General features: G+C 37.6%; 1 protein-coding gene across 1 annotated transcript; it reads left to right on the forward strand.

Annotated features, from left to right (window-relative positions):
* Nucleotides 1-11,807: 11,807 nt before the first annotated feature.
* Nucleotides 11,808-27,554, forward strand: PHETA1 (Sesquipedalian-1). Its single transcript, XM_051217251.1, has 3 exons — nucleotides 11,808-12,180; nucleotides 18,285-18,731; nucleotides 25,901-27,554. Exons 2-3 carry the CDS (start codon nucleotides 18,426-18,428, stop codon nucleotides 26,333-26,335), a joined length of 741 nt encoding a protein of 246 aa, XP_051064616.1. The 5' UTR covers nucleotides 11,808-12,180; nucleotides 18,285-18,425; the 3' UTR covers nucleotides 26,336-27,554.
* Nucleotides 27,555-72,089: the final 44,535 nt, after the last annotated feature.

The following is a 72,089-nucleotide window of genomic DNA, read 5'->3' on the forward strand; positions in this document are numbered from 1 at the left end:
CGTAGTCTGATTTAGCGAAATTAGGTCTGCTCCGTGGTGTGAAGAATTCCCCGGGCAGACGCAATGTCGTGCCGTAAACAAGTTCAGCGGCGGAACATTGGATATCTGCCTTTAAACTCGTTCTGATACCTAAAAGAACGAGCGGTAAGGTTTCGTACCAGTCGTCGTTTTCGTGTGCTCGAAGAGCACTTTTAAGTTGCCGGTGAAACCTTTCAACTAAACCGTTTGAAGCTGGATGGTAGGCGGTAGTGCGTATTCGTTCCGTACCAAGCAGCCGAGTAAGTGAGGAGAATAGTGCGGACTCAAATTGTTGTCCTCGGTCAGTCGTGACGGTCGAGGGACAACCATATAGAGCTATCCATCGTTCTACGAAGCGGTGAGCAATTGTCTCCGCCGTGATAGACGTGATGGGTATAGCTTCGGGCCATCTGGTGAAGCGGTCGATGCACGTGAGTATGTGATCATACCCGTGCGATGGTGGCAGTGGTCCTACAATGTCTAAGTGAACGTGATCGAAGCGAGCATCAGGCGTAGCGAATGTGCCGAGGGGGGCGGCTACGTGCCTGTGCACTTTTGATCGTTGACATTGTAAGCATTGCTTAGCCCACATACAAACATCTTTATTCATGGACGGCCAGACGTATCGTGCAGCGATGAGACGTAATGTAGCTGCGAAACCTGGGTGAGATAATCCATGCAGGGCATCGAATACGAGACGGCGATAAGCAGAGGGTACGATGGGTCGAGGAAGACCGGTAGAAGTATCACATAGAATGGTGCCAGAAGTCGTGGCTAGAGGTACTTCCTGATACTGAAGGGACGTAGAGTGTGGTGCTTCTGTACAGCTGGGATCGTTTGCTTGAGGAGCGGCCATAGCAGGAAGATCGAGCACCGGCAGGGTGACTGCATTCATTTGGATTCGTGATAGAGCATCGGCAACACAGTTCGACTTGCCTTGGATGTGACGAAGGTCTGTCGTGAACTGGGAGATATAGTCCAAATGTCTGCACTCTCGTGGTGAGTAGCGGTCAGACTTGGTATGCAAAGCATACGTTAAGGGCTTATGGTCGGTGAATAAAATGAATCGACGTCCTTCTACTGCGTGCCGAAAATGTTTGATGGCGCAGTAGGCTGCTAGCAGCTCGCGACCAAAAGCGCTATATCTCGTCTCCGTGGTAGTGAGGCGTCGTGAGAAAAACTCGAGAGGTTGCCAACTACCGGAGATGTTTTGTTGCATGACTGCTCCTATAGCAACATCGGATGCATCAACCGCTACACTAAGCGTGGCTGATGGATCGGGATGGGCGAGAAGAGTGGCTTGCGCAAGAGCCGTTTTGATTTCAGTGAATGCAGTACGTGCAGAATCGTTCATTTCCAATCTGCGTGGGTTGCCGCGTAGTAAGTCGGTTAGTGGTCGTAACCGTTTGCCGCGTGCGGGATGAAGCGACGGTAGAAGTTAACCAAACCGAGAAAAGCCTTCAGTTCCTTGAGTGAGGACGGCACGTTGTACTCCTTTATTGCTTGCACTTTGTCCTCACAAGGTAGAATACCCTCTTGCTTGATAACATGACCCAGAAATATTATTTCCCGTTTACCTAACTCGCATTTGTCTGGGTTAACTACTATTCCATTATCCGAAAGTCGTTGGAATAATAGCGTAAGATGTTGATAATGTTCATCTACGTTTGATGATGCGATTAGCAGATCATCAATATAGACGTGAACAAAATCGAGGTCTCGTACAATGCTATCGATAAACCTTTGAAAAGTTTGAGCAGCATTCCGTAGTCCAAATGGCATTCGTAGGAACTCAAACAAACCGAAAGGAGTCGTGATAGCGGTCTTTTCGATATCTTCAAGAGCGACTGGGATCTGATGATATGCTCGTACCAGATCGATTTTAGAAAAGATAGTCGTGCCCTTGAGCGATGCCGTGATGTCGTGTATGTGGGGGATGGGGTAGCTATCAAAGCGCGTAACTACGTTTAGAGCTCGGTAGTCGCCGCATGGTCTCCAACTAACCCCATCTTTTTTGCGCACCATGTGTAGAGGAGAGGCCCATGGACTGTGAGAAGGACGAATAATACCAGTAGCTAGTAAATTGTCAAACTCACGCTTAGCGAAAGCTAATTTGTCCGGTGCCAGTCGGCGAGGTCGTGCCGCGACTGGCGGTCCGCGGGTGACTATGTGGTGTACCACACGATTGGTCACCGATGGAAGCTCCTCGAGTGGTTTAGTGAGTACGGGGAATTTCTCGAATAAAGCGTGGAATTTATCGTCACGCGAGTAAAAAGTGCCGAGGATTCGGTACGCGTTCATGTGGGCTTTACAGCCCATGAATTTGCTGTTCGACGAAGTATCGATTAGCTGCAGCCTACGTGAATCGACAAGCAATTCATAGTGCTGTAGAAAATCGATACCTAGTACGGCTGTGGGAACATCAGCAATGATGAACGTCCACAGATACCGTCGTCGGTTGCCCAGGTTGACCGCGAGTTGTCGTGTACCGTAGGTAGGAATGACTGAGCCATTCGCAGCGCGTAGTCGAAGCACTGTGGCTTGTGACTTGCTGCTACCTCGTGGTACGACAGAAACTTGGGCCCCAGTGTCTACTAGGAACCTAGCGTTTGTGCGATAATCGTGCACATAGAATAGGCGACCAACCTGGGGGAAGGGCCGGCGAGTACGGCCGCTTTTACTCGCCGGCGCTGGCGTTTCCCGCCTTGTATGAGCATGGTGCTCGACAACGGCGGGCGCCAGACCCGAAGGACCTATGGAACCAGCACCACTTGTCACTCGCTTCCGTAGCCGCCTTTCGGCGTGGCCTGGAAGATGCCCTTTTTGGGCGAGTGGTGACGGGTTTGCGAGAACTTGAGCGAGCTCGGGGGACGTAGGGTTGGGGTACGTTACAACGGTCTCGAAAACTAAGACGTGTGTGAATACACCCGTCCCTGTCACCATGAGCTGAGGAATGACCGGCGTCCATGTCTACTTTAGGACGTGCCGTCGAAGCAACTACATAGGTGTCTCTATTGCTAGTCCTCGCCAAAATCTTGTCTGCTATGAGGGCTACCTGGTTAAGCGGTGAGTCCTCGAGCAGTGCCGTCACAGTGGGTTGGATATGGGCTGGTAGTGACTCGAGCCATAATTCCTTAACTATCTCCGAGTCAGGTGCTGTTGGTCCTGCAAGAGATTGCAGGCGCGTGAGGTGATGGCTTGGTTTAGCATCACCCAGGGGGTGACGTGCTAACAGGGTCCTCAATCGTTCCTCCCTTGATGGGAGGAAATGTCGGAGAATTGCCTCCTTGAGGCGGTCATAAACATTAGGCACGTTAGAATTGAGGACGACCTCACGAACAGCTACTAAATGGTCCCCGGGTAACGATTCGAGAGCGTAGGCATATTTTTGCCTTTGGCTCGTGATACGACGAGTCTCGAACTGAGACTCTATTGCAGCAAACCAGACCTCAGGGTCGTGGGGGATAAATGATACAGGTCGAAAATGAATGGCCTGTACGTCTGAGTCTATAACATTAATAGTATTCTTCTCGCTATCCGTCATGTCGTGTATATTATATATTAAAAATTAATATGAAAATATACGACAGACGTGGATAGATAAATAATAGACTCACCAAATTGACTTCTTTGGAAGATTTGACCCGAGGTTGCGGCGTGTTCCAAACTTTGGTATCACCAATTGTAGCGTGGCGTCGAGTTGAGATTAACTGTGAACACCGCTACCAGGAAACACGTGCCAGATAAATCAGAAGGCGAGAGTTGAATGTAACCAGATTTATTTCGTTGGCGATCTCGTGGTATTGAACGAATACCGAGATCGTGCCAAGAAGAGGTACAAGCGAAAGCAGAAGACAGGAGTACGTGCGAACAGTACCAAAAACCGCGGAACAATAATGGAAGCACAAAATGGCTACAATTAGCACAGTTAAACAAAAGCACATTAAAACAAACACTGGTACAGTTGGTTATAATAATAATTGTTTTTATTAAACCAGTCGTGTTCTCGTGATAAACGTGAGTCACTACAACTTTACTCAGAGTACGAATATATAGTGTTAGTTCCTCTCCCCAAAAGGACTAAAGTATACCAGAACGTATTCAAAGGTGAGCCGTGAAATCGGGTCGGGAACTCAAGGTTAAACCTTGTGATAGCACTCATAGACACTTTTTTTTAAATACTTACTTAGGCTCAGTTTAAACACGAATCTCAGGGTTATCATCAAAAAGCTGGAAGCACAATATAGCGGCACAGACTATATGTACATCTTTTACATTTTACTAGTCAGATTCTGGAATTCGCTGACGTGCCTTAAGGTAACCCTCGTGCTATTGATAGAAGAAACCAGAGAAGTAGTGAATAGGTCTTTATTTCGATCTTCGCGCAGTCACAGTGGAGCGTGGGATTATCTGTTCAGACAAACAAAGGCTCTCAACATTCAAGATAATAGGGAATATAACGCTTATGAAAAATAAGGAAGTGAATGAATACTTGAACAATACTCTTTTGGTATAAGCTTGGTTGTTTGGGGTCAACTCTTAACCAACCAACCTGAGCTGTTACATTAGCTTCCCCCTAGAATCGACTTCCGTAGGAACGTCGGTTCGATTAACCTAACTATCGAAAACACCTTAGTTCTATTTCTCATCCCCAGGGAAAATTATCAACTCGCTCACTATTTGACTTACAATCAGTGACGACTAACGCTGTCAACGATAGTCCATGGATGTCTCCTCATTTACTAGCTTGTCATCTTATTTTGTAGCATGTGATCTATTCTACAACTATCGCTGACGGTTTACTGCGTGCTTTCAAGAGAAAGAGTGTGAGAATGTGGAATAAGAATATCTGAGGAAGTGCCGCGAGCGGGCTACCCAACACCATGTTGGTGAGGTACGATTTTTCCATGCTCAGACCGGCTATCAGGTGTTTACTCACCTGCCTCTTTAGTCGCCCTCAAGTAAAAAGTAAAGAAGAATCTACTTCAAAGGTAATGGTGAAAACCAATCACACCTGAAGAACTGCTCCACTGCCTGCATAAAAATAATAAGATACAAAATGGAAATACAAAAATATAATTTATAATTGTTCGGTTCCACGTAAGTGATTGGCCTCCAGAAAGGATTGGTATTCTGGAAGAAAATAGACATAGTGTAGATATCTTGTGCACGAAAAACCATGAAAACAAAAAAAAATACTCTTTTGTAATGCATATATGTAAGAGGGTGAACTTGCTAGAAGTTGGACTCATTGTCAAACCCGATCAAATGTCTGACCTTGGGCCTATGACGACCGCCTTTTATAACCAGGTACGTAACCAAGGGTGCATAGTTGTACTCCACAAAACGGAAAAGAATATACGGTTAAGGAGGAGAAAAAAATTGTGTAGATTATGAGGATTAAGTACAATTGTGTCAAATACTCTTTTCTGGTTTGATCTAAGTATGTATGATATATTGAAACAATATTTCGTCAATTCATCCAAGCAACGAATTTGTCTGCACCTTAGAAATGTGTAAGTCCTATTACTCATTAGTATTATATACGATTAATCGGTAAAAGGAAAGATTGCAGTCATTCGCCCGTGGTTTGATGTGGTCTAATGGCTAGGCACACGGTCTAGCATCCAGAAGGGCAGAGGTTCGAGTGCGTGTGGGGCTAGCGTTTTCGTTCACCAAAACCCCCTTCAATACGATGTTTGTTGGCCATATGTTGCTCAGATATGAGAGAAAGATAACAGGAGGACGGATTGATATGTCAAAGTGCCATATTGGAATAGTACAAGTTCTTTGTTTTTATTAATAATAATGCTATAGAAAAAAAAACTACAAGTGTGGTAGATTTCCATTTTACGTTATAATTAAACCAACGAGAGAAAAAAAAGGTATATATATATAAGTTATTGACATAACATGTTTTTTCATAACGCTAGTGTTAAGTTCCAGGATTTTGTATGAACCACTAATAATAATTGGTTTAACGTTAGCATAGCTGTGATATTCATATTAGTTCAATGTTGTGATTACTTAACAGTTCCCTTATAAGTTGTGTTTAAAATTAGGTATGTGGAATCAATGCGGCTAACATAGTAACCTTACAGTAACGCACTGTACTATATATTCACGGTTATTGATTCTTAAATGTCAGAAATTCAAAAAAAATTTTGAATATTGCCAATAATGATGGGTTATATGATCACACTAAAAAGCATGCTGTAGGAAAACTGGTTAAGTCATTATGTAAGTTTCCTAAACATGAAAAAAAAATGATGAGAACTTTATTAAGTATTTGACCATAGTTTAATCCAAAATGTTTTGTCTAGAAAACCACTTATTACTAGTAGTATTAAGCGTATCAAGCTACTAAACACATCTTCGACCGAAAACTTTTAGAAGTAGTTCATATGGTATATATGTATAGCCAGTCTACGTGAAAAATGTATATAGATATATAAGAAGTACAGCCAACATAGTTAATTAACCAGAAAAAGAAATTATAAAACTCGCCTGGGTTGCTTTTTGAATTCGTTGTATTTGCCAGTGTTAGTTGTATGAGTTTGATTAAAATCCGCAGCCATCGTTTCGGAATACCTAGCTTATGTGTCCAGTATTTAAAAAAAATTTAACATAACACATATATCAAAGGCAAAAGGTCTGGGGAGTTGTAGGTGAGGCGGAATGAGGAGAAAAGTTATTTTTAAGTAGATGAAGGGTCTGATTAGCTACGTGGTTAGATTTTATCCTGCAGCCGAAACTGTCAACATCCTTGATTGGCTAATCGGATGTGCCCAGCGAACCGTTTTAGTCATTTGTAAAGATTTATCGTTTTTGCATTTCGATTCCGTAATGGATTTGTCAGTTAAACGATCTAACAACACGTATGGTGGTTCATGATCTAGATAAGCCGGCTTTAGCCTATCAATACTTACTGTGTCGATGTTTCCATGTTTTTCTATCACGAAATATTTAGATTTTCTTGAGACGACTTTGAAAGGACCTTCAAATGGAGGGCTAAGTGGTGCTTTTATTTTGTCACATCTTATCCAGACGTGCGTGCAATTGCTTAGGTCTTTAGGTACATATACGGCACGCGATTGTTCGCGAGTATTAATTGGCTTAAGTTTGGACATATGGTCCCGTAGTTGATCTACGTAGTTTCCTAAATTAAGTTTTTGACTGTTAGTATTGGGGTTAATAAATTCACCTGGTAGTCTCAGAGTTGTTCCGAAAACCAGTTCCGCAGCTGAACACTGTGCGTCAGTTTTGACAGATGTTCGTATTCCCAACATAACTAATGGTAGGAATTCTGTCCACTGATTGGGGTTTGAGTGAGATATAAGGGCGGTTTTTAGCTGACGGTGAAAACGTTCTACCATCCCATTAGCCTGAGGATGATATGCAGTGCAGCGTATCCTATTGGAGCCTAGAAGTTTAGCCAAGTTATTAAATAGTTCGGATTCGAATTGCGCTCCTCTATCCGTCGTTATTGTTATGGGTGTACCAAAAATGGTTACCCAGTTCTGCATGAAAACTTTGGCTACTGTTTCCGCTATGATGTCCGCTATCGGGATGGCTATAGGGAATCTGGTAAATCGATCTATGCATGTAAAAAGATAATTAAAACCGTTTGAACGAGGTAAAGGACCTACCAAGTCGATATGCACATGGGCAAAACGTGCATCTGGTTGCGAGAAAACACCTATGGGTGAATTTGTGTGACGATTAATCTTTGTTTGTTGACATGCTGAACACTCTCTAACCCATTTGTGTACATCCTTCTGTAAATTCGGCCATATATATCTGGCATTGATTAGTTTTGTTGAAGCTTTTGCGCCAGGATGAGACAAAGAATGAAAGTTATTATATATCAACTTTCGCATATTTTTGGGAACGAAAGGTCGCGGCATTGCCTTGGTCGTGTCACAATAAATTAGAATACCATCGATAGGTGATGGGAATTGTTTTAAATTAAGACTTGAATTGTTTGTTTTAAGTAGGTTTTGCAATTCTAGGTCCTGCTCTTGTTCGTGTCTTAACGTCTCGAAGTTTACTGTAGACTGCTGTAGCACGTTCATTTCTAGTCTGGATAAAGCATCTGCCGCCTGATTGTCCTGACCTTTGACATGTCGGATATCGCTTGTGAACTGTGATATATAGTCAAGGTGTCGGACTTCTCGAGGTGAGTATTTATCGGCTCTCGCTTTCAATGCATTCGTCAGTGGTTTATGATCCGTAAAGACTATAAATTCCCTACCTTCTAACATGTGTCGGAAGTGTTTAATGGTCAGGTAGATTGCAAGAAGTTCTCGCCCGAAGGTAGAATACCTTGTTTCGGCTGGAGCGAGTCTTTTCGAGAAGAAAGCAATTGGTTTCCAGGCGTTTTTAACCAGTTGGTTAAGGGTACCGCCTACTGCTTTATCTGAAGCATCCACCATCAAAGCAAGTGGGGAAAGAGAATTCGGATATATCAACGTAGTTGCTTCAGCCAGTTTATCTTTAAGCTGTTTAATAGCTTCGATGGCGTCAGAAGACAGTTTGAATTCTTTTGGTTTTCCTTTAAGTGAATCTGTCAAAGGTTGCATTAATTGTGCACAACCTGGTATGAATCTGCGATAGAAGTTAATTAGGCCTAGAAAACTTCTCAGTTGTGTTAGAGAACTAGGTACGGGGTATTGTTTGATAGTATCCACTTCTTTTTTTATAGGTTTAATCCCTTCTGGGCTTATTGTGTGACCGAGAAATTCTAAAGTTTGAACACCGAAAACACACTTTGATGTATGTTTATTCCATGTTCATCCAGTCTTTTCAACACTGCTTGTACATGCTGTTCGTGTGATTGCAAATCGGGGCTGGCAATTAACAAGTCGTCTATATACCCCTGCGCAAATGGCATATCTCGAAGTAGGTTATCTATGAATCTTTGAAATGTCTGTGCCGCATTTCTCAGGCCGAATGGCATGCGTACAAACTCGAATAAGCCAAAGGGTGTAGTAATAGCTGTCTTGGGAATATCTTCATCAGCCACCGGGATATTGTGATATGCCCTGACTAAATCAATTTTAGTGAATATGTTCATACCCTGTAAACCGTTGGTGAAATCTTGGATATGAGGTATTGGGTACCTATCTGGTACGGTTTGACGGTTTAGGGCTCTGTAATCCCCGCACGGTCGCCAGTCACCTTCATTCTTCTTTGGGACCATATGCAAAGGGGATGCCCATTGACTATCAGAGGGACGGATGATACCCAGTTGTAGCATATAATCAAACTCGGCCCTAGCGATTTTGAGCTTATCTGGTGCTAGTCTCCTGGGTTTTGCAAACACCGGTGCACCTTCGGTTTTGATAGTGTGACCCACTTTTAGTTTGTCTTTAGAAGGCTGTGGGTTTGGTTTAGTTAAGTTTGGAAATTCCGCGAGTATATCTTGGAATTTCGCTGTTGTTACTGGGGGAGTTTGAATCAAGTTAAGAGAGTTGATGTGACTTTCTTTGCCTTTTGTGTAATACGAAGTTTCTTTTAGTGTTAATCGCCGTTTCTTGGTGTCAACTAGAAATTCGTATCTCCCTAGAAAGTCCATCCCCAGTATTGCCAGATCTAGGTCGGCTACCGTGAAAACCCAAGGGAATTGCCTCCTGAACCCCAAATCTAGGGTTAAAGTTTTCTGCCCAAATGTCGCAATTTTAGTTTTATTTGCAGCTTGAAGTGTAATTGATGATGTTTCTCGACTAATCTCAGTTTTATTTCGAGGGATGATGCTAAGAGCAGCGCCAGTATCCACCAAGAAATTCAAGCCCGAGTTTCTGTCTCTAACATAAAACAAGCGACTGTTTAGGCGCCCCTCCTCAGTCGTCGCGACCTGGGGAGGGGTTACTCGTTTCCCGCTGTCTTAGAATTATGCTTAGGCCAGGCGCATGGTTGCATGCACTTGGTTGAGTTGACACCAAACTTCCAGTGGTACCAACAAAACTGCCCAGATTGTCTGGACATTTGTGACCTGTTTTGTGACTTGGATCGTGGTCGTTGTGGTGACCTGCTCCTGTTTCTATGACCCATTTGCATTCTGGTGACAGCCTCAGTGAGACTCTTAACACTCGCAATGAGTCCTTCTATTACGGGGTCTTTTGCTGATTCTACTTTTTGTGTGTGATTTATTGTGCCTGATCCAGTTGGAGGACCTCTTTCCATTATTCTGTCGGCTATACGCGCTAAATGAGATAATGAGGTTTCAGGATCCTGTGCATCCAAACAGTGTTGGACGTAGCATGGGAGAGCTTGTATCCATCCTTGTTTTAGGACTGCTTCACCCACTGTGTTATCACCCACTAAGACTTGGAGGTGACGTAAAAACTGTGACGGCGACCGATCACCTAGTGTTTCACCTTGAAAAAGTCTTTGGATTCTTTGACTATCTGATAATGATAAACGGTTCATTATCTCTCGTCTTAAGATGGTGTATGGTTGTGGTGATGGTGGACTTAAAATCAAGTCACGGACTTCTTTGGCGACTGAAGGAGGAAGGATAGAACACAAGTCTCTATAGCGAATCCCTTCAGATTTGATATTGTGTCTCGTGAAATAATGCTCTATTTGAGCAAACCACAACTCAGGATCACTACGATCAAATTCTGGAAGTCGGGATTTCGTAGTCATAACAGTGTCTATCTCCACTGGTGACAAATCCTCCAGATTATGGGTTTCTATTGAGTCTGACATGAGGTATGTGACAAATATAGCAATAAAGTTAGCACAAAAAGTGGTTACTATAACACGAATAACTTAAGATAATACGGAATAAACTAGTTATGTACTCAAATTAGTTTACGGATAATCAGGTCTACTTTTACGATTAAGTAAAAAAAATGTTAATAACAGAAATGAGGTTAAATTTGTGTTCAAAAAGGGCTCACCAGTTTCGTGCCTTAAGGTAACCCTCGTGCTATTGATAGAAGAAACCAGAGAAGTAGTGAATAGGTCTTTATTTCGATCTTCGCGCAGTCACAGTGGAGCGTGGGATTATCTGTTCAGACAAACAAAGGCTCTCAACATTCAAGATAATAGGGAATATAACGCTTATGAAAAATAAGGAAGTGAATGAATACTTGAACAATACTCTTTTGGTATAAGCTTGGTTGTTTGGGGTCAACTCTTAACCAACCAACTTGAGCTGTTACAAGCCGTGAAATCGGGTCGGGAACTCAAGGTTAAACCTTGTGATAGCACTCATAGACACTTTTTTTTAAATACTTACTTAGGCTCAGTTTAAACACGAATCTCAGGGTTATCATCAAAAAGCTGGAAGCACAATATAGCGGCACAGACTATATGTACATCTTTTACATTTTACTAGTCAGATTCTGGAATTCGCTGACGTCTGATGTGATCCGAGTGAATTCCCAGAAGTCCTTTGATAAGAAGCTTAACGTATTCTAACAGACTTCAAACAGTGATTAACTACAACTTCCCTCTAAATATACCCCGACCTTTCACTTGAGGGCATCAGCAGTCATAGAAGCCCGTAAAGTGAAAGCTTCTATTCCATCCACAAACATAACATCCACTGTAATTTTATCTACCTTATCGAGGGATCAGCGCCCTATATTGTTAAATTCTTAGTAACACCAACTCATCACATTACCACAGTTCACGGGAATTATCGGGTCGTTTGACATTTATATTTATAAACCATGTGTCGTGTGACTAGACTGTCACTGGACATTATTGTGTAATTAGAACCCTACCGAAGCAACAAAAATCGAGCGCAAAGATCGATCGGTTTCTGAGGCTTATGACAAAGAGTAGCGGATATATTGGAAATTGTAGTCTGAAGCGCTGTTTTCCAGTAGTGCGTAACTGAGCTGTAAGTGCTTCCTTGACGTAAGTTTATGGGTATAGTATGTTTCTGTGTATTCTCAAATGAATTGCTCATGCGCTTAAGAAAGCTAGCATTTTGCTTAGTTTCACACAATCAGAGTACAGTAGTTTATTTATCAGATATATTTAAACAGTTGTGTCAACCTCAGAATTTTTTACAAGTTCATATTCTCTTTTGAAGGTTGCAGTATTCACCAATATAATTTACTTCGGGCGTTGAGATTGTAACGTTAAGTTCTGATTCACTTCGGTTGGTAATGGTGGAAATTTATCACTACATGATCTGCTTACGTAAGTAATAATGAAATGTGGAGTTGTGTACACTTTCAAGGAATATGTTTCCAATGTTTTTTTTGAGTTAATTCATTAGCTTTAGTCACCGCTATACCCACTTATGTTGTGGTGGTCCCTATTTATCCTTCTTGACTGGAATCACATGCTTAACGCTTCACACTACTAAATTGAACACTTTGGATGTTCTAATAACGAGTAGGATTACGAATGAAATTTATTCAGAATTGACACAACATTCTAGGGACACCTGTTCTGGGGACTTATATAACCATTCTGCAATCAAAGTTTTACTAATGACTGATTATTTATTAAATTGGAACAACTTTAACATGCAACATATCGACGTTACCTACAACCGACCCATATTTCTCAGTCAGTTGAAACTGAGTATTTTGATGCTAAAGTAACCACATATTATAACCTACCAATAAAATGCGTATAAAATAAAACCACATATCTCTGTATGATTTTACATTTATGGTCAATTTATCCTAGTGTTCAGTGAAAACTACTTACATGAAACAAACTGAAGATTCAGAAAAATAAGCCTCTTATCATATGTCTTAATGGCTTATCATCGACAAACAACTAAAAAGCAGCGTTCGTTTAAATTACAAGTGAAAAATAATAACCGATAGGTACATAAGTATATCCTAATTATTAGAGCGTCTTCACTCCAGTCTTCAGTAATAAGGATAGTAGGTTGGTGAACCTGTAATAATCCTGACACATTGCTTTACAGTGAAGGTCCAGCTTCTCCTTGAAAGTATTCACTGATGGGGCTGATACCACTTGTTCGGATAAGGCGTTCCAATCATTGACTACTCGATGAGAAAAACGGGACCCCACTTTAAGTTTATTAGATCGTGGTTTATGAACCTTCTTGCTATGACCTCGGAGATTATTAGTGCTGGAGAGGGCAAAAAGATAAGACATATTAACACCCAAATCATAATTAAAGATACGAAATGCCAGTATAAGGCCACCTCGTGTCATACGATACGACAAGGGGAAAAGGTTTGGGCATTTTAAACGCTCATCATAAGGGAGTCCAGGAAGACCCTTCACTAATTTCGTTCCCACACGCTGGACACGCTCAAGGGAGTTAGTATCCTTTATCAGGCACGGGCTAGCTACTTGGATACAGTACTCTAAATGTGGTCTTATATATGTGGGATATAAAATTCGAAACGTTTCCTCGTCAAAAGATTTGAACGCTTGGCGAAGTAACCATAACGCACGAAAACCTTTGACAGCGGCTGCTTTGTAATGCGTAGTTGTTTTTAAATCATGACTTACTACTACTCCTAAGTCTTTATGCTCTCGAACGCATGGAAGAGGTTTACCCTCAATAGTATAACGGTAACTATTACCGTGACCGATGTGCATTAGCACACTTCCTAGCATTGATTTCTAAGCCCCACTCCCAAGCACATATAACTAAATCGTCTAAGTCAGCTTGAAGATCCAGATGATCAGCCGCACTTTTTATTGTTCTCCAGATTTTTACATCATCCGCAAACAATAATGTCGACGACCTAAGCAACAGCGGTAACTCATTAACGTAGAGAAGGAAGAGCAGAGAGCCTAAGATGGTGCCTTGGGGTACACCACTTTTGACCGACTTCCAATCGGATAGCGTTCCATTGACCCTCACTCTCTGTCTGCGGTCACATAAGAAGTTTCCTATCCACTCCTGTACAGTACCTAATATTCCGAAGCTCGTGAGCTTCTGCATAAGACCTACGTGTGAAACCTTGTCAAATGCTTTGCTAAAATCTATGAATATCACATCGACAGACAGACCGTTATCTAGGGCTACTGTCCAATCCTCTCTCTCAATAAGCAAGTTAGTCAAGGATGAACGCTTGTTACGAAATCCGTGTTGCTCAGGTGCTAACAGATTGTGTAAATCTATGTGGCTTAGCAACCTAACCCGAATTATCTTTTCAAGTAACTTAACGACTATGCTAGTTAGACTGACAGGCCGGTAGTTAGATACTATCTGTTCCTGACCGTCCTTAAATATAGGACTAACTATAACGTCCTTCCAATCTCTAGGGAGTTGAGCGAGTGAAAGGGACATGTTGAAGAGTGTCGCGAGCGGTTTTGAAATAATGTCCGCAAGAGATAACAGCAACCATGGATGTAACCCGTCAGGGCCCGGTATTTTACCACGTTTGAGGTTAGTTATCAACAGAAGGACAGTTTCCTCAGTCACCTGTACAGGTTCGATGGTTGGTATCTCGGTGTGAGTGGGACAATTATTCGTTACGATAAACGTAGAGTAGACTTCGCTAAAATATTTTGAAAAAGTCTCAGGTTTTGCTCGATCTGATTCAGCTAGTAAATCTGAATTTTCGTGTAACAGTAACGGGGGAATACCATCACTACGTTTCATTCGCCGTTTAACATACGAAAACAATCGTTTTGGACAAGTATGGCTATCATATACTAACTGTAGTTCGTAAGTGGTACGGGATTTGGCTATGGTTCTCTTACAGATACTACGGAATTTTCGGTACTCACGCTTAAATGGTGCATGACCTGTCAACAAGAATAAGTCCCAGAAATGTTTCCTACGCTTTAACAGCTTCCGGGTTTCCTTATTAATCCATGGAGGGCAATGTGATAGCTTATGTGTTGGCTATGGGATAAACGGCGACGTTATGGACTCGAATGTAACCTTAAACTTATTCCATTCATCTTCGATCAATCCATCCACGTCGACCGACCAATCAGTCGAGATAGCTCAGTTTCTGATTGCCGGAATATTGGCTCGCCAGATATCGGGACAGGGTGAACCAGATACGAATTTTATACCATGTGTCTTAAGCTTAAAGTGAATTACAACGTGATCACTGTTCACTAGTGGGGGAAGGTGCTGAATATCAAAGACATCCTCACGGTGGTGGGTGAGGGCGAGGCCCAGCAGTGACGGATCATGATTGAAATCAATATGTGTCGGTTTTGTGATACATTTCACAAGTGCACACTGAATAACGGTAGATAAAAGGTCGCTATCGAAACCATTACCTGGAGCTGTGAGCTCTATCCAGCTAATATGAGGTGCGTTGAAGTCCCCAATGGTGAGACAACATTCTGTCATACTCCAAGAACAGATGTGTCTTAAGATAAAGTCATCAGCAAGACAAAACGGGCTACGGTATAATCCCCCTATAGTCACTAACCCATTTCTAGATCTAATCTTACAACATGCAACCTCACATGTGCCACTGATATGAGCCTCTGATATGGTTGATTGTATACGAAAGTGATTCCTAACGTATAATATTATACCTCCCTCTTTGAGACTTGAAACTCTATCACTTCTAATAAAGATATAGCCTGCAATGATGGGAGAACAGTCTATATCTACTGTGAACCAAGTTTCTGTAACAACGATTATATCAGGACATAATACTTCCACCATCAGACTTAGCTCGGACGTTTTATTTCTAAGACTACGAGCGTTCGTGTAGCACACACTTAAGGTGTTTTGGCAGTCCATCGTTCTACCGATACAGGCTTCGGGAGCATTGGCTTCCAAGACCTGACTACCCGAAAACCCTTAATGGTAAGCTTATTTTCGCCATTTAACTTGCGAGGTCTTAATTCAGTAAGAGCATTCTTCCACTTGATTCGATCCTCAAGTGGCCAATCTGGTCGAATATGGATATCTGAGTCACGAGTTTGTAGTGCGTTTTTCAATAATATGTCTCTTTCTTCAAAACTCCCGAGAACCAGCATCAGGATTCTTCGTGGTTGGGTCTCGCCTCCAACCCATTTACCAAGTCGTATTACTTTTGTAATATGTACCCCTGGAACCTCTTCATGTAGTACATTTCTTACCACAGACTCCACTAACTGCAGGTCATGTGCATGTCTTCTAGCAGGGTCGTTGTCTTTCGACTCCTTTAGATTCCAAATAACTAAACTAGGAGGGGGTTTAGCTTCCTTTGAAATTGTGTTAACAGCTTTCGACCGTGACGTTAGATCCTGTATATTAACTACTGGTATCTTACAATTAGTTTTTATTGTAACAGAGTCCTGGGAGTCGAGCGAGTGACTCACAACAATGTTAGACGAAGCTTTACTTTGGGACTTTGGCGGATTGGTCTGAGAGTCCACCAAGGACTTATCAAGTAAACAGTCATTAGTTTTAGCTGTCTTTCCTACTCTTCCGCGTTTTCGCGTCGTCCATTTTCCATCAGTCGAAACATCTACATTAGAACAACTCGGGACAGTAGTTGTCTTATCTGGATCACCAGTCGCAGCTGTAGCAATATGGCCACCAACGTCTAATGAGGTGTCACTCACTAATCGTTTCGGGGGAGAACGTTTAACTAAAGGTTGCACAGGTAAATGTCTGACAGCATTTACGACACTAACTCAATCTTCGCCATCAGTACCAATGTTACCAGTACGGCCCTCATCAACCTTCTTATTAGTCAACATCAGGAGGCTAATTGCTTCCTGGATGAGTAATGTTTTGCTCGAGCATTAAAAACTACAAAGCCAATGAGAGTTGAGCTTTGAGCACCTTTTATATGCAGTGGGGTTTAATCGGGTGCACATCTTGTGGAACCACTTATTACACTCATCACATTGCATCCCTTCCTCCACGGGGAATAAGCAACATGGTTGTCCACAGTTATGAGCAGAGCTAGCCATCTCGAAAATTAACTACAACGGTGACACAAACAGGATATGTAAAAGAATTCTCAAACCTTAACTAAGTAAATCAAGTAAAAGTCGACCAAGTATGCTTCGATGCAATAAATACACAAAAGCAAAATCGAAACACTCAATACAATATCACTTTAACTGGAATAGATGCAATTAAAGTGTAAACAGTAGTTTTGATGCGTAATTTACGATCAAAAAAGTTAATTAACTCAAGGAGAAACAATACCACTGTCCTTTTAAATAGAGCGTGGTTCGGCAGATTGTAGATTTTAACTTTGGTTCATCTGAGTTTTATCAGTTGGGTAGCATCGTCAGCCTCCACACAGACGATGTGACTTTTAACAGTACAAAAACATGTACATTTTATGGATGTTAGCATCAAAGGGCTTATTATTATTAGTTCTAAACTATGCTACTTAGTGTATCTATATGACAGAATTGATGTATTAGCGGACCATCAGATCCACTTTTATATACTCCAAGTTGAACCACACTCTGTGTGAGGGTTCGAAAACCATCCAGCTGCATTTTCATGCTGATTTGTAAATTTCGTTCTCTGGTCGAAAGTCAAGATACTTGGATGAATATAGTCGAGGAAACTATCTAGATGGATTCCTAGTGACCATTTTCAAACGTCTCTCGATTTTCATAGTTTCAGATATAATTTATTATTTATTTCAACACATAAATATTGGTACGAGAGGGCATCAATTATACATGCGCCACACCATATTTGTGTGTGTGGGCTGTGATACTGCCTGGGTGCCCAGACCGAAGCAGGTGGTTTTCTTAGAGGGCTAAAAATGGAGCCTTTGATTTAAAGGTCTGACCCACAAGGTAGTGGAGCATCGTCAGGAGATGCATTCCCATGGTAGCCGGTGACCAACGATTAGTTTATACGCCATTCGTTCACTCAGGATACTGGAGCCCATTTGCACCATTGTTTTGAGATCTGGTTAAAGCGCCGGACATTCGCTTTTCGTCCTCTCATTTTCGTAAATAACACCCCCGCCACGAGAAGGCAGTGAATAGGACTTCCCTGGCAGAGGCTGTATACGCGTGGCTGTGTGAGAGCATTTCGAGAGGGAGGGCGGGCCCACCCCACTCTAGACCATACCAGGGCATTCGGGGGCAATCTATGAAGTACTCAAGTTGTGACCAAACCTTGAATTACAAGAACATAGTCCACTCTGCTTCGGTCAAGACCTTCGAGTAGTATCTCTAACTCATTCGAAACATGTTTTGGCCATGACGTATTGCGTGTATCCTTCATTAATTATCAAAATGTATTTTTTTAAAGCAAACAATTCAATATGTCTCATCGCTATTAGCTAGTTATTCACACAGTAATTTTCCCAGTGTCCTTATCCCAGCCTTTTCTAAAAATATATCTTTTTTTGATTTCTCTACAGGTACATAAAGTTCCAAATGAACAACCAGTCCTCAAAACTTCATTTCTGCTTTAAGGTAGTGTTGGGTTTTCAGTGAGAGGTTATGTTGCATGAGTTATTTTTGACCAAATTGAACACTCCATGATTTAATCTCATTTGTCAATGCCTATTTTCAACCCTAAAACAGTTACAAATTTCCTGACTTATGAAAAAGAGGAAAAAGTGGGCTTTCTATGGAAAAAGCGTTCAGAACAGAAAAAATCTTACAAAAAACGTTACTTCATATTGTGTGGTAATATTTTAGCGTATTTTGATAAGAAATTGGATAAGGAACCATTGGGTATTATATTTTTGGATTGTCATATTGTTGAAATGTTGGATGATTTGAAAATGGCAATACGATTCAGAGGACCCGGCGAGTTATCTCGCAGTTATATTTTAAAGGGTGAAACAGCTGAGGATATTGAAGTGAGTTTCTTTCGAAGGAAGCCATTTTTTGTATGCCTTCGTTACCCAGGTTCCCTTATATGACCTTTGCGTTTTCTGGGTCAAACGGGAGAAAGGAAATAAAGTAAATCTTATTAACATTAAATATGCAGCCTTTGTTATTAACTTATCACTTCATAACATATCCGATACACACAAGTTCTGATAAATATTCATTTCTGTCCTGTCTTGAAAATAGAATATATGCCACTTACTTGTTGGTATTTCATCTGGTTATTCTACTTATCGAGTTTCTCTTGCAATCATTGGGATTGTTTTTTCATTACATATTTATCTACTGTTTTTTCTAACCACAACTTCAGTCAGTCAGTCAGTTATAACGTAGGACCAGGTACATATATACATTGGTTGAAGTTGCCATGCCTCATTAATACAACAAGATGAACACCGGATTCATAAAAGTAGTTAATTCAGAGGTCGTAATATCTAAAAGAAAGATTGCAATAAGGATATAATACAGAAAGAAAGAATTAGTTTGTAGAAGGAAAGATATGAAGCAATTTTAATCTCTTAATTTAAGGGAAGATAGAGAGTGTATACACCGACGCCATTGTGATCGATTCTGAGCCATGTCACCAAGAGTCTCCAACCACAACTTCAACATTTTATCCATTTTTCGAGATAATGTGTCTGGACTCCGATATTAGAAAACGACATATCATGTATTCATCCTCTCTCCTTGGAGTTAAATTTTTAACTATTTAAGTCACTACTAATTTTTCGTAAGACTAAAATATTTTCAAACTTAATGAGTATTCCGTTTTGTCCAATTCGTAATACCAATCGAACTCAATCGGTCCGTTAAGTTTGTCATTTACCTCCAACCATTTAACGTCAACACAATTTGCATTACGATGTTGAGTCACATTCTATTTTGTTACAAAGTCTGTAAATATAACCTGATCAGCGACTAGCATTAAACACCTTTATATTGGTTATTTCTCAGTTATTCACTAGCGTATATTTCAACCTTTGTTCAAAATACCTCAAATTTCGATTAAGTTAACAAAGTTTTCAAAATGTACTTATTTCTTCATTCCTTCAACGTTTATAAAATTTCACCTTAAATGAGTGGTTTAATCAGTGTGTTGTAAAATATACGAACTTTGGAAGTTCATTGGTGTCATTATTCACCGAATTTAATGAAATATTTCACCAAAGATAATATTGGTCGGGTGTATTTACTTGAGGTTATGGGAATAATTCATCTTCACAGTAGAGCAATCAAATATGATGTTACTTAAGTATATGGTCAACAAACATCAACCTATACTCATCAACTATTAATAGTTGATAGTCGAAGCTGCTACCTTGACGCGGTGGTCGGGCTTGCCTATCGTGATGACCCAACCGAGCTATATTGGCTGGAACATATGTTCCTCAGGTTCTACCATGCCAGGCAGGTCGATTGGCGAACGGTAAGACTAAAAGCAGCAACTCAAGGTCTGAGGGCGAAGTCGTACTGCTGACTGTAGAGAGGTGTGACAGCAGTAAGGTGTTTCCCTCGGACAACCAGCATGACAGCGATGCTGCCTTCCCACATGGAGGGGTGGGGTTAGAAAAGGTAGACCCTAAAAATGCACACCTCACCTTACCTCACGGATTTCCGTCTCCGGCGGTAAGGCCCCTTGAAGAACGGAGGTAACACGTCAAAAACCTTCCACAAAAAGGCCGTGCGCGACCGGCCTCAAGCAGTTGTCCCTTGGGCTCTGCGGTCACGCTCCCAGGTCGTTAAGACCAACACTAATCCAATTTCCTTTTCAGGTTCCTCAAGAAATACCCTTCCACGGTGTGGGCAGCCGGGAAGTGACATCAGCCCTCATACCCGTAACAGCACAAGAGACCAGGTTGGTCACATTCAAATCCTTCCTACACCTCCTAATACCTCTCTTATCCTCCCGACTAACCCTCCTCACGTCTCTTTATCACCTCGCACCGCTAGGGCAAACGATTCGAGTACGTGGAACGCTATTCCTGGTCTCCTGAAACCACGCTCTAAACTACACGTAGGAGCTTTTAACGTACGAACACTGTGCCAAATAGGACAGCAGGCTTCCTTAGCTAAAACTTTAGAATCTCGCGCCATCGATGTGTGCTGCGTCTCCGAAACGCGCATACAGGATCCAAGTAGCGTCATTCATTTGACCTCACCATGCCAAAATAAAGAACCGACTCGATTTACGCTTCGTGTATCTGGAAGCCCTGATTCTGCTTCCCGTGGCCTCGCCGGCGTAGGTGTAGCATTGAGTTCTAGGGCAGAACTAGCTCTCTTAGAGTGGATCCCAGTAAACAGTCGTTTGTGCGCTGTCCGACTGAACAGAACAGTAAGAATCCGGAAAGACAGGGACACTCGTCGTTGCCTCTTCGTCGTCTCTGCTTATTCTCCCACTGACTGCAGCGCAGATGATGTAAAAGATGAGTTTTACAGAAAGCTTTCGGACCTTCTCCGAAAAACTAAGCGCTCGGATGTAGTAATAGTGGCTGGTGACTTTAATGCTCAAGTAGGTAAACTAAGCGATAGGGAAAGACACCTAGGTGGATCTTATGGTGTCGTGGCTCAAAGAACAGATAATGGCGACCGTCTGTTGCAGCTATGCTCAGATAACCGTCTGTTGCTTGCAAATACTAACTTCAAGCATAAGGAAAAACATCTTTTAACATGGCGACCCCCTAATTCGTCCCAACGTTGGACCCAAATAGATCACATCGCTATCAGCCACCGATGGAGGGGCTCGATAGAAGACTATCGCTCATTCTGGAGCACATGCCTAGATTCAGATCATGCTCTAGTGCGAGCGCGTATTTGCTTGCGTCTTACTGGACGTAGGAAAGATGCTGCAAGGAAACCTCTTAGGGGCCTACTTAATGATAGTCAAGCTAAGAGTACATTTCAGGAACAACTAGGAAAACAGTTAGGCAGCCATGTATGTGATGCCCACCCCGATGCAGTATGGAATGATATCCGAAAAGCTGTGGAAACAGCAGTGATATCTGCTAGTAAGGTAAACCAGAAGGTTAGGGAGCAACACTGGATCTCAGCAGCATCTATCTCACTGATAAATGCTCGGAAACACATTCCACCTGGCTCTGAACATAATGAAGAGCGGAGTCAGCTTAAGCGCAAGCTGACAAGAAGTCTGCGCAATGATCGCGAACAGTGGTGGGTAGCGAAAGCAAGAGAGATGGAAAAGGCAGCGGCAATAGGTAATAGCAGACAATTGTTCAGACTCGTTAAGGAAACCGGAATTAGGAGCCCGACCGTTAGCGAAACAATCTCAGAGAAAGATGGACATATTATTCATTCTCAATCCAGGAGATTGGATCGATGGGCAGAACACTTTAGGGATCAGTTCAACTGGCCTTCAGCCACACTTCGGTTTCCCACGATCTCTAGTCAACCTGAATGGGAAGTTAATGTAAGTCCTCCGTCCCTTTACGTAGTTGAAAAAGCCATAGGAAATCTGAAACGAGGGAGAGCAGCAGGCCCTGACAGGTTTACTCCTGAGATTTTTAAGGATGGTGGTCCAGTATTAGCATTGAGATTAACCGAGGTCTTAGGTAGAATTTGGGAACTGGACGTAATCCCATCTGACTGGTCTCAATCACTGATTGTGCCAGTTTTTAAGAAAAGGACAAAAGTCCTCTTGTGACAATCACAGAGGAATCAGTTTGACTAATATAGTGTCTAAAATATTAGCTTCAATAATACTTCGACGCCTAACTAAAGCTCGTGAAGAGCAGACTAGAGAAAACCAGGCTGGTTTTCGACCTGGACGTGGTTGTATAGATCAGATATTCACACTACGTCAGGTTCTAGAACACAGACACACATTCAGACGCCCCACAATGGTAGTATTTCTCGACCTTAAGGCGGCATTCGACTCTATTGATCGTGAGGTTCTATGGCAGTGTTTGTCACTGAAAGGAGTATTAAAGAAGTACATTAACCTTTTAAAGGCTCTCTACTCGAACACAACTGGTAGAGTGAGAGCTTATGGCGAACTGTCATCAGAATTGATCACCTCAAGTGGTGTTCGTCAGGGCTGTCCACTCTCTCCATTCTTGTTCAACTTTGTCATTGACGTACTTTTAGAGATAACACTCTCCTCATCTAAATTTACAGGGGTTGAACTTCTACCAGGAGGTTCACTTGTTGACTTAGAATATGCAGATGACATAGTTTTATTTGGTAAAGACGCTGACAAAATGCAGAGTCTTCTGACCACTCTAAGCAACAATGCAAACATGTTCGGGATGCTATTCTCTCCCTCGAAATGCAAAATGTTGCTTCAGGATTGGGTTGCATTGACACCCGAACTAGTGATAGGGAGTGAAGTAGTTGAGTGTGTCGACCGCTTCACTTATCTTGGAAGTCTCATCAGCCCTTGTGGTTTAGTGTGTGACGAAATCTCAGCACGGATACAGAAGGCTCGAATAGCTTTTGCCAACTTGCGTCACTTATGGCGTAGGCGAGATATCCGTCTATCAACCAAAGGACGTGTTTACTGCGCAGCAGTTCGTCCCGTCCTACTTTATGGCAGTGAAACATGGCCGGTAAGAGTAGAGGATATTCGTAGGTTACTAGTATTCGATCATAGGTGTCTTCGAAACATTGCTCGTATATCATGGGACCATCGAGTAAGTAACACAGTTGTTAGGAAACGGGTACTAGGTAAGGATGGCAAATCAATTGATGACGTAGTGAAACTTCATCAGTTGAGATGGCTGGGACACGTGTTACGTATGCCCAACGATCGACTACCTCGACGTGCTATGTTCAGTGGTATAGGAGTAGTTTGGAAGAAAGCTAGGGGCGGCCAAACCAAAACATGGCACAAGTCCATGAAGTCACTGAGAAGTGGACTGAGTCATGTTGGTAGGTGTAGACTACCTGGTTGGGGACCGCGAGATGACAGCAACCGATGGTTAGAGACCCTGAATGACATGGCTCAAAATCGTTTGCAATGGCGCAGGTGCATCCACTCTCTGTGTTCTCCCAAATTCTAATCTTCTGAATTCTTCATATCCCTTTTTTCCTCTTTCCAAATTTCTTTCACTGTATTATACTCTATAAATAACATCTCCAAACCCTAATCTTCCCGATTACTGCTTATACTCTTACTACCTCTACCACTACGGGATTTGAATCGACAAGTGCATCTCTGTGCTAATGTGGTGTGGCAACTCGAACTGATGTACGTACGTACGAAGTTCTACGTTGTTACTGACTGACTGACAACTATTAATGGTAAACGAGTCTACAATACCGATCTAACTTGGTCCAGTAAATATGTTCACCAACACATTCAAGTAGTATAAAATGTTTAGATTTCTTCTCTGTAGAGTTTACTTTTAAATAACACGTAGCTCTATATGGGTTACCTATCAACTTCGTTTTCGTGCAAATTGACTCCATTTTTACATTCTATTGCTTGATTAATGCTGAAAACTAGAGCACATATTCTGTCGCTAATTATTGAGTAATCGTTAAGATCTAATATCGTTTCAGCTTCATAAATCCGGGTATACTAAACAGGATAATGAAGACTGACCGTTTACAAAAGCTTTTATTTTCTGCAGAAAAGGCTAATATTATTAAATAACACGCCTGTTTATATGGTTACTTAAGAAGCTTGGAAACTAGGACGAAAACTAGGTAATTAACATGTGAGTTTAATTCATTTGTATTGGTCGTCTGAATCTTCTCGTTGATATTTAGGATTGCAATTGTTCAGTCACTTTCGGCATATGTGCATCCTGTGCGGATTGTCCATACATTGCCATTAAGTCACTAGTAATATAAGCAGAGATGGATGGCGGCTAGTAGTAAAATCTAGGACGCGCGTTTCATCTTATATGGAATTTGTCAGCTGAATATGTTTTTATCTAAGAGACTGATCCATTAAAGTACTCAATATCAATGGAAAGATTTAAAACAACTAATACAAATGAATTAGACTTCACCCCCCTTCACAAGCCATTGGCTATCTGTACTTAATAGCTAAGTGAAAGACGCGATTATGTTTGAAGCGATCAGTACTGGATTTGAGCCCCTGAGTGAATATCAACTCTGGAATGTAGGTAAATTCAGGTAATGAGCCCCAACTACGACTAAACGCGAGTTTTGGATTCCTGCGGGAACAAATGGCGTACGAACCAATCGTTGGTCACCGGCTATCTTGGGGCGGCATCTCCTTACGATGCTCCACTGCCTTGTGGATCAGACCTTCAGGTCGAAGGCTTGAACTGTGGCCCCCTAAGATAACCACCTGCTTCGGTCTGGGCATCCGAGCAGTATCACAGCCCGTACACAAATATGATGAACTGTCGACAATTATGGAAAATACTTTTCTTGCTTCAACTATTAATCAAACGATTCACATTATTATTATTGCTATTGTTATTATTTACTACATCATTTATTCACTCTCTTTTATTCCTACTCTGTCTATCCTTATTTTTCGACTTATACAGCAGCTCGTCTATGGTGGAAATTCGGTTCTATCTAAACGTTCTCGTGTAGAGACGTTATCAGATATGGCTCAGAATAGAAGCCAGTGGCGATCCTGCTGTAACCTTTTACTTTCGTCATAAAAAGTGGTTGCTTCTTCCTTAACTGAAAGATCTCTTCTGGGTGTACGTTTCTGTTTCCCCCATTATTATTATTACACTACCTTTCACTAATCTGTTCGTTATCGTTTTTTTTACGCTCCTTACCTTTTTTTCCTTCTCTGCAAATTCTCATTGTTTTGTGTGGCGCATATATATTTGGTGCCCTCCTGTACCAATATTTATGTGTTTAAATAAATAAAAATAAATTTGGATTCCACTGCTAGACACTATCTACCTCTGTTTATAACATGGGAAGTTAAGTGTGAGGTGATTGTAAGGTTTACAGTTTCTGTATCCACAGTGGATTTAAAGCACTAGAATATATGAATTTAACTAATGAAACTAAGAAATCGTTATTCATGGTATATTCTTCAAAATAAGCTCACTAATATTAGTTCACATTCGGTAGTTGTGTGCAAACAAGTAGTCATTATCTCAATTTTTCTGTGTTGATTTACTTAACTTTGCTTTATTTCAATATGTTTTTCTTTATTTTGTACACTTTATACTTTTCCAAGGATTGGATGCGTGCTATCAGTAGATGTAGTATTGAATTTATTACTTTAACTCTTGAAGATTTAGAGGATCACTACAAAGCACTGACTACAGTAAAACAAACAAATACAGATCAGAAATCATCACCATCTACATTAATTGGAAATAATAATAATAATTCAACTGTTTCAGCTGTTAAGTCTTCAATATTTTCTAGACGTTCGAATCCGTTTAATAAAAGTAATAGTGTTACTGGCACTAGTTACGATATCGATCCTACTGGGTTTAATAGTCAATCACGCAAATTGTGTCCATCCAGTAGTTCCAATGGTTTATTAAATCAAACCACATCGTCCTCTATAAATCATACTCAATGGTTATTAACACAGAATTGGGAACAATTAAATTCTCGTTTAAAAGCTCAATTCATGATATTTGACAACAAAACTGACACATGAACAAATTAATTACCATTAAATTTCATTTCTGTTTTATATAATTTGTATAGTTTTGTTAGTAGACTTTGGCTCAATGCTCAATGTAAATATAATTTTTATTTACTTTGAATTAGTACTATTGTTATCTACTCCAAATCTTTGACTAACGTTTTAGTATCAGACTACTTAATTTAATGGTTTCAGCTACGTAACTTCAATGCATAAACCATTTCTCAGTTTAAGTATTTGTGTTGAATAAATGCTAGAATTATGTTTTTTTCCACTTTTTCAGCATACAAATAGTGTACCATTGCAAAACTGAAGCTCATTATTATCCAGCTTTGTTTTTTATTTATACTTATTACTGTACATCCAAGTATATTTGAATGCTCAATTATTTCGGTTAACTATTAAAAGGTTGTTATATGTGGTTCATTCAAACATAAATGGCAAAAGAACTCTACTTATTAGTTTGTTTTCACGCTTTTATAGATAGTAATACGTTTAATAATTACGTATTAACAGTTAAACTTGTTGACTGATTGTCAGAAAGATAGTCTACAAAATAAAATGATTATGTGTTCTTTTTTTCGCAGTCAGTTTCAATCGATTTCTGACAACTAATTGATTTAAGGTTGTAACAGATCTTGGGGCGTAGATGAAATGTCCTCCTGATAGCATAGGGTCGAGTACACCAAAAAACCAACTCGTTCTGCTCTACTTTAAGGTTTTTAAACATAGTCTTTAAATGTACGGAATATTCGCAGGTTACCATTATTTGACTATAGATAAATTCAAAGTATTGCTTGCATATGTTGAAATTATCGAGTGAGCAATACTGAGGTTTAGGCGCAGGGTATTATGTCAAGATTACAAATCGGTTGATGAAATAGTGAACCTTCTTTGACTGGGGTAGTTAAGATATGTTTTATGTACACTAACCATCACTTCCTTTACGAACTGTGTTGGCTGATGTGGAATAGTAGATTAGAGGAACACTGGAAGCAACCAAACCAAAACGTAGCATCAGTCCACGAAATTATTGACTGTTGAACTAGCTTTGTAGTTGGGTACAGACTATTTGGTTGAGGTCTATGCGATCACTACAATCAATTGTTGGAGAATTTAAGTGACGTGGCTCGGAATCAATCGAAGTGTGTCATATGCGTACACTCTTTGTCCTCTTTTGGATTTAAAGTGTTAAGACTTATGCTTTTTTATTTCACAAGTTCATATTATGCCTTTTCAAATTTTATCTTCCATATCCCATATTTTCTATCACTACTAATACTGGTATTGTTAATACTTCTACTAATCTGGATCTATTTTGATAAATTCATCTCGCTATGCAGATATTGTTTAGGAACTTCAACCAATACACACGTGTACCAGATTCCGTTTTAACTTTGACTGATTGATTTATATAGTCGATCTCAACATCCTCTCCATCAGATGATCGTTTTTAATGATAATTATCTATTCTATATCAGTGTTGCTTGACACCATCTGTACCACGTTTTGCTGGTGCGTTCATGCACTTTGCTAGTAATTCACCACTCTAACCTACCTCACTAACTAGAATAAAAACACCAGTTTTGCGGTTGAAACTTTTTGAAGCTGATCAGTTGAAAAACAACTAAATTATATTAAGTTTATTGACTTAGTCAGTCAGTCAGCTACAACGTATGACCAGGCACATATATTCATCGGTCCGAGTTGCCATACCTCATCAGCATAACAGGATGAACACCAAATTCATAGAAGTAGTTACTTCAATGGTAGTACCATATATAAGAAAGATTGTACATAAAGATGTAGTAAAGGAAGAAATAATTAGTTCATGGAAAAAAAGTATAGAGCAATTTTAATTCCACGGTTCAAGGGAAGATAAAGAGTGCATACATCGACGCCATTGTGATCGATTCTAAGGCATGTCACCAAGAGTCTCCAACCATTGGTTACGATAGTCACGCGGACCCCAACCATGTAGTCTGCATCTACCAACATGTCTAATAATAGAAGTTAGTGACTTCAAGCACTTATACGACGTTTTGGCTTGGTCGCCCCTAACTTTCTTCCAATCATTCCCTACATTAGTCAGCATTATGCGTCGTGGTAATCGGTGTTCAGGCATACGTGACACGTGGCCCAACCATCTCAGTCGACGAAGATTTACAACCTCATCTACTGATTCACCATCGTTCCCCAATACTCTGCGTCTAACCTCACTATTACTTACCCAGTGATCCCAGCAATTGCACGCCATATTTCTAAGACATCTGTGATCAAATACTACTAACTTACGCATGTCTTCTACTCTTAATGTCTACGTTTCTCAGCCGTAAAATAGAACAGATTGAACTGCTGTGCAGTATACTCGCCCCTTAATGGGTAGTTGGATCTCTTGCCTTCGCCATCGGTGACGTAGGTTGGCAAAACGCAAACGAGCTTTAGGAAATTTATTGATTAATTACGAGTAAAAAAATGATTATATTTAAAGTGTATAGCTGTCATTCATATAGATCGTCGTAAAAACGTATGTAATTTTCAATAATAGTGTTCGCACTAAATAATCTGCTGCAATAGAATTCCAATCTAATAGATATTGACCCACATCTCATTATTTGTAATTTGCAATCGGACATCTCCATCATCTCTCATATTAATAGCGTGATTCTCTTGGGTTCACTTGAAACTGAATTATCTTCCACCGTTGTCTGGTCGACCATTTGAGTCGTAGGTCTACTTGTTCTGGAGGTGTCATTTCTGTCTTTCTTTCTAATGTGTCAAACCGGGGTTGCGGTAGACTGGAAGTATCTAGTAGTGTTTTCAGAGTCACGTCGTTGTACTCTCCTATGATACACATCTTCGTAGTTGACTGGAACGTTGTATCCATTTGTCTTTCCAACCGCTACACCATACATTACCTGACCCAACCTCCGGGTTACACCCCTCTTTATTCATGTATTGTACCTCGGTCTTTAATATCGGATGAATACACGAGCTCCGATTTCAAATCCCATCGTTTTCACTTGTACCATTCCTTTTTTGCAAACAATCGTTTTTGGTAACACCAGGTGAGTGAGTTGCTCTCAATCTGAAGCTCATGAATGTTTTAGCTGGCGATTTCTGATTTGGTGGTGAATCACTTGGTGTATTTCTGTGCACTAACGACAAATTGTGGAACATCAGAGAGCGTTCCTCCTCTCAATAATTTTAAGTTTGATTAAATCGTTTTGGTTTTCCATTTGAATGAGGATATTACGGTAGTGAGCGAATTTATATGATGGGTTGTTGACAGTAAAACTGTTAAGAAAAGTTGGAAGTAAATTGTAATCTATTATTTGACACTGTAGTATCTGTTCATCAGTTGACAGAAAATATCTGACAGTATCTGGAGTGTTTTGGTTGTTGCTGTTGGAATTTCATTTACGCACGGTGATTTTTGTACCATTTTTAAATAAAAATTTTGTCATCCTGTTTCGTGCAATTAACTAATTAGCTTTAAAATAATAATAAATGGTTATTTATTTCTGGAAATTGATCTAACAGGTAAATACTTCTCAACTGATCACCTTTTCTCCAACTTATGAATATAAATAACGTCCGAATTGCAAGCTCTATCGTTTCGAATGCGGATAACGTGTTCTTGAGTACGTTGTATCTGGTAGCGTTCCAACTGCTTGAAGAGTTATCAATGGGATCACTGGCAGAATCTCTAGTCATTTTGAGAATGCACCAACGGAACAAAAGATGTAATGCCATTTATTAGTCCTGCGATGTCTATGCAGACTGGGAGAAATTAACATATAAGTCACTGATTCTCCAATCAATTAGGACCTGGCTGTTAGACTTAATAGTTGGGCAACGTATATTCTTTGTAGATACTATGGTTCCCATTGAACGGACTCTCATGAGATTTCTTTTCTTGTATTGAACTGATCAAAATGTGAGATCGGGATGATGTGCAGTTGTGTAGGATTACTGTAAATAAGACATTTGATTGTAAAATCCCCAAGTAACAAACGTAAATTCCACAAAACATATTGGTTATTGTTCTCAGATAATCAAATTTAGTTTGGAAAAATTGGACTGAAGTAGTAAAAACTAAATAACTCCGCCTGTAGCTCATATTGGGTTGCTGCCGGTCCCAAGCCCGGGTAAAGTAGGAGGGTTGGGCATAGGGTTAGCGTCCCCATCCCGTAGGAAACTAACTCGCTAAAAAAACGCTAACCAGAAAAAATAATCCAAACCATTTTAACTCTGCCCTTGGAGTTAGAAGGTCTTCATTTAGAAGAATTATGACGCTTCATGGTGAAAGCCGAGTTCCTTCGGAAGCCACGAGGCCGATGCCCCTTCTAACAACCAGAGCAAAAATTTTCATAGGTACATGGAACGTTCGAACAATGTGGGAAACCGAGAAGACCAGTCAAATATCAATTTGAAATGAGGAGATAAAACTTAGCAGTACTGGGAATCAGCGAAACCCACTGGACCCAAGCTGGACAGAAAAGGCTAGCTACGGGAGAGACGCTACTATACTCCGGTCACGAAGAGGAAAATGCTCCACACACTCAGGGAGTTCCTATGATACTTTTCAAAGTAGCACGAGATGCACTTGTAGGATGGGAATCTCACGGATCCAGAATCATCAAAGCATCATTCAAAACAAAGAAGGAGGGGATCACAATGAATATTATCCAATGTTATGCACCCACCAATGATAGCAACGACGACATTAAAGATCAATTCTACTAGCGGCTGCAGTTAATCATAGAGAAATGTCCAAGAAAGGACCTAACCATTCTAATGGGAGATCTAAATGCCAAAGTCGGAATAGACAACACCGGATATGAAGATATTATGGGACGACATGGACTGGGACAGAGAAACGAAAATGGAGAAAGATTTGCAAATCTATGTGCATTCAACAAACTGGTCATAGGAGGCACAATATTTCCACACAAGCGTATACACAAGGCTACATGGATCTCACCGGACCACACTACAGAGAACCAGATAGATCATATCTGCATCAATAAAAATTTCCGAAGGACAATGGAAGATATGAGAACCAGGAGAGGAGCTGATATGGCTTCACACCACCACCTAGTTGTGGCCAATTTAAAGCTAGAGCTAAAGAAGCACTGGACAACTGAACAAGCAGCACTGCAAAGGTTCAATACAGCCTTTTTTTGAGATATTAACAAAATCAACGAATTCAAGATAACTCTCAACAACAGGTTCCAAGCCTTACAAGATCTACTGAAGGAAGAAGAAACTACTATGGAGGACAACTGGGAAGGTATCAAAGAAGCATTAACCTCAACGTGTCAAGAGGTTCTGGGCTTAAAGAAACACCATCATAAGGAATGGATCTCTATAGAAACACTGGACAAGATCAAAGAAAGGAAGAACAAGAAGACAGCAATTACCAACAGCCGAATACGAGCAGAGAAAGTCCAAGCACAAGCTGAATACATAGAAGCGAACAAGCAAGTGAAGAAAAGCATTAGAGCCGACAAGAAGAAGTATGTGGAAGAACTAGCAACGTCGGCGGAAAAAGCTGCTAGAGAAGGAAATATGAAACAGCTTTACGATACAACCAAAAAACTAGCAGGGAAATACAGTAAACCAGAGAGACCGGTCAAGGACAAAGAAGGCAGGCCAATCACTGAAATTCAACAACAGCGGAACAGATGGGTAGAATACTTCGAGGAACTACTGGACAGGCAGGCTCCAATGAATCCACCGGACATCGAAGCAGCGCACACAGATCTTCCTATAGAAGTCAATCCACCAACGACTGAGGAAATCAGAATGGCCGTCAGACAAATCAAGAGCGGGAAAGCAGCAGGATCCGACAACATACCAGCTGAAGACCTGAAGTAACGACAAACATGCTTCACCTTCTATTCAAAAAGATTTGGGAGGAGGAACAAGTGCCGATGGACGGGAAAGAAGGACACCTCATCAAGATTTCAAAGAAAGGAGATCTGAGCAAATGTGAAAACTACAAAGGCATTACACTACTGTCAATACCAGGGAAAGTCTTTAACAGAGTTTTGCTGAACCGGATGAAAGATGCAGTAGACGCCCAACTTCGAGATCAACAAGCTGGATTCCGGAAGGATCGGTCGTGCACAGACCAAATTGCGACATTACGGATCATCGTTGAACAATCAATTGAGTGGAACTCATCACTATACATTCATTGATTATGAAAAGGCAATTGACAGTGTAGATAGGAGGACGTTATGGAAACTTCTTCGACACTACAAAGTTCCTAAGAATATTGTCAATATTATCCGGAACTCATATGGCAGACTACAGTGCAAGGTCGTGCATGGAGGACAGCTGCATTCCAAGTAAGGACCGGAGTCAGACAAGGCTGTTTACTCTCTCCCTTCCTCTTTCTTCTGGTGGTCGACTGGATTATGAAAACCTCGACATCTGAAGGAAAACACGGAATACAATGGACAGCTCAGAATCAATTAGACGATTTGGACTTCGCAGATGACCTAGCCCTCCTATCGCATACACATGAACAAATGCAGATAAAGACATCCAGTGTAGCAGCAGTCTCTGCATCAGTAGGCCTCAGCATACACAAGGGAAAAACCAAGGTCCTCAAATTCAAAACGAAGAACAGCAATCGAATCACACTTGATGGCGAAACTCTGGAAGATGTAGAATCCTTCACATACCTGGGAAGCATCATCGATGAACAAGGAGGGTCAGATGCAGACGTAAAGGCAAGGATTGGCAAAGCAAGGGTCGCATTCCTACAATTGAAGAACATATGGAACTCAAAACAACTTTCAACCAATATCAAAGTCACAATCTTCAATACCAAAGTCAAGGCAGGTCTACTGTATGGAGCTGAAACTTGGAGAACTACAACAACCACAATCAAGAAAGTACAAGTATTTATAAATAGCTGTCTACGCAAGATACTCAACATCCATTGGCCGGATACCATCAGCAATAGCCTTCTGTGGGAGAGAACAAACCAACTTCCAGCTGAAGAAGAAATTAGGAAAAGACGATGGAAATGGATAGGACATAAATTACGCAAATCGTCAAACTGCATCACGAGGCAAGCCCTAACTTGGAATCCTGAAGGGAAGCGAAAAAGAGGAAGGCTAAAGAACACATTGCGTCGGGAAATAGAAGCAGATATGAAAACGATGAATAACAACTGGGAGGAGCTGGAAGGTACTGGCCAGGACAGGTTTGGATGGAAAATGCTGGTGAACGGTCTATGCTCCTTCACGAGGAGTAACAGGCGTAAGTAAGTAAGTAAGTAAAATTTAAATGAATTACAGAGTGGATTTTGATATTATCCTGCAAAAACATGACAGGATCAGGCCCTAGTACGGCCGAGGGTGGAGATTCAGCTCTCCCTCCCCAAATTCTCACATGGCCATGCGTATCCAGCTACTGTCAGGGAAGTCATATTCACTGCCTTCTCGCGGTATTACTGTTGTTTACGAAATTGAGAGGACGAAAAGCGAATGTCAGGCGCTCCTACAATATTGATGGCTTTAGAGGATATACCTAGGGGAGTGGGAAAACCCTGATTCCAAATGAATGGTGCACATGGGCCCCAGTATCCTGCGGGAACAAATAGCGTATGAACCAATTGTTGGCCACCGTCTACCATGGGACTGTATCTCCTTACGTCGCTCCATTGCCTTGTGGGTTAGATCTTTAGGTCAAAGGCTCCATTTTTGGCCCTCTAAGAAAACCACCTGCTTCGGTTCGGGCACCTGGGTAGTATCACAGCTCTCAAATAAATCAAATGATATGTGTGGCGCATATGACCCTTTATACCAATATTCCTGTGCTGAGATAAATAAACAAACATCAATAGATATAAAAAAGATGTTATTGATCCTCATAGATACCATTTGAACATTGACAGAAAGAAAGCATTGGCGTTATCCCACCACAGAGGTATATCTTTCGCATAACCGTTGTCTACTGTGATTACATAATTCTATAATCAAGGAAATGGTAGGGAAATCATTAGTTATAAAAACAATATCTTTTGTATCTTGAAGTTGCAGAACCAATTGTTAGGCTTCTGATATATGCATTCAGTTCTACACTATTTAAATTAATAATTACCCAAAACGCTGTACTACTATTGCTTCACAGAATCAATGGAATACCAGATGATCTTTGATTGGATATATTCCAGTTTACATGTGAACCACTATTCGCTTATTCTATTTATTTTTAATTGTTACTCATATCCTCACTCGACTCATGAACATGACATGTTACACAATATATGCAGGTTGTATGTTAAATCAAAGGAAACCATATTTAAGTTACAATGTGCAATCTGATTACTTATCTAACTAGAGTCACAGGTTCACTTTGTTGGTCTTTATGACTACCTGTATATATATATGCTATTAGTCTTTAATTATTATTCATTGCCTCCATTCCCCTCTACCTCGGATTTTCATTTTGGTTGAATAAAGTTACAGAATCAACGCTTTATTAAGTTTGTTCACTTCAGTTGCTGTACTTTTTAAGGCGTCAATACACAACGAAAATCCTCTTTTCAGAACCTTTTAATTAGTTCAGCTGAAGAGAAAAGTATTGATTACAGGGGATTTCTAATTCTCTATTATATCTTACATGACTGCATATAGTAAATCTAGGAATATAATATACAACAGTTCTTCAACCTCTGTAATTACACAACTAAGATATCTTTTATTATAGAACTGTAATCCATTACTGAGTGTTATTTTAGAATAACGGAACGTTTTGTATTGAACGCGAACACCGGTGGGGGACAACCAAATGTAATGGAATACAAAATTACAGAATCTCTTTGTAAAATCTGAGAACCATACAGTAAATACTTCATTTGCAAAATACCAATTATTCGTCTCAGACTTGATTGTTCCTTCGTTTCTACACCAGTCATTCTCTGTTCTCGCTCTCTCTCCCTCGATCTTCTTAACTTATTGCCACCAGACATTTCACTTTCGATTGATGATAGATACTACGTATATCTGTCGACATCAGTAGCATACACCACAGTATAATTACAGTTAACTGGTCTAAAGAATGCCAACATTCAGGACTATAAAAGTACAAAACTGTTAGATATAGACAACCTGGTTAACAACAGAATAACTGAACAAAGTTTTTCCTTATTTAGTCATTCTGAAAAATGAAGTAATGAAATTAATCATATTAACTAATATTTTCCATTTACAACACATAAAAATTAATAGTATAGCTGGATTAAACTAAACAATATTTTAAAGTTAAAACTAGCTGTTTACTTTTAATCTACTAACTTCTACTGCTAAAAATTTAAAGCTTCAATTGGTTGTTTAAGAAGTTAATTGACAAGTATTATGTCGTTGATTATTCTTTACTAGGATGGTTTTCAATGAATATATTGTTTCACTGCTAGAGAACCAGTAAATCAGGAGTCTGAAGATTAAGCGCTTACATTGAGATCTATAGATTATGGGTTCGATTCCTGATGCTTTCCTGAATGATCAGTGGTTTATTAGTTAAGATGTTGGACTTTCAAACACTAAGCCATAGGTTTGAGTTTCACCACACTGACTTCATTTGATGGTTCCACTAGCCCTCATAAATGATGTGTGGATTAAAACAGGGTACATAAGCTTGTACTAAGTAAATGAGTCATCAGATAACTAATGCAAATTAGACGATACTGAATAGTTGTTTCATCTAAGTTTTTAAAGACTCCCTGGCATCATGCATCAGATGATTACGATGTTTGAAAATATTAGTTGAATTTCTATACTATACTGGAATATTGGATGGCAAACCTCAGTGGCGAATACCATATAAATCATACGATGATAAGTTAATTGGGTCAAAATACCCATTTAGATGATGAATATCAACCTAATTAATCAAACATAAAGCTTACTAAACTATGGTAAATTGAAATATTCAGGTGTTTTTTATGTTATAAATTACATTGTTCCACAATAGTCTTTATCATAACTAACTACATGTCACAAATCTAAACAAAATGAATATAAAAAACAGGTCGATACTAAACTTGCATTACACCCTTAATTGTTTAACTTATTAACGATGAAACTTGGAGCAAATCATTGACTGATGGTTCTTTGTGCTATTCATTAGAAAGTGACACACATAACCTCGCTTTATTTTATAAACTTAAATCAATTGCTGTTATTATCGTCAAGTTCTTCACAATTATTATTCAGTTGTTATAATTCTATTCACATTTTGAGATGGTGGAGAAGATTTGTAGCTCAGGTGGATAATTTTGATTAAGTTTTGTTCCCTAAGCTAGTTGGTTTGTGCTGATGATGTTGTCTAGAGGGACGATGAAAGCTCCACGACCAAACCATCCAGCTCAATGAACAAAACTCCATCTATTCACATTATTCACTTATTCTTTATATCAGTTAAATAGACAATTATCTTTCATACTTCTGATTTGTTAACAATCCAAATCTTTCATACGCATAGTTCTTTTTATCATTTTGAAAGAGCAAGAATAAAGATGATAACGGAATAGCGTGAATTCATTTGATCTCGTTTGGTTCTGGTCACTTGCTGACAACCTGTGATATTTAAAAGTCATAATAGGTTTAAATTACATACATGAACGTGTTTGGTTAGATGTTATATTGAAGACACTTTAGTATAGCATAGAAAAGATGTAAATAAATTTAATAGACTGAATATTGTAAATATATACCTTATGTAAAAGAATATTCTACAACTTCGATTGTGACAGCAGTTCATACGACCAGAAACAAGTGATTACATAATGAGTAAACGCTGATTGGAATAAAATAAGTAAAGCTCAGTTACTAAAATAAGATGATTGTCAGATTTTTGACGCCTGATAGCAACAACTTCAGCAAACTTAAGAAGACTGGAGTTTGGCTGCTAACTAATCACCTTGAAAGATTATAGGTTGTCGAACTGATGTCCTGTATCCCTATCTTACCATTTTCCTCAATCATCAGAATATTATGCAATCTTCTTGTTATACTTAAATTATACAACAAAATTACAATTTATTCATTTCACCATTTCTAAATTACGTTAAATTCAATTGTACAGTTTCAGTTATATTGTGAAATTGTTGGAAATAGTATTTCTTACTATTTGCTGTTTTATTGAGATGGTGGAGAAGATTTGTAGCTCAGGTGGATGATTGTGATGGAGTTTTGTTCTCGGAACTGGATGGTTTGATCGTGAAGTTTTCATAATTCTTCTGTGAACGACATGACATGTCCTCATTTATATCAATACATGCGGACAAATGTGAACACACATTCGACTGGAAAAATGTGGAGATCTTGAATAAAAGCAATTCCAACATCACCAGAGGGTTTTTAGAATCTTGGCACTCAGGTCAATCAGCAATCAACAAACAAATTGAAATCGATCCAATTCATCAACCAATCAGGAAAATTATGCAAAAACATTAGAACAAAATTCAAACCAATTGGTGATACAACCAAAACAAAGAAGTAAACAATGACAGGTTTAAGGTCAACAAGAACCAACCAACATCTAGGTCTACAGGAAGAGCTGTGACCCATATGTGGAGAAATTCGAACACTTCACTTCTACCTGAAGTTTGTGCAGATGATGTCGTTCAGAAGAACGGCGAAAATTTCACGACCAAGTCATCCAGCTCAGAGTTCAAAACTCTATCAAAAAGCCCTTAGTTTTTTATATAAATAGAAATAGGCTATCGTTATTAACTTTGTGAAAATGATTTACTGCATAGTTCACGTTCATCTGCAGGAATGCTGTCCTTACTTTGCTAACCCTTGCCGTTTCGTCTGTCTAGGATCCTTCTTGTACATAGATGATACTGCCAACCAGATATGTGAAAATTTTCACCTCTTCCAGATTTTCTACATCAAGTGTGATTGGGTTGGTGTTCTTCGTATTGTATTCCTGTCTGTTAACCTCGAAGTTGAACGTCTACTGAATCTTTTATCCGGTTCAGCGACACTCTGCTGAAAACTTTTCATGGTGCAGATTTTGGCGTGATACCTCTGCAGTTCTCACAACTGCTCAGATATTCTTTTCTTTGGTATGTTGATGAGAAATCCTGCTTTCCTGGATCAAACTCTCTAGTTTTTTGATGAACTAATTATTTATGCACCACATTTCATGAGTTCTTGTTATATCTAAGGCTTAGATTCCTAATATATCGCGTATAACTTGAGCACTCTAATGCCACAGAACCCTCCAAGTCGAAAATGAGAAGACTGTAGTGTCAGTTATTATGGCAAGCCCATATACCTTTATTCTAACTTCCGGACATCCTATTTTATTCATTTTACTTGAGCCATATATTGACCTTGTCAATTATTCGCTTGTCAGTCTTGACTGTTTTTTTTATATGAGCGTATATGAGTGTACACTTCATGTCCCATGATTCATTGTATGTCTGTAGCTTATTTTGTTTGACTATAAATACTGAGTAACGCTTAATTAAAATGGAGTTGGCTTCCCAGCCATCTTCCAAGCGCATCAATTTGCTCTGTTCTATTACATTCACTTTACATATAAAATATATGTATTCAAAATCCCATTCTCGTTATTTGACTTATCTAAATTCCGTTATTGACTAACGTGATTTAAGTCGACGATGATATACGAGAATTGGCGATAACAAACATCCATACGTTCTAAATGGAGTCAGATTCACGGGTCACTAAAAGACAGGAGACGACTGAGAAGGAATACTGTTTCAATCCAGTGCCTTCAGTCTCATGTGCCAACACTTAACCTTCAGATCAGACTTGAAATGCATCAGTATTAACGTCCAACTTCACTTAATCTATGACATTGGGCGGCCATCTTTCTTAGTTAGTCTGTGTGTAACTGCTTCACATCCGATGTGACTTAGCTCCATTGGTCACGCTGTAGTGGCTTTGCTTCGTTGAAAACCGTTATAATATAAATCCCAACGATGTTTGAAATCAGAAGGCAATGAGAAGCGGCAACTAAAGTTTATTAGTGGACAGCGCAGATCACAAAGCTGTAAGTACATAGGGCTTATTTGAAGCCAAGAGACGAGTAAGTATATGCGAGCAATTACTTAGGTAAATTTATAGTCAAATTGCATAAGGGCGCAGTAAGGCAGTGTTATGTCCCGAATGAATGTTATCTGTTGGAACCAATTTCTGGACTAATACTATACGAGCATTTTTTTGTCGTATAACTGTGAAGTAACTAAACTACTCATATTCGTGTTCCTCCTATCATAAGCTTTATTTTGACCTATGAACTATTATTATACGATTTACCTATCTTGAGTTATGCCTAATCTATCAATTACTATCTCCCATATTCACAGCCACTTTTGGCTAGATCTTGTAAAAATGTTATTTTCTATTTTATGTTGTGATGTGGTCTGTTTGGTTTGTATATAAACCCAGTATGTTTTAAATACATGATTCATATCGCAGAGACTAAGATCGGTGTTCCGGACATAAAAGGCTGAGCTCGACAGGAAGGAGGACCGCTAAAGACTGCTCATACAGGTTTTATGCGTCACTGGTCCGGTCGACAAATCACTGTCCTCTAATTGGCGGTATTATTACGTTATTTATTAATAATAGGGCACAAAGCCACAAGTTATAACACAAAGCAAAAGCTAATAATATGATGTGAGTACATATATACATGGAGAGGAAGATGAATCATCGAGTGATATTTAAGCGATCAACATTTTAGCTAGGGCCTGTCATGTTCTCTTGTGATCATAACGATACAAAGAAATATGTGAATTGTTATTGTTTAAACAACATTGTCTGTTAAGTAAGTGAATAAAAGGGCTTAACCAAAATTAACAATAACCTAAATTGGTTGTAGAATAGTTACTATAACGTTTAGGCATTAACAATGTTGGATGCCTGCTCAGTGATCTACAGATAAAGTGTTCATACGCGTGATCGAAGTTACTGGATTTGATTCTTGCGTGCGGACTCGCGGATAAGCATTTTTGAGTATTCTCAAACTAAGAAAAATGACTTTTTAGTGCTTTCATGTTTTTAATGGCCGTCTGACTTGGATCAGTTCACGATTTCGATGAAATGTGTAAGTTATTCATGGAATTCAGAGATGATGTGGAACATCCACGTATGCATGAATGGCTTTTTATCATGAAAAGTGAAATATTTATTTTTTTTTCATGATGTACATTACTGGCTGATATTAGACAGACAACCAATGAAAGCCAGTATTCATTAGATTTCTGTTCTGTACATTACGAGGCCCTTTCAGAAGTGGTTATCCACGACCTCACCTTAGACCGAACCCAAGACATTTTGTCTTGCGACTAGAGCCTCGCTTCTAGATCAGCTTTTTCATATGACCCGGTCAAATTCGAATTAGTAAGACTTACATCTTTGGGCTGAGATTTATGTTACTAATTTCTAAACTCTGCCTACCACAACTTTCACCTTTGTTTTCTGCTCTTCCCTCTATCATATGAATGGAGAAAATGATACAGAGCAAGGTGGTTTATTGACTGACCGAATCAACATGTATGTGTATCCATTGACAAGAAGCGATCATATCGTATATTTTTTTGTTATTATACGTTAGCTTTTTATATAGAGAATAATCGCGATGATATTTCCTTAATTCATATTCCCGCAATTACATCCTCTGCTACATGATTGGTTTATATAGCTCTTAGTTTGCTAACTTTGGTATGCGCCGCAAGATCTTTAAATGTCACTATAGAACAAAGCCATAATGGGAGTCTAGATTGTGCTTTTATTAGTGTGTGAATTACTATTGTTAAGATTTTGTTGCATGATGGACGTCCAGTCTGTTTAAGTTCCCATTCGTTGATTCGTATCATAAGCCTCAATGTTTTGTAAATGAGATTTATCGTAGGTCAAACGAGAACTCTACTACCTTAATCGCTATTATCGAGATTTAACATATATATCGCTTAGAATGTTAAATCACAAACGAGGCATGTTCTATTCCTGGGAAATGTAGACATTTCCTAGACAAATCGCGTGCTCTCATCGTTTGGCCGATTTCTGATCGGAATGTATATGAGATTCACCGAAAAAATGTCACTTTGGGTTTTAACATGTGAATATACAGTAATGATTTCAAAGGAATAAGGATATGAGTAAATTTATTATGACTGTCAGTGAATTGATGATAATTGTAATAGTAATTCTAGTGTGGATGACTGGAGAATATGCAGCAGACTTGTAGAGAAATTCGTGCTCTAAATGCGGGTCACCAAGTTTATAAAGGCTAATTTCCCCTATATCTGCCTCCAATGAATAGCATACCATTAACTGAGTATTTGATACAGACTGAATCTCCTAGTAGAATTATAGATGTACTGGAGATTATTCAAAAGCCTGAATACCAGTTATAGAGATAGTTTATTGTTAAAGATTAGTAAAATCCGCAAGCGTACAGGAAGCAAGCACACATGGAAAACGAGTGTGTGTGTGAGTGTTAAAGATCTATATATTTTTATGAGTGTTAACCAAGTATGGATAAATTAATGATTGATGTTTAGGACTGTAATTGATCAACCTCTTTCAATATACATGGGTCGTGTGCGGATTGCTCCGATATTGCCAATAAGTTACAAGCACTATAGGCAGAAATAGATGGTGTCCAGCAGTGGAATCCAGGACTCTCGTTTTGTCCTATTTGGAACTCATCAGCTGGATATACCTGCACCTCGAAGGTAATTATGTAAGGTTTGAAATGTTGATATCGTCATCTGTGATAAGTCTTGTCGATCGAACGCCATATTCGTTTTTCTAAGCTATTCTGGTAACCCGCAGTCAAGAACTACACAGAGACTTGAACACCAGAGAGAAGACACAAGTATGAGAGAAAATACTTTATCCCAAGGTTCATTTTTGTACAGAAAATCGTAGGTATTTATAGATGTTTGCGTCTGTTAAATCAACATCATATTTCAGCCAATCCTTTAACGACATATTATGCTACCGACCAATAGTAGTACGCCACGTTGGAATTCTAGAACGTTCCACCATACCCTGATTGGCTAGGACCCTTCGGCTCCTTTTGGGCCTCTGGAGGCTTCGTTGAAGTCATCCGGAACCCGACTCAGCAATCTGGCGTTTAAATGTTGCTTCTTAAACGCGATAAAGTGAAATTACAGTCATCTTATGTACTTGAAATGTGAATCCTGAACGTATTTTGATTTTATTCAGGTTTGAAAGCAGCTAACAGTGAAATACTGAACTCATGGTCTCGTCTTATCCAGAACTCATTGACTGGATAAACCTGCATAGTTCGTACTGAAACTTAAGCCTAAAATCTTTAACTACAAACATCAATGAATTTGAAACTGAGCTAATTTGTTCATATATATTCATCAAATTTCTCAACCAATGGAAAAGTATCAGTATAGGTTTTTAATTTTCCGTCGTTGCTATTCAGAACTGCAAATGATTGTTCTCTGTTGCCATAAGTTTATTTTGAGCGAACTGTGTTGATACTGCCATTCAGTAACGATTTTTATAAAATTAGACTATGTCTGACAGTGGAGTCCAGGATTGTTGTCTGGATGTATCTTAATTTCAGTGTTGGGGTAACTTTACTAAAACTTGTAACTGAATAGTATTATGAAAACGATTTATTTGGTATCCATTTATGCTAACAGATAATTATCAATTAAAATCCAGAATAATGATAAAGGTAAATTACAAAACCTTATTAAAATCCGTCAAAATATATTCAAATGAGGCTTAACACTGAAATAGTCGCCTTTTTATTTACTAAATTAGTTCAAATCTTCACGCTGTACAACGTGTTTCGTAAACTGAAGTCACTGTCACAAAAACAGTATTAATTTATTAACTCATTTAACAAATTTCGTCATTTCGTCGTTCTTCTGAACGACATCATCTGCACAAACTTCAGGTAGAAGTGAAGTGTTCGAATTTCTCCACATATGGTTCACAGCTCTTCCTGTAGACCTAGATGTTGGTTGGTTCTTGTTGACCTTAAACCTGTCATTGTTTACTTCTTTGTTTTGGTTGTATCACCAATTGGTTTGAATTTTGTTCTAATGTTTTTGCATAATTTTCCTGATTGGTTGATGAATTGGATCGATTTCAATTTGTTTGTTGATTGCTGATTGACCTGAGTGCCAAGATTCTAAAAACCCTCTGGTGATGTTGGAATTGCTTTTATTCAAGATCTCCACATTTTTCCAGTCGAATGTGTGTTCACATTTATCCACATGCATTGATATAAGTGAGGACATGTAAGGGCGTTTGACTGCTAATTGGTGTTCATGCAGGCGAAGATCAAGAGAGCGTCTGCGTCGTCCGATGTAGTGTTTTTCGCATTCTACAGTATTTTGGTTCGAGTAAAAAATAAAATCCCTTTTACATCTTCACAGATAAAATTATGTCTAAAAATTAGACTGTGTCTATTGTACTAATTTTATATTTGGGAAATCATCTCGTTAAAACGTGACTGGAGCCAAAGAAAAAAACATGACTTATCCACTCCCAACGTTTTTACCTAATTTCCTATTCAGCTGGAAGTTGATTTTTTTTCTCCTACAGTACTTGTACCTTTTGATGATGGCTTTAATACTTTTTTGAGTTTCAGCTCCGTATAGTAGGACTGTCTTGACGTTCGTATTCAAGATTCTGACTTTAATATTGGTTGACATTTGATTTAAGTTCCACATGTTCTTCAGTTGTAGGGATGTGGCCTTTTGTTTGCCAATCCTTGCCTTTACGTATACATTAGATCCTCATTGTTCATCAATGATGCTTCCCGGGTACGTGAAAGATTCCACAACTTCCAGAGTTTCACCAATAAATGTGATTAGTTTAGAATTCTCCGTGTTGTATTCGAGGATCTTGGTTTTTCCTTTGTGCGTGTTGAGGCCTACTAATGCAGAGGCTGCTTCTACACTAGTTGTCTTCATCTGCACTTGTTCGTGTGTGTGTGGGATAGAAGGTTCCAAATTGTCTAATTGGTTTTGAGCTATCAGTTGTATTCTGTGCTTCCGCTCAGATGTGGAGGTCTTCATAATCCAGTCAACCGCCAGATGGAAAAGATAGTTCGAGAGTAAACAACCTTGTCTGACACCGATCTTCACTGGAAATGCTTCTGTCAGCTGTCCTCACTGCACCACGTTTTAGTGTAGTCTATTGAGAGAGTTACAGATGATGTCGATGATTTTCGCAGGTGCATAATGGTATCCAAGAAGACTCCATAGTGTCCTCCTATCTACACTGTCAAATAACTTCTCATGATCATTGAAGTTGATGTATAGTGACGTTTTCCATTCAACTGATTATCCAACGATGTAGTGTCTTGATTTGATCTGTGCAGGACTGACCCTTATGGAATTTGGTCTTTCAATCTCGGAGATGGTCTTCTACTGAATCTTTCATCCGGTTCAGCTTGTGATTTGATTTTCTCTGTTCTTGTTCGGCTGTTGTTAATTGCTGCCGTTTTTCTTTTTTTCTTGAATCTCGTCTTGAGTTTCCATAGAGATCCATTCCTTATGATTATGCTTCTTAGGGCTCAGCACCTTCTGGTACATTGAAGTTAATGCTTCTTCTATACCTTTCCAATTGTCCTCCACAATAGTTTCTTCTTCTTTGAGTTGACTCTGTAAGGCTTGAAACGAGTTTTTGAGAGTTGTCTTAAATTGAGTTTATCAGTGTGCCAAAGGAAGGTTGTATTGAACCCTTGTACTACTGTTTCCTCAGTGTTCGGTGATCGGAAGCTATGTTAACTTCTCTCCCCGTTCTCACATCTTCCATTGTCCTTCGGAATTTTTTATTGATACAAACATTTATCTGGTTCTCTGTGGTGTGATGCGGTGAGATTCAATTAGCTTTGTGTATACGTTTGTGTGGAAATATTGTGCCTCCTATGACCAATTTATTGAATGCACACGGATTTGCGAATCTCTCCCCATTTTCATTGTTCTTTCCCAGTCCACGTCGTCCCATGATATCTTCATATCCGGTGTTGTCTATTCCGACTTTGACGTCTAGATCTCTGATCAGAATGGTGAGGTACTTTCTTGGGTATATCGCTATGATTGATTGTAGCCTCTCATAGAACAGACATTTATCGTCGCCTTTGCTAACATTGGTGCGTGCATAACATTGGATAATATTCATTGTGATTCCCTCCTTCTTTGTTTTGAATGATGTTTTGATGAATTTGTATCCATAAGATTCCCATCCTATAAGTGCTTTATGTGCTTGTTTGGACGGCATTAGAGCATTTTCCTCCTCGTAACCGGAGTACAGTAGCATCTCTCCCGTATCTAGACATTGCTGTCCAACTTGTGTTCAACATGTTTTACTGATCACCAGTACTTCCGAATTGGGTTTCTTCATTTCTGTTGCTATTTGACTGGTCTTCCAGGTCTCCCACATTTTCCGGACGTTCCATGTATCTTTAAAAATTGTCGCTCTGGTTGTTAGATGGAGCATCGAACTCGCGACTTTAATGAATCTCGGCTTTCATTGTGAGGCGTTATAATTATTCCTTCAACCCCCGGGTCAGAGTTTAAATGGTTTCATTTGTTCAATCTCGTTGGCGTTTTTTAGCAAGATTTTTTTCTACGAGATGAATTTGCCAACCCCATGCCCAACTTTCCTTCATTGTTCGGGCATAGGACCGGCAGTAACTGTATAAGAACTACAGGCGAAGTTATATATATATCAACACTGAATTTCCATGTGATTTCCTTCCATTTTAAGAAGGTTGGATCCCTGAATACGTCGATTGTTCAAGAGAAGCACTACTACCAACACATCAAATTAAAGTTGGTAGTACAAATGTACTGCTAATCATGAACTTATGGTTGTTAGTTTTGCTATTAATCAACCAAACTGTCTTGTATAACGGAAATTATGTAAAAATGTCCTAACTGATGTAACTCGGTTGGATTATCAAAGATATACATATCAGTAAATCAGCTATTATCGTAACACGCACTTCAACTGTACAAGTCATGTGTTCGAAAGGTTAACCTAGGGAAGTTGGAAAACCCTAATTCCAAACCAATAATTTACATGGGTTCCAGGATGCCGAGCGAACAATTGACGTATGAACTTATTGATGATTACCGGTTATCATGGGACTGCATCTCCTAACGTCGATTGGACCTTACCTATTTATTTAAACACATAAATCTTGGTACAAACGGGCATCAGATACTTATGCGCCACACCGATTAGAACTTTAGATCAAGTGGGCTTTGTTTTGTGGGTTTTATTCTATATATATTTCTCTAATTACATTTGTTGAAAGTATTTGGCTGGGTATTGAATTGTGTAAACCACGTGGACTTCATGATGGATGTATTGTTGGGTGACTTTAATTCACATATAGTTCTATTAGTTCAACTAGCTGGTGTATTTTGTCATGATATAAATGCTGTCAATCTTCTTCCATCTGCTTTTGCTCAATTATAATGTCAACTAGCTGTTAAACATCAAGAATCAGCAAACATTTGTAATAGCAATAGCAGTAGAGTATCGTCAGAAAATTCAATAACCTCTGATAATGAACAGTCTTCAAAGATTCCATCATAAAATAAATTACATTGAAGAAAAGTAGAACAACACATGTAAGCGAACAATATTGTATTCAATTAGATCGTTATCAGGCTTTACTCTAATATACATGAATATTTATACGAAAATGTGAAACCAATCATAGTAATTTGAGTCGATAATCACAATCAAATAGAATAAGTCACTGCATATGATAGGTAAAAGTACAAGAACGTTATCTATTTCATTGTGATTATCGACTCAAATTACCTTGATTGGTTTCACATTTTCGTATAAATATTCATGTATATTAGAGTAAAGCCTGATGGCGATCTAATTGAAAACGATATTGTTCGCTTAAATGTGTTATTCTGATTTTCACAATGGGAATCTTGAATATTGAAGAAAAGTAATGCATTTTCCTGAAGTGTCATCTTGTTATTGACATTTTGCCACAACGTTGCTTTCTATCCGTACTTTAGATCTCCTAGATATAAAATGAATCATAATTATCCCATTCCACTGAAGCCAACTTTTCTTTGTTACACGCATTTACTCTGCTTATATTTTTTTACTTTTCAATCTTCCGTTTATGTATTCGAACAGGATCAAACTCGTCTAAAGGAGAACGGAGACATCTTAACCAACATTCATTTATTCATGATGTTTCTCTTAATGGGCATTTCTTCGGACTAGTTACATTTAATGAATATGTTTCACTGAATATTGAAACTAGAAAAATTACTTTCCTTGAAGCTTTGACGGCACGTTTAAATTTGATTTATTTGGTTATCTTTGCCTTATTTCTTCTCTTTGAATCTGATATTTTTCAGTGTTTTCCATGAAACTGTGGCTGTTGTTGTTTAAGGTTTTGCTGTGGCTAGTAGTAGTAGGTTGTGATCACTAGTTGTTTTGCTTATTCATTTTCAACAGGCAAATTTAACACATTCCTACATTCTCTTTCAGCAATTGGAAATAATTCCCTTTATTCGGATACGAAAATGGACTACTTCACCCTAATATAAGTAGTATACGTTTATCCGTCAACATGATATGGAATTTGATTCAATAGATTTTGATTTTCTTTCATATTTTGTTGTTTGAAAAACTTTGAAGTCCAGTTTAATCACTTGTAATGTGGTCGTGTTCGATTTATTAATGTGTACCTATACGCTGTTGTAATTGAATATCCTCCTCGGAGAATAACGTGATCTAATTAGAAAACTTGTTTGAATCACCAGTCATCATCTACACTTTTACGATTCTAGCGGTTTATTGGTTGGTGTATGTATCAAAGATAGATTTGTGAAATACTCAGTCGTCATCAGTAGAAACACAGCTTTGATCGTCGTCGTTTTGGCGTTATTTTTGTGAGCATAATTTTGTACATCCGTCGTTTGAAATAAGTCATCTACAATTGAATGTTTTATAGCGTACGAATGCATATGGTTACGTTGAAGGTTCACGAATACGTTTTAACGAAAGAGGTTCTCAATTCTAATGAAACACTTGGAATTTCGATGCTCAAGTGTCGTTTATACAAAGTCACCTAATCAAATTATTTCAACGAGTTTATCTGAATCATCATCGACATTTTGAATTGTCAGCCGTTCCAGCATTTCTATTCAAGCATGCTCAGTTGAATAAATCCACTCGATAGTAGGGAACTGCACACAAAAAAAACTATTTACATTTGCCTCACTGATGTTTCAGAATATTCCTTAACATTTATCCGTAGATCCTGAAGAGGTATTGGTATGTTTAGAATGAATCTTGTTTAGAAAGTGGTTTTGTCTACCCCTTCACAGAATAAGACTGTTCATTGCATTCACCTAAATTTGATTAAAATATCTCTATGTAGAATGTGAATTATACAGAATTAATTATGGTGATCAACCTCTACTCAAAGTATTCCATTGAATCAAAAAATGAAGTTGAATATCTTCTTCATCCATCAATGAGGAAACCGTTAGGATTGTTCAATCACAAATAGTAGTATAATTTTTATTGTAAGTTATGAAAATGAGAATAAAATTACAGTAAGAGCTGTTTAATTAGCCTGATAGAGAGAACGATATAAATTATGTTTGTCTGTGTCTAATACTGTAGTGTGTGCTACTGATATCGACAAATATAAGTAGTATGTAACACCAGTAAGAAGTTGAAAACCTGACAAGAGAAGTTTGAGAAGATCGAACTGAAGAGAACAGAAGTGTGAAAGACAGTCGAAGCAAGATGTGCATTTAATGTATCTAGTGTATAGTTTTCATAATTTTACGAAGGTACTCCAGATCAGAGAACAAAACTCCATCAAAATCATCCACCTGAGCTACAAATCTTCTCCTCCATCCTATGGTAACAGTTCACCCTCAAGAACTAAAATTCATTCTTCACCTGAATCGTAACTACTTATTGATGATAATTCTCATCATGAAATGACACATCTGTCTACTACTCATTGGTTTTCTGTGATTGTCCAGGACACGTGTGTCAGTGCATTCAACTATCTTCAGACAAACTTCTCATTTTAATATGAATGTTACATAACTCCATTAAAGTATGAATTGAGGAACGTTAAATTCGAACTTTATTTCTGAATAAAATTCTATTTGTTGAGAAATATGATGGAACGGGTATTGAATAGATCAGTATTGACATACGTTGATGATACCTCCATCGTATGTATTGATCAAAAACATGCAACAAATCTGCTGAAGATTTTCAACGAAGATCATCCAAATATCCATTTCACTATGGAACGTGAAAAAGAAAACAAGTTCCATGTTCCCGATATGGTGATGGAACGCAGAAAGGATGGTACAGTTCATCGTTGAGTTTATAAGAAAGACACATAGAATGGGAGTTATCTCAATTTCCATAGCTTTTGTTCAATCAGTTACAAAAGGCACTGTTCAAAACACTGTTTCACAGAACATAAAGAATATGTACTGCAGATAATCTAGAAGAGGAAGTTGTGGATGTTAAAAAGTGTTTGGAGGATAAGGGATACGACTGAAATTTATTGAGAAATATGGCAAACATGACTTTAACAGACCCAAAGAAGTTACAGCAAATAAGAAGCCTATCTTTCATTCAACTTAAATTCAATGGTGATAATGTCGCCGGATCATTCAATATGAGACTAAACACTGCATTGACAAGAACTTATCCTGCAACAAAATTGATTGTCCTATCCAAAACAACATGTTGTTTGACACAATCAACGGTCGACCTGTATGCCTTTCATGTTACTACCAATTGTGTATACAAATTTACATGTATCTGCCAAAGCCGTTACATCGGTAGAACAGAAAGTAGAGCCCAAGTAAGATTCAGAAAACATATTCCGATAAGTTTAACATCAAATTGATTGAAAGCATTGAACAGTGCCATCGCAAGACATCTCCGTGACACAGGACACGAAGTCGATACACTGAAGTTTTCAAGGTGATTAATAAACAATCAAGCTGCCAACATTCTGAAATTTGCTGAATCGTTAGCAATCAAACGTCTAAGACCAGACCTATGATTACGAAACGAGACAGTAATAAATCTTTCTTTGCCGCGGCAACAACAAACCCCACCCTTTCTATTCATTTGTTCCTATTCATGAATTTAATTATCTATTGCGTCATTATTCCAACTCTGTCTGAAGTATAAATTACATCATACCTAACTGACTGATTTCAATTCATATTCTCTTTATTACCATTAATCTATTTTCATGAGTTCTAATCACTATTTCAATCTTCTGGAACTTTCCTCTCAAACTTTATTTATTGGAGACAAAACATTTTATGACCTCATCAACTCTATCGGAATCTTCGCCACACCATGACACATTTATTCATCCTTAATGTATAAGTATGTCAGTATCTGTAGTAATGTTGAATTTCAAATATTTGAGGTTGTAATCAGCTGATGAGAACCTAACGAAATAAAATGAATTCATATTATTCTGCACCAATCTTTGTTCTTACTCTCTTTAGGATAACATACAGTATCTTAGAAACAGCAAACAATATGTTCAGATCATTCTATTACTATGATCTTATCTGCATGATCATTTTTACTTGATCAGACGGTACAGCCAATAAACTTTTCTCTCTTACTAGCCTAAATGTTAGTTGATTTAATCATTCAAATACTAATTCACTTTTCTATGTAAATACTTATGTGTCTGAATCTATTCATTTCATTTGACTCTTATTTTGGCTGTGTATTTGCTCGCTGTCGTTCGACGGCATTTGTATTTGTTCTCGAATTTGCATAATTGCGTAATTGTGGCTTAGTAAAGTGTACTGTACAATGTCAGACTGTAGTCAATGTTTCGTATTGCATTTCTGAAATTCATACACCTCAGAAAGTCATTTAATAACAGTCATTTAGACCAGTGACATAAGAAACCTTAAGATTGGTATTGAAAGAAACATGCTGTGGATTATTTATTCACGACTATCGTCCACAGTCTCCTTCAGCAATATACACAGGACGAGATAACTAGTCGAGTTTTAAAGAATAGAATTTATTAATGGACGTTTCATAGATTGATAAATCACGGACGTGAAACTTGATGATTTTATGAGAAAACGAGCACTAGATTCATTAAAAATTATTCGGTGAATGGTTACAGTGTTTATTCATAGCTGCAGCACGAACTTCTATGAATCGACAACCAGAAAATTTGCTTTCACTTCATCTTCTTTTAAGAAAAGAAGTAGTAATTTGTAAAATGAGAATATCACTCATCTTTGATTTTTGTATGTCGGTGATTATCGGCCAAATAAACAACATATTATTAGAAAGCGATACAGAATAAAGAATACCATATTATTTGATTGATGAGATGTAATTAGGTGATCAATGATAACAAAGTATAATCATGGCTGATTCTATAAACAAGAGAGGTCAACACAAATATGTTCTTGTTCATTAGACAAACACGTTGTTTACACTGAGATTGAGGAAGAAGTAATCAATATTACTTTGAATATTTTGTTGGATATTACAGAAATGATAGAAGTTGATGTTATTTAATATTCCATGGGCAGAATCAGACAGAATTGTAAATTCTTTGGAAATCTTATTCCTCAATCCATACGATATACAGGTTTGTGGTGTTTGTATGAAATAAGTTTGGTGTAACGAGGCGATTGACAAGTGTTCGTGATAATTAACTTCATGAAGCCGCTTTATCTACGATTCAAAGTATATTGATTGAGACAGTAACTTAGGAATGCTAAAATAGTTAACTATTTCCATACATTCATACATACACTCTGGGCCGTACCAAGGCATTTGTCAGCCTTGATAAAATATCACAACCATTGCATTGAATCCTTCATTTGTGAATTTCTATCATTTGTTTATCACATTCTACATGATTCTTCCAGTCCACACTCTCTTTTTTCCCTTATATTCTCTTCAACTCAATCTTCTTAGCCTTCTGCTGTCAGGTTTTCCACTTCCGATCGGTGTTACAAACCACTTATATCGACAGACAGTAGTAGTATACACCACAGCTGTATGAGTTTTCATTCCACCTTACTCGCTTTTCCCATTGCTGACTTATGCTAACTGGAGAAATTCTGATAAATATAGAACAATCTATATTTCGCTACAATTCGGGACTCAATCACAGCTCTTCTTTACATGTTATTATTCACTCAGCCTTTCAGTCTTAAGATGTAAACTATGAAAATAAACCAATGAATCACAATTCACTAATTCGTGTCTTCAAACACCAATCTCCTTGATGATGTATTACACATGGTTATCTTTGTACTTCATCTGACAGAAGTATACATTTCGGTTTTTGTTTTGAACAAATGAATTAAACTTGAAATATAAGTGTAACATTCATTATGTTGATTATGAATAACTGTCTCTCCAGTTACTTGATTTCTGACCACCACATAACATTTTACTTTATAAATTGATATTTTTAGTGTGGTGCTGAGACGCGGTTGACTATGAACACCACTTGAGTAGGACTGCGTGCCAGTTGACCGCTAAAATCCCCCTTAAGCCAAATATCAGAAGGCAGTTGATGGCTGTTGTCGAGATGTATATTTTAGCGACCTCGTGGTATCAAAAGGATACCGAGATCGTGCCAAAGGAGTACGAGCGTGGTTACCGAGCGTAACCGAAATCGTTCAAGTTCACAATCAATGGAGTACTAGTAATATGGCTATCTTTTGCAAACAAACGAGCACAGTGAAACAATCACTCGTACAGTTGGTTATAATAATGATTACTTCTATTAAACCCATCGCGTTCTCTTGATAAAAATATATCACTACATATTCAACATTGCAAACTGTGATCAAATATTGAGATTATGGAGAGAAGATCTGTTACTCACATGGTTGATGTTGATGATGTTGTATTTTTGAACTGACTTATTGATTAGTTGCTCTCTAAAGATGGTCTCTTCTATGTTCTATGCGCCAAGTGTTTGGTTTCTCTATTGGAGCACAGGTAATTCAACTCCACCACAGTGATCAGACATCATCATTCATTGTTCATCTGTGTAACTCAGTATAGTCATTTCGTTTCTACTGCAGTTATTCCTATTGCTACTCCAAACAATGATACTTCGATGCATTTTCCTGTTAAACTATTCCAGCACTAAATATCTATAGATGAGCTTATAATATAACATTATCAATCAAGTAATTTTAAAGTTAATTTGAGAAAATCCACACCTGACATGGTCAGTAAGGAAACCCTGAATCAAATGCTCGATTTATATGGAGACATAACAGGAGCTAGACTACGGGTACTCAACATAACTGAAGTCATCTGGATCAACTTCTGAAAACCGAAATAATATATCCAGAAGAGGTATATCCAGCCTCCATGTTTACCGTGGTCCACGACTGAATCATCAGACACCTGAAATGCATGTTATAAACCTATTATCCCAATTCTCTTTGTGATTATCTCTTTCCTAATCCACATTGATTCTTTTTCATCGTAATTACCTTGACTATACTCCTTTTATTACATATTATATTCACACAACGTTGTTATTATTATCACCATTATTATTAGTATTATTATAGTGATAAAAACGTGGAACCTCACTACAAGTCATTCTGACCTTCATGAAGTGACCTGCTTAAATCACAAATCACACCATCTTCAAATATCTCCATGGTAACACATGAGAATGTTCATCATTGTTCATATATAACTATGTTTAAAGTCTTCTGATCTAAAAATATCATTTCCACTACATTAATTCAGTGCTACGAATTAGGCAAAATCATTATTTCAAAGAATCATGACTTCTCATGATGAAAGTAGAAATTCTTTGGAAGTCACGAGGTCTGTATGTCCGATGTAACTGAAATGAGAAGATTAAACATATCACCGTTCACGGTATAAATGAAACCCATGTATTGCATGTTGTGCAGAAAAAGATTCGATTCGAGAAAACTGCTGTTATATTTTGATCATGAGTGAAACGTAAACAATCTGTTCAGAACTATCATTACTGATCCTTGTATATTTGAGTGTACGCTACTAGAAATTTCACATTCATTGATATGCATTATTTATTATCTTAGTAAATGTGTGATCATTATCAATTCTGAATTATATGTAATAATCGATACAGTTTTTATTACCGAATAGGAACTCCGTTCAAACACAGTGCAATTATTTAGTTAGTACTGAGTGAGAAGTTCTCTTCATCCTTGAAATGTTTAGTAAACCCCCACATATGAAGAATATCCAGTTTCAGTCGAGATTATTGCAGAATTGCCGTCTAATGGGAAATTGATAATGATTTAATAAGTGAAGCTCACTATTCAAATAAACAATCTTTTCATGTATAAGATTGAATGAACCAACAGTCGACTGAATTCCATTTCGGTCAAAGTGAATAAGCTGCAAAATTACATAAAACAACAACAACAACAACAAAAATTACTACTACTACTGCTACTACTACTACTACTGCTACTACTACTACTACTACTACTACTACTACTACTACTACTACTACTACTACTACTACTACTACTACTACTACTACTACTACTGCTACTACTACTACTACTACTACTCTACTACTACTACTACTACTACTGCTACTACTGCTCTACTACTACTACTACTACTACTCTACTACTACTACTACTACTACTCTACTACTACTACTACTACTACTACTACTACTGCTACTACTACTACTACTCTACTACTCTCTACTACTACTACTACTCTACTCTGCTACTGCTACTACTACTCTACTACTACTACTGCTACTACTGCTACTACTACTACTACTACTACTACTACTACTACTACTACTACTACTACTACTACTACTACTGCTGCTACTACTACTACTACTACTACTACTACTACTACTACTACTACTACTGCTACTGCTGCTACTACTACTACTACTACTACTACTACTCTGCTGCTGCTCTACTACTACTGCTACTACTGCTGCTACTCTACTACTGCTACTGCACTCTGCTACTACTACTACTACTGCTGCTACTGCTACTACTACTCTACTACTACTACTACTGCTACTACTACTACTGCTGCTACTACTACTACTACTACTACTACTACTACTACTGCTACTACTGCTGCTACTACTGCTACTACTACTACTGCTACTGCTACTACTACTACTACTACTACTACTACTACTACTACTACTACTACTACTACTACTACTACTACTACTACTACTACTACTACTACTACTACTACTACTACTACTACTACTACTACTACTACTACTACTACTACTACTACTACTACGTCTACTACTTCTACTACGTCTACTACTTCTACGGCTTCTACTACGTCTACTACTTCTACGGCTTCTACTACGTCTACTACTTCTACTACTTCTTCTTCTACTACTTCTACTACTTCTACTACTCCTACTACTTCCACTAATTCTACTAGTTCTACTACTTCTACTACTACTACTACTACTACTACTAAATGTTACTGCTCACAACAACATTAACAATGAATGGTATCGTGGATGCGCACTGCTGAGGAACGGCCGTCAAGTGCTTCCAGGTTTTCCATGGTGGTTTTGCTACAGTTGATTCATAATTTCAACCAGTGAAAGAATTCATTTTATTGAAATGGAATTCAAACATAAAAATGTGAATTTAGTCATCTAATGTAAGCAGTGTGTGCTACTTTGATTTTAACCAATCAAATCTAAACTATGCATCGTTGACAACCAATTCACAGTTGATTACAAGTAACACAATGTTTGTTCATCAAAATATGAGCACTAATTACTTAGTTTAAGTTATTGTTATTCCTATCCAAAATAGTTTTCATCAAAAGGGGGTCAGGAATTTCAACCAACTGTGGATCAATATCAGGCTATATTACCTCAATAATGTATGAATATTGCATAACAATGAGTTCATCTCCTATGACGATTGGTTAATAATTATTAAATGATTTTATGAAAATTGATCATCTTAATGGTCCATTTGAATCATCCAATCTGAAAGAGACATACAAACACTCAAAAAATTCTATATAAACTCAACACGTTCTACCAACGTCTAAAACAAGAAAATGATGTGAGTATTGACTGTACAGTTAAGGCAAATGAGTGTTTTTCATATCAATTTCAATTTGATCTAATGACATAACATTGTTCTATTCATCTGAACCATTTCAGATATCCATTTTCATTTGGTCAGTTGGTAGCGATCTATTCAATCATGGTCTTCACATCGGAATTTTTTGACTGCCATGAATTTTGTGAAAATTCTGAACATCTTAATGATGGAAAAGTAATTTTCCAAAGTGATACATATAACTATGTAAGTCATCAGTCAAGTTTCAATACAAATATTCAGTCACATTATTATCACTATTCCCAGTTAATTCGCCGTAATCAGAACTTTCCAAATATAAGTGGAAATTTTGAGAAATTCGTTACTACTAGTGTGAGTTAACTACATTTTGCAACAGAGATGCTAATCCATGTGTTTGCATATTTTTAGAAAATAGATGTGAAATTCCCCTTTACATTTTACGGTGCTCATCTCGACACATTCAGTGTAGATAAATTTGGTAAGAGAATTATTTTCCTCGAATTAAAATTTTTATTGAGATTTGTTAACTCACATTTTAATTCCATGAAACAAAGTCGCTTTCATTACTTCAATAGATCAGTTTTATGCATATTTCAACATTCAAATCGTCCAACGATGTTCTTCCTTGTTCAAGTTGTAAATAGTTTGATGCGTTGTAGCAAACTATTTACAGTTCATGCAATTCATTTTAGTCTCTAGTTAATTTCAAAGTCTTTCATTCAATCACAGTAGATTATCAATCAAATTGCATGTTTTCATTTGATTAACACAGGTAAAATTTATCTTACAAGTCAAGACGGTACTGGAGTAATTTATAATAATTTCAATTGCGATTTTGGGATTAAAACTGAGACTTTAGTTGGGGGTGAGTTCGTTTTCATTCCTCATTTTTATTTTGCATAAATGATTCGGCATCTAACTTGATTATTTCATGAAAGCTGAGTAGTACACAGTGATTATTTTATTTGTGTGATATCATGCCTTAAACTGCGTTCACAACACGTATTCATTACTGTGAAGTGAAAATGTTAAATAAAACAGTGATTCACCTCAAAATAGACACACAATGTATTTGCTATGGTGGAAATTATCTACTCCTCAATCTGTTCCAACTACCATAGAACTGATATTTCATCAATACGATACTTCTTGATAGATTGAATGAATCAAGCTGATCACAGGCGCGATAATAAGCGATGTTGTGTGGGCAATCATTTTGGATTATTGAAGCACATTAACTTACAATTTATATTTGATGTCCTCCAAATCTTTCTGTCAATTACTTGGTTCTTAGAAGTTCAGTCCCTCTTATTCACTATCGTTGAACTATTGGATATTAAGCACATTCTCGATTATCATAATCGTTTGATCATGAAGTTTGACCTCATGCACCATCTCAAACATCCAATCAACTAACAATCACAAATAATGTGCTAGTACAACATGATTGATTCAAATTAGAACACCTAGAACAACAAAATGAAGGGCATTCATTTTATTCACTTACCGAAATTGATGTCATTGGGGTAACATTTCGTGGCAATAATTAATTCAGTTAAGAAAATACTGTTCATTTCGAATGCCATCGCAATCCATGTTCACAAACCTAACCTTTGCATTCAAAATAGGTTTGTACAACCACTTTCATTGCCCTGGCCATCAGTATAAGATTTGCTTCAAAAGAACTATTTTCCATACTTCTTCTAGTTTTTCTTCTATTTTTTGTAATTTTGTTTCTGTTGTTCTTGAACTTTGTAAATTTTCAACACTCATCTCCTGATTCTGTTGTGTACGGGGAAATAAGAAACCCAGACAAACTACGAAAGCTATTTCTTGGCACGTTATTTCATTTTATTCAAACGTTGTAAAATACTGACATTTATTTTTGTCCCTATTTTATCCTACAGAACATGAGCTTTCGTTCATTGTATCATTCATTGTCATACCCCTTTTTTGTTACGAAACTATTGTAATTTAAACATAATATTTTGCACCATATTTTCTACCCGAATTCCCAGTTTTGGACATAACTGTATTTCTCCAAATTATCGTATGTTGTGGTCAGGATCTTCACTTATTTCTTCATGTACCTTTTCGCACTAATCCGAATTCAGAATTCAGAGTGTTCCAACTGTCTTGTCTTGTCTCACTTGCGTGCTTGCCAGTCAGTCAGTTTCTAGAATAGTTTCTCTCTACCACATCTCGAACTCACGCGTACTAGCCTCAAGGTTAAATCGCTCAGGCTATCGCTTCATCGTCATAATCTAGACTAGACAGATCAAGATCAAGTCATAACAAAATATCGACGGGGTAAAAGCGATCCAAGGTCATAACAGATTCTCACGTAACTACTATTCTATTGACCATCACTTATAAAATCCTGTTCCTTCTCTTTTTCTTATATTACACAATGTAGCAATTTTGAATATTAATAATCCTCTTTCTTCCAATTACTCAATGTGAATTTCAATGTCATTACGTTATTATTATTACGTAACGTCTCCACTGGATGAGTATTATATCACTAGTGCAAATCATACTTATGTATAGTAGTGTAGAGTTATGATGAAAAACTAATTGAAAAGAAGTTTCTTTGCTCAATTCGTTCCTTCTTTATTGACCAAATGACAAAATGGGAATTTCCACTACATACTGAGATGGTGGAGAAGATTTGTAGCTCAGGTGGATGATTTCGGTGGAGTTTTGTTCTCTGAGCTGTTCAATTGGAATAACAGAATTTCACAAAATGATTTTGTATGTTTATTGTCGAATATATATTAACGGTTGTTTAGTTGGCCGAAAGCTTACAAGCACAACATTTCAGAAGTATAATATTTCTCTCAGTTGATGGGATTGAAACGTTCATCATATGAGTGAAATTAAAATGGAGATCACTGAGACTCTCATTTAGTTGAAATGGTTCACTTAAATCTTGAAAAGAAGATCATAATTTGTGTTCATACGCATTTTGTGTTTATTGAAAGAGGTAAATATTCATTATACAGATACATGAACACACATTTATTTTGCTTTCATTATTTCAGAGGATTTTTCGCTGTCAGACAGTCTTGTACTACAAACATTGACAATAAAAGTATGTACCCATATCCATGATTGTTTGATCACATGTGAACTATTAAGACTTTACATCATCATCATTGATTGTTATTACTCAAATGTTTTCTATTCAGTTTGAGTAATTGAATTCATCTTAAAAAACTAACAGAAGTATAAAAGTGTAACCATTCTACAAAATCAAAGGCTAAATACACATAGAAACCATTGATTGTTTATAGATATATTTGATGGAAACTTAATGAATCATTGACATACGTTTGGATACATTAGGTCATACTATCATTTCATTTGTAGATAAACGAATACAGAGATTCATCACCATTGACAGGTTTCAAAGGAATATGATGACAAGTCTGTTCATAAAGAAATGTACATATGTGTTCATCGGAAAATCATTTCTATATACATCACATTCATCTGGATATTCACTCATTACACGGTCATTCTTAGCTTCTGTTCTTTCAAATTAATAGATCGTTAAAACGATAAGTATTAGGCGTATTCACTTCTCATCTTTGATAAATAATGTGGTCAAAGTCATTTGATCGACTGATATACCAATGTGTTACATAACTAAATAATTTCTAAAACTCGGACTATAAACAAACAAACCGCAGCTCATTTCATTTGCTCCTAGAGTCGATTGTATCAGCTGAAATATAGGAAATATTCCACCAATTTGAATACTACTCTAACTATCAGATCTACTTAGAATCTAGATGATTTATTGTTTGAATATGAAAACTAAGCATCTGACATTCATTATGAAGGTTACATGCTTCCTCTTTCATTTGCACGACATTCACGAGATTATTTTCATTACGAATTCAACTACAGAAAACATTTGAGATAACGCAGATATATATTTACTGAAATCTGATTCTTCTCTGTGTAGGCACATACAGTGTCACATCTAGCAACGACATGCTCAATACTCATCCTTGAAATTTTAAATATCGGTAGTTTTCTTTTTTGCAGTTGATACAATCAAGGCGATGCACCTGATACACTCGAATGGGAAGATATCTTTCTATTATGAGAACGTAAGTTGAGCAAATGAATGAACTATTCTATTATTTCATGCATGTCAGTACTGCCAAATACATCGAAATAAATTGAAAAGAATAAAACGACACCAACATTTTGTACTGTGCATACAGAATTTATGAAATTATTAATAATCCGTTAATGACACAGTTTATTCTAGCACCTTTTAAAATAATGAACAACAATGAATTGGTGTAATATGTAAACAAATTCTGATACCTTTGAGCCAATTAACGACAAAGAGTGTGTCAGTGTTCTGTAAGTGTGATTAGTTGTCTTTGAATAAGATAATGTGAATGCAACTTTTCAGATAATTAAAATAACCCATAGTGTCATAATGTGAATGACGACACATTACTTCAATGTTTGGTTGGTTTTGATATAGGTGGTTGTGTATTGACAGATCTTGACTCAGACTTCCATTACTCCTTTTCAGATTCCTAAAGAACTTAATTCTGACATTTTTGGATCGGGCTTTTATTATGATGTCCGGTGTGGGGAAGGTAAGAAATGTTATTTACATTCTAATTTCCATTGCCTTATATGAATAGTCATCTGTTAGCATGATGTTATCTTCTGTTTGTACACGATCATCACTCTGTCATCCATGAGATTTTCTGTAATTTACAATGATGACCGAATTTGTGTTTCTTACAGTCTACAGTATTCAGTTGTTTTTGTTTGTACAATCAATTGATGCAAGTGTCGATGAAGTGCGGAGGAAAATTGTGTGAAATAGAATCTGAATAATTTAGGCAAACTCACTGTCCCAATGCTTCTGTCTATTGAAAATTCAACGTCAGTTAGGTGATTAGAAATCTTGAAGCAAGATTCAAGTGTCACATGTAATAACAATTCATAATCGAAACTCATTCTGAAAATATTTTGTCTTTCGAATTGATACCAAAGTATCTGTAACCTCAATTCAACAACCGTCATCCACGTTGATATCGCAAAGCAGATGTGAGTTATTGAGACTAAATCGGAATCGTATTGTTTTATATTTTGTGCTAACCTCCATCAATAAGAAATTCAAGATCCCTGTCAGCTGACGCTTGCCTAACTTGGTATACTGAGTAATATAACTATGATGTGTGAATGTCTTCATCACGAATTTGCGGATAGATATTTGGAGAAGTCTTCTGTATATTCTTAACAATCCAGACAGAAATATATGAACGAGGATACAAGACAGACGATATATCTACTCATTTATTCACCTACGCACTAATAGACAGTCAAACTTGCAGCCTCTCCATATTGACTAACGAGATAAACATATTTTTCTGTAGGTGCTGCACTGACACTTTAGTGAAACAAATCAGCAATTTAACGATATCACTTTTCATTTAGTGGTTGAACAGCGGTCACTTTCACAACCTGAAGCGATGTAGAGTATATTTCACAATTATGTTATTTGACCGTCATTAAATCTGTAATCAGATAATAAACAGTTTCTTATTTTGATTGCTTCTAAAACAAAAAAACAACATGTTATATCCAAAATGGAAATCAGAATTTTAACTGTCTTCTTCTGTAAAATTATTCGCATTAGCATTGAAAGGGCCTGAAATACGGGTTCCTGGTGAATGGATACAAAGTGGAACGTTAGTGGAATATGAAGTTCTCGGTGGTATGTCAAACCATATTTTATCAGAGTTTACTATTTTCACACTTGAATGCATCACTTTCGTTTCGTAAAATTGAAAATTTCATGTATGATTTCAGACAGTTATTAAATGATATCAAGCCATCAGTCTCAACTGACGTTACACCACACAATGACTCACTGTTGAATATTTAAAATGATTATAGACACATTTTGAACTACAACAGAAGTCCTCAGTTTGATGAAATTTACTTGAACAAAATGTTGCAAGACGATGGATGAGATGATATCAGTATGTTAGTTGATTGTGCATTGACTGGGAAGTGTCATTTGATTTTCATTTGGTTCATGCAATATCGGATTTTTCCGAGGAATTTACCAGATCCCAGTGGAGGAAGAAATTAGGAAGAAGCGCTGGAAGTGGATAAGACACACATTGAGGAAAGCACCCAACCGCGTCACAAGACGAGCATTCACATGGAATCCTGAATGGCAAAGGAAACGAGGAAGACCAAAGAACACATAACGCCGAGAAACGGAGATAGACATGAGAAAAACGAACATGAATTGGATGGTACTAGAAAAGAAGGCCCAGGCAGAGTGGGTTGGAGAATGCTGGTCAGCGGCCTATGCTTCATTAGGCGTAACAGGCGTAAGTAAGTAAGTAAGTACATGTAATATGGAATTTCGCCGAGGAATTGATAATGGAGAAAGACTTCATGAAACTGTAATTGCCTTGGAAAAAATAGCTTAATTTCCAAAATTTCTACTTTATCCTACAAATCCGACTGATTGAAGGAGTAAATTTTCTCCCTTAGTAAAACTGACGTTCGTGCATTGGCTTTATAATAGTCAGTTAGACTGACATGACAATGTTATTCTCCGTTTAGCATATATAAAGATGGCATACACGAAATATTTCAATCATAAAACAGGAACTGGTTTAGTTAACAGTATAGAGTGTACATTTCTTTTCTAATATTAACAGTCATTGTCATCCGTGACATTCGCCTGACAAATTTCATCGTTCAAAATACAACGTTATTTTATTCAATTACAACATGTTTTCAGGAAATGTCAATGATATTGAAAGTGTGTGATGATAAAATGTCCAGAGAATGAAATACTCATTTCACTCCGAAATCGCCATCATTGAGTTACAGTTACATTTCTTTTGTAATTCATTTATCTTTCGTTTGATAACTTGAAATGCAATCACCTTCTTCTTTTCACTGAAGATTGTCCAAATCGCAATTCCACTGAAGCATGTGTAGGCGGAACGACATCAGATACAACGTGTATTTGGTGTGGAAAAGCTAACACATGCATTACAACAAACGATAAGGATGTTCATTTCTTTGAAGTGGATGGTTGCCAGATGAAAGTAAGCAATTGGTAGACTTCAGAGATTGTTCTTAACATTACGATATTTCAATTTGCAATCATTTTTCGGAAGAACACTTGTGTAGTTACGAATTATTAGTGATTACTATTGTACCGTAAGTGCATAAATCAAAGTAACTTATAGGATATTAAGGCACATATGAATGCAATGCTCAATTTCCATGTGGATATTCAACAATGAATAGAAGAGTTGTTTAACACTAATGCCTGGAAAGATGGTAATTATTTAGCTCATAGAATGTGTACTGATTTCTGATGTTCAATATGAAACCGTATACCCACTGTTGAAGAATACAGATGAAATCAGTTTGAATGATGAAGTGTAATCTGTTGAAAATTGTGTAGCATGTTCGGATAATGAGTGAAAGTTCGTAGTTCCATTGTTGAAGTACAGAAGTACAGTATTTCTCATTCCTAGTTCAGAAATGTGTACTGTGGATGAATTTCTTAAATAAAGCCGACAACCATAAGTTTGTTGAATAATGTATAGATTGTGATAAAATGTGACATCCAGCAAACAAATTTCATCACCCAAACAAAAGTCGTCAGTTAGTTGTTGGATAGTGTGTACTTATCACATTGACTGTTAAATCGGTATCAGATATTCTAAATCATTATTCATTGATCACATAGTGCAAATGTAAATTATGTAACTAATTGCTGAATTCACTTCTGACATCAATACTGACAATGATGTTTAATGAATGATGAAATATTTGATATTTAACTATATTTCCACTGTTTATTTCTTCTGAAGAGTTCGATTGTTGAGGATCCCACTGAACTAACAACTTCAGCAACTAATGAAACTGATCTAAAAAATGAATTGAAGAAGACTAATCCAAGCACTGAATCACATTTGGTAAATATTTGATATTTTGTAAACATTATACTATTTCGTTCATTTCAGAACATGACCACAGATACAACTGAAGACATTGAGAAAAGAAAATCCCTGCCATACGTGGACATCGTTGTACCAGTAGTTATATCTTTCCTTATTTTATGCATTGGTTGTGGCATTTGGCTATGGTTCTACAGAAGAAGGAACAGAGTTCATTCATAGTACCCACAAACAGTTTGTCAATTTTGTTCATCAAGTTGACTGTACTATTTTCATTTTCGTATTTTATGAAGTACACTTTCTATTTTGTTAATCATTTCAATACATTGAAGATTGTTTCATGGAACTGCATATCACATTGATGATTGTTTACGTAGTGACTGATGTCACTTTGTTGGTAGAATATAAAAATATATTTTTTTGTATTTGTGTCATTGTTTTCATTCAATGGAAACATGTGGGTAATTTCACAAGACGTTACAACATTGCACTTGTCAATTAACAGTATCGTGTATGCGTGATTATGTGACCATTGAAATCGGCAATGAGTCCGTTGAAAATGTCTATTTTGTTCAATTCTCAAAACTGAGAAATGTCATTGGAAATTGACGTCGTTCATTGTTTTGAACTAAATTGTCGGAATTCGGAATCATTATTTACCAAGGCACCTCAATCTTTCGTTATTTGACTAATCACCGTTTAGTGAAAGCTGTTTGACAGACTGTTGTTAATTAGGTGTTATGAATGTGTTGAATATGAAATAATTTTCGAGTGTCTAGCTGATACTCAAGTAGGAATGTAAAAGATGTAGAGTGAATGATGAACTGGTAACAGTTCTGCCGTTGCATTGGTAATAAGATGAAAGATTTGAAAAAGACAACACTGAAGTGTTAGCGTCAATTATTGGTCATATTATTAAATAAAACTTGGCTAATAATCGGTCCTGTTCTCATGGATTTCTGAGAAACTAGTCGACAAAAAAATCATTTGCATTAGGTGTTGGAATGCTCTCGTTAGTGTTTAGGACTGAAAAGTGTGCAGTCTTTTCTTGTTATATGTGAATCATGTGCGAGTTGCTACGATATTGCCATATGGTCACAAAAAATAAAAGCAGAGTTTGTTAGTGGACAGCAACGATATCCATGACACGCGTCACTTCGTCACATTTGAGACTCGTTAGCTAGCTGAATCTGCATCACAGAGTTGATATATCACTGTTTTACTCAAACTCGGTGTCGTTTATTTCAAACATCGTCGTGTCACCCCCTAAGCTACTGAGTACGGATACCCACTGGCTCCTACAAACAGCTTCAATGTAATGTATATTAAGGTGAACACAGACATTCTTCTCTCAATACCGGGAAAATTCTTCAACAGGGTATTGATAAACTTGATGAAGGACTGTGTAGACGCCCAACTTCGTGACCAACAGGCAGGATTCCGTAAGGATAGATCGTGTACAGACCAAATCGCAACTCTACGGATCATTGTGGGACAATCGATTGAATGGAATTCATCACTCAACTTCATTGACTACGAAAAAAGCATTTAATAGCGTAGACATGGACATGGAAATAGACATGAGAAAAATGAACAAGAATTGGATGGAACTATCAAGAAGTAACAGGACAGAGTGGATTGAAGAATGCTGGTCTGCGGCCTATGCTTCATCAGGAGTAAGTAAGTAAGTAAAGTAAGAACACAGACATGATAAATATCTGTCCTGTGGCAGTCATTTATTCTCAGTCATGCTGAATGCTTGAAATGTGACACAAATTGGCAGATTATGATGGTATATTAAACTACTGTTCATTTCGGTAATGATGATTCCAAAACCCGTTATTAAATCTTAATAAGATTGGAGCTTTTGATGATAATAATCCACATGCAATCATGATGTTCAAGGTTTTATCTCCACATAAAACGGCGATTACATACATCTTTTGGTTCGTTCCATAATTCGATTGTTGATAAACGCAGTATGCAGTTTCTTTATTGTATTCAAAGATTTGACTAAACAAAGTCACAAATTGAACGTGCCTGCAATAGCTTTCAACGAACATTCCGATGCTTTGATTGAACATTTCATGACTGATTGCGTTAAGTGCTGTGAATGGATAAGAATTCATTCCTCAACGTTGAATTCCCATCTGTTGAAGCTAACGCACACCACAGGTGATGCTGGAGATATTTTTAGTCAAAATCATTGTTATCAAGTGTGTAGTAAAGCTGATTTGAAGAACGTCTTTCTTCGGATTCTTCTGGATAGACGATCATCAGATTTGTCAACAATTATCACTCTTCGTGGTCTATTCAAACATAGTTCCCTTCAATTTGGTTTAAGTTGTTCTCCAGTCACATTTCATGAAGTGGTCCATAATGTAGTCAGTGATCTTGAAAGAGTTGACGTTTGTCCAGATGATCTCAATCTTTATGGTTTTCATAAAATATCTGAGGGTCAGTGACATACTACTTTCTTCAAAGTCTGCTTGAGAGAAAATTGTCGTTCAGCCAAATGAAGGTTCTTTTTATATGCTTGTTGTTGAATGTCTTGGATATTAAGCTTACATTATTGATTCTCGACCAGATATGAGGCGATAAGCTTCACTTACAATTTCACTATCCCTAAAAAGCCTTACAGGATTATACTAAATAGCAGATGCCCTTCATTATTATTTGCTTTTTATTTCTGATTTAATTTATCGTACAAACACTCTACGTTGATACTTGAGATATGTAATATGGACTGTCACAACAGTTTGAAATTGTGATCTGAATCGGTGATTTTCGGTATGCCTTCCCAGGATCGATGAGTTATCCACCACAGTTGATTGAATGTGACTAATAAATAATGCTGATCCTTAGAGTTTCTAGACTGTGCCCCTAGTAAATGTTTTATATCAAAGGTTTCCCCGTCATATCAGGATTGGAGTTTAGGGATGAGCGATCAGCAACAATAATGAAAAAAAGAGGTGAACTTCATTCAGCATTCATTGGAAAACTATAATTCATTTTATCTTGCTCTCGGTTTTACAAAATGGTTGCAACGACTGAGAAATGTGCATGTTCCTCTATCTTTGACATCACTCCAGTTTATAGTTGTCTATATCACTGAATTTAATTGGTCATTCACTTCTTCACATTCAACATGTAGATCATCATCGTTTTGTAATCTGCATCGATGATCTCTATTTACTCCAGTCAGTTGCGAAATATGTGAACTTGTATCCTAAATCAAAGTCACACCTTCCTGTTAATTAGTATCGTGGACCAGTGTTTGGTGATATCTAGGCACTGTGTCTGTATTGAGTGAAAACTCAGGTGTGAATGACCAGTTTATTGTCTTGATACAGTTCCAAGATTTATCGGTACATGATTTCAATCAAAAATCATATATCCTGGAATCCATCTAGTTTCATTAGCAAAGCGTCACACATCGTGTTTATTGTAGTCACTTTTATAGACTATGTGATGAATTAAAATTTTCGTTTCATGATGATTCTTACGGTGATATTTCGGTTTGAATTTTATCTATAAATACTGTGGAAATATATCCGCAGTGTGTTACTCGTGAAGTTCACATTGTGTTGACAAGAACAATCTTGCTTCGTTATTCGAAAATGCTGTCAAGTAAAGTACATTACAAATTCGTTGATCGGTCAGGCACCAATGAACGCTAACATCAGCCTATTTAATCCTGCTTTCAAGAAAATCGTTTCACAAACACTTTCGACAATCGAACGTCTATGAACAATTATATATAACTGTCACATTACTAGGGGTCACAGGAAATATGCAAACCGAGAATTCAACAGTTCCTTGATAAGTACAACGAGTTTAAGTTTGTGCAGCTACTTCATCAATGGAAGTTTGTTCAAGGCATAACATTATTCTCTGACTGATATACCCATCTGCAAATAGTGAGTGATATTTTAGCAGGTTCTAACATTGGACAACATATCTCATAATGATGAAATAACCGCTTCCATAATGGGTACTCAGATCATTATTCTTAAAGTGAAATAACTAGTCTTGTAAATTATCATAGCTTCTGTCCCTTCAGTTTAAATAAACGTTTTTAAACTGATTACTTTCGCTTTTAACTCTTCTATCTATCTAACATTGATTTAACAAAGAATAATTCGTTTACACAACATCTGTCACTGATGTTTCGGATGGAATATTACCTCCTGTAAGATCCATTTTGATGGTTTTGTGTGTGTGTGAAAATCCTTCCATGTGTGCATTTGTAGTTTGTTCCTATTGTTGATTCTTTAGTTTTACATTTTGTTAGTCTTTGTGACTCTTTTTGAATTGGTCATATTTGTATTTTATTATAGTTCTTATTTTTCTTACGCCTTCACTGTTTCCTTTTTTCTTCCTGAACTGCATTGATGTTGTGGTTACTTGATACTAAGTCTTGGCAGCAGCCATATTAGTTTGCATTTGTTTGTTCCTCCATTCGATTGTGTTGCTTGCATGGACTGGAATTGTACATTTTCAATTATGAATTGAAGCACTCTACAAGAATTGAAAACACTCTGTGTTATAAAGCAATCAAATAGTATCTTTTGAACGAATCTATGCGTGATCAATCCAGGCAGAATGGAATAACATTGATTTGTTGCGATTGGTAATTTTCTCTCATCCTTTATCAACTTCCTTAATTATTGTAATTTAGATTTGATTTATTGAACAATTACTGGCTGAACAGCTGGGTGGTCATATTTGTTTAGGTTTTAAGGTACATTTAAATTTAGAATGAATTTCAGAACCGTCATTTTACCCAAACACATTCTTTTGGTTTCATCCTAACAAGGGCGCATTTTTAACCCACCTAGACAGTTATTCTTCAGTGAGAACGATAGTTTGCATCTAACACCTCCAAGAACTTGTATGTTGATTTAAATGAAGTATCTTTCAAATTCTTAAAACAAAATATATTTACCAGAAAATTTACAAAGTTGTAGAAGGTTTTTAACGTCATTCAGATTTTCTCTTAATGGAGTGTTAGCGTTAATAATGGTATCGAATGATGGAATATATAAGAGACATTTCTCTTCCACACAAAACTATAAACAGCATTATAATATTGTCAGAGTGGGTATCCGTTGAGGTTGCAGTAATTTGAACATTGGGATTCATGAATATTGTACTAAACGGTCTTCCGATGATTCCAGGTTTTTAAAAGTGGCCTAGCCCAGATTGATACATGGATTCGAGCATTGTCACGTTCACTATGGTAATTTCATTTCACATCACCAGAGATACACTTCATCTTTAATGCTATGCAACTCATCCAGTGTATGTAAATCTATCACAAGTGTGACAAAACGGAAATCACAAAAGAGACTTATTCTTATCCTAAAATATGAAGTTAGTTGAACAATACAACAGAGATGGTAAATGATTGGAGTGTTTATTCATAGCTGGCGCAAGACCATCTATGAATTGCCAGACAGAAGATTTGTTTTCACTTCATCTTCTTTTAGAAAAGTAGTAATAATTTGTGAAATGAGAATTTCACTCATCTTTAATTTTTGCTGGTAAGTGATTGTCAGCCAAATAAACAACAGATTAATAAAAAACGATGTTGTTTTATTCTAACCAAGACTGATGTTACACCCACGATACAGAATAGAGAATACCATATTACTTGATTATTTGAAATGGAATGAGGTGATCAATGATAACAAAGTATAATCATGGCTGATTCTATAAACAAGAGAGGTCAACACAAATATGTTCTTGTTCATTAGACAAACACGTTGTTTACACTGAGATTGAGGAAGAAGTAATCAATATTACTTTGATAGAACTTGATGTTATTTTATATTCAATGCGATGAATCAGACATAATTCTCAATATTTTTACAACTATTATTCCTCCAATGTATACGATTTACAGGTCTATGGCGTTTGTATAAATCAATGATACCTTCGTACTTGAAGACTGTCTGATTTCAAATTCCGAATACATTACGTAGTCTGTCCTCATCTAGATGTCACGCAATATAACTCAATCTTCATCAGGAAAGATGGCTGATGACTATCAATGGAATCCATGATGCGCTTTCCTCCCTATGTGTGACTCGTCAGTTGGATATACCCGCATCCCAGAATTGAAGTTCTCTCCGTGACTCGAACGCAGAAGCGGTATCGTGTTACTCACTTAGTTTGATTTATGTCTTGAATAATCGAAATCTACACAGATTGAATACTGTGATATTTTGCTATTCACTCATCATTTAAAAGTCTGGTTCATTCAACAATATGTTGAATGATAGTTCAGTTCGTGGAAAATTGTATCATTCAAAGAGTATTGGTGTTATGCAGCCAGTGTGATTTGGAAGAGTAATTTTTCACCAAAGTCACAATATTCTATAAGTTCTCTCATTCCAATAATTCTGCACTGAAATTAATCTGGTTCTAATTGCCTGCAGACTTCAATATTGTAGAGATTCACGAATCGATCTGGAACATTTCTTAATAGGTTCATGGTGGCATTTAGGATTAGGTTGCTTTCAAAAATGGCGATTCGATCTATCACAAAGTAACACATATTTTGTTATAAAGTAAAGATGAACATGAAGTCCGGCTTCAGTCACTTCTACTGGACATCTACTGCAATTAATCATCTTTTTGCTAAGTTATGAATGAACAAGATGTAAGATGGTTGAATGAAATGAGCAGGTATATTAAAACAAATATTTGGCTCTAGATCACAGTCGCCAATTGCAAAGAAATGCAGTAAAGAAAGTGCAGGTAATTCATATATCACTGGAACAATTGTCCCCTGGTGTTATGGTTGAAAAACGTTGTGATTCAGCTACCAATCCCACAACTAACAACTTTTAAGACTACAATCTATATGTCTCCTAATTATCCATGTTGATTGACTTGTATTCTCCATAATTATAGTTACCTAAGTAAGTATAAATATGTCTGTTGATATAATCTTAACTTTTTAATTTATTGTTATGGCTCAAATTGACGTTGTTCTTGTCATTACTGAATAATTTCTTTACTACTTATATAAATATGAGTAGCTTCAAACAGTGCATCAAAACACTATAGTTCAACACATGATGTAATGCATACGAATGTTCTGATTAACTCAACTATGCTATTCAGATTCAAAATGATCTTAGGGAAAATCATTCAGAATTTTAAGTGGAGTAGTGCAGCACACATGTCAGAGGTTGCTTCGTCGTGATCTACCGCAACAGGAGCAGTTTGGCAATTTATCAATCCATATTTATTGCCTGATAAGTTGAAAATCATTGTTCCCTAGGTGAAAGATGGTTTTGGTTATGATCAAGATACCTTGGTTGAATCTGAAGACGAATGTTAGTCATTACACACGGCCTTAGCTTCCCTCAACAAGCAAAGAACAAATTCTTAGTTGAACGCAGAATGAAGTGTATCTTAACATGCGGTTAATTCTGAGTTGAAATGTATACGTAACATTCACTAATTTGATTATCATAAAGCTTTCCTTCCAGTGAATTGATTTGTAACGATCACATTTTAGTTCACTTGATAAGATGACATTCAACATTACAAACTGTGATGAAATATTGAGATTATGGAGAGAAGA

The sequence above is a fragment of the Schistosoma haematobium genome, chromosome 5, assembly GCF_000699445.3.
Source record: "Schistosoma haematobium chromosome 5, whole genome shotgun sequence".
NCBI lineage: Eukaryota > Metazoa > Platyhelminthes > Trematoda > Strigeidida > Schistosomatidae > Schistosoma > Schistosoma haematobium.

What these genes read in the sequence shown, in the direction of transcription:
- PHETA1 (XM_051217251.1), top strand. Translation starts at nt 18,426, where the DNA reads ATGCCTATTTTCAACCCTAAAACAGTTACAAATTTCCTGACTTATGAA. An exon ending in AAACAGCTGAGGATATTGAA is followed by an intron (nt 18,732 to 25,900) that starts GTGAGTTTCTTT and finishes TACTTTTCCAAG; the next exon opens with GATTGGATGCGTGCTATCAG.